General features: G+C 38.9%; 2 protein-coding genes across 13 annotated transcripts in view; both read left to right on the top strand.

Annotated features, from left to right (window-relative positions):
- Positions 1–4,411: 4,411 nt before the first annotated feature.
- GLRB (glycine receptor beta) lies at positions 4,412–53,586 on the top strand. 5 transcript variants are annotated; one of them, XM_040064677.1, is made up of 10 exons: positions 4,412–4,493; positions 5,861–6,002; positions 17,786–17,892; positions 20,437–20,504; positions 26,692–26,921; positions 30,219–30,301; positions 32,929–33,069; positions 36,118–36,270; positions 40,140–40,432; positions 50,886–53,586. In XM_040064677.1, the coding sequence occupies exons 2-10, from the start codon at positions 5,881–5,883 to the stop codon at positions 51,180–51,182; spliced, it is 1,494 nt and encodes a 497-aa protein (XP_039920611.1). In that variant the 5' UTR covers positions 4,412–4,493; positions 5,861–5,880; the 3' UTR covers positions 51,183–53,586. The 5 variants fall into 5 exon arrangements, with proteins under 5 accessions (XP_039920611.1, XP_039920614.1, XP_039920613.1 ...); XM_040064679.2 differs by lacking the exon at positions 4,412–4,493 and adding an exon at positions 4,542–4,612; XM_040064678.2 differs by lacking the exon at positions 4,412–4,493 and adding an exon at positions 4,807–4,955.
- Positions 53,587–70,695: 17,109 nt separating this feature from the next.
- Positions 70,696–72,089, top strand: part of GRIA2 (glutamate ionotropic receptor AMPA type subunit 2) — an 86,790-nt gene continuing 85,396 nt past the window's right edge. For 5 of the 8 annotated variants that reach the window (XR_005701002.2, XR_009207898.1, XM_040065177.2 and 2 more), the window contains exons 1-2: positions 70,822–71,125; positions 71,448–71,588. Coding sequence is in view for 6 of the 8 variants with exons in the window: in XM_040065177.2 (XP_039921111.1) it covers positions 71,038–71,125; positions 71,448–71,588 (229 nt within the window). In the remaining 2 variants the exon portion in view is untranslated. Of the gene's footprint in view, positions 71,126–71,447; positions 71,589–72,089 lie in introns of all 8 variants that reach the window. The other 3 variants (XM_040065173.1, XM_040065174.1, XM_040065180.2) reach the window with 2 other exon arrangements.

The following is a 72,089-nucleotide window of genomic DNA, read 5'->3' on the forward strand; positions in this document are numbered from 1 at the left end:
GAGTAAAAGAAATTATAAGGAAATGCAGGCAGTAATTAAGAAAAAATCCATGTGCCTGGGGGGGCAGTTGAAGCCTGGCAGGGCAAGTCAGAGGGATTAGTGTCCTATAGATCAGGCTTTCCAAACTTCTGAAAAGCATCCTGTGGGCTGGGAAGGGAAGAGATTGCCCTTAGCAATGGGATGGAGGCTCTAGGACCTGTTCCATGGTGCCACCCTGTCTGGTTGGCAATGGATGGGGACCATGCTGGGGCAAGGGCAGCCAGGCCAGGGCAGTTGGCAGAGGCAGATCAGGCTCACAGCAAGTCATGACAAAGAGCTGGTGCCACTGCTGAAGCAAGTGGAGGGTATCCAGCCAAAATATCTAACTTTGATTGTTGCCAAAGGTGGAAAGCACTTGCACAGAGCGCTTTTGCTCAAGGAGAACAGAAAAACTAACTCTCTCCTTTTTCTTTTTAAAATTTATTTTTTCCATGCAGTCCCCTGCCAGGAAACATGCCTAAGGAAGGTTGGGGCTGATCTGCTTTTTATGCCCCATTCTTCAAGGGACAGCCTATCTCAGAATGAACAGCGGGACTCAGTCAGATTGTGTTGAAATAGAAACTGTTCTGGTTTGGGTTGCAATATATAGTTTTCTTAATGTGGTTTCTTGGTGTTAAAAACCAACAAACTGCACACAGCCCAGCATGAGCTGTGGTTGATTGCTGGAGGAGTGATTCCTTTGCTGAAGCTCACATGGGTTGTGAACTGAGGGGGTTTAATGACTTTGGGGTACTAACTGCCACAGAACAGGTCCTGGGATCTTCCCTGGGGCCCTGCACCTTCTGGGACGTGCCAGCTACTCCTGTGTGTCCCAGTGCATCAGGGCAAGCTCCAGCCTTTCTTCCCAGGAAGAAGGTGGAGTTTCTTAACAGAAAATAGTTCTGAACTTAATCATTAGCCTTCTCCACTGCCATAGATGCCTTCTCCATCTTCTTCTTGCTGCCATGTTTCCCTCTTCAGGTGTGTGGGTGAGGGATTAACATGGCTTAACTGCAGCCTGCCTGGCTGAGGAGGGAGAGGTTGTGAAGGGTGAAAGCTTGGAAATTGTTATCCCAGCTGAAAGCAGAACCAGGAAGGAGCTGCCATTCTCCTTCATGTGCCTAATGTTGTGGCAGGCGCATGGAAGCTGCCAATTCAATTTTTCCTGTCCTCCAGGCATGCCCCAGCTTGGAGGTGAATTATGATCTGGAAGTGGTGCTGAAGCCAGCACATGTGGAACAGGACAGCAAAACTGAGATGGAGGGGAGGACGTTTCCTTGGGGTGTGAGTTTGTGGGTGCTGTGGGCTGTCAGAGGCTGGGGAGCTGGCAGGGACCCCAGGGGCTGCTGCCCACAGCCAGTCCGTGCCTTGCCCAGCATCATGCACTGCTTCAAGGAAGGAAGAAAAACGCTTTTGCTAAGCGCTTCCCAGGTTAAAAAAACAAAACAAAAAAACCAACCAACCAACAAACAAAAAAACAACAACAACAAAAAAAACACAAAACAAAAAAAACCCCAAAACAACAACAACAACAAAACCTGTCTTTGAACAAAGTCATGGAAGAGAAGTTACTGGGAAGGGTGGAATAGAGCCATAGAGCCTTATCTGTCCCTTGCAGAAGTTTTTGTTTTGGAGAGGCAACACTTCCAGAGGTGAGGATGAACGGCGGCAATTGCTGAGACTTTCAGGTTCCTGCTATTTTATTTGGTGGGTTTGTACCTAGAAAACAAAGACATTGCCTGTGAGTTCAGCTGTGTTGGGACTTACAGGCACTCTAATGTGGACACAGCAGCACATACAGCAACATCTTGGGCGTCCAGGACAGAGTCTAACCTTGCCATACTCAGCAGCCAAAAAAAATTAGGTGGAGTGCCCGTTCTGGTCCTCCTGGCACTGCTGCCTTTGTCCCCAGACAGCTGGAGCCAAACCTCTCTGCTTAGCTTAACATTTGTGGGCAGGGAGCTCATTGGACACAAAACCAGCTGCTTCTTCACATCTCACTGTGACAGCTGAGGAATGTAAGGAGAGGGAATGAGCAAAGAAGCAAGGAGGGGACTGAGGAGAGAAGCCATAACTGCTCCCCAAACTGCAGATGGGGAATGAAGCCATGGTCTTGGAGGGAGGCCCAGGCTGGGGTTTGTTAGGTGCTGCATTACCTGTCTAGCTTCCTGAGATTCAGCTGCAATTCCCACCATCCCTCAGGTTTCACCTTCCCTTTTTTTGTCATGAGCTCCTGGCTTCAGCTGCGCTATGGTTGTTCCCCACACTGAGGAAATCTCACTGTCTCTTTTTACTGCCACAGGGACCACAAACACAGCAAGCATTAGTGCTGGAGCTCTATCATACAGGATGCTCTTTTCTGCCCAAATCATGCCTTTCTTCCCCCTGTCCACTTTAAAGCTCCATTTGCTTTCACATAAACCATCCCCAAGCAGAGTTGTGCCATGGTCCTGCTGTGCAACATCATCCTGGAGAGGGGCGAGGGGAGGTGGGAAGAATCAGCATTCAAATAGGGGCTGCAACCTTCCCACTTTCCTTCAAGGGTCTCTGAAGATAGGAATCCCCATCCCTGTAAGATGGGAGCTCCACATGCCTTGCCCTTGGCTTTTGGGAGAGAGTGATGCTGAAGGTGTGCTGTGGGGTTCACGAGCAGTTAAACATGGCTTGGTGACAATGCTTTCCGCAACTTGGCAAGGTGCTGCTCACTGTCATCTTGGGACAACAAGCAGGAGATGGCAGCAGGGAAGTACACCAAGACAGGGACAAGGGACAGACAGTCTGCCAGACCAGGGGAAGCATGGCTGTCCGCAAGCACCCAGCCTTAGGTTGAAGGTGCTGAGAGATACCCAGCATGGTGCTGAGGACAAGACAGAGCTGTCTCCTCCACAGCCTGCTAGCTCTGCAGCAAGGCCAGCTTGGTTTTCTTTCTCCCCAAGAGCAGCAGGAAGTTGCTGTGACTGGGAGAACCCTTTGCCTTTCCTGGGAATCCTGGCTGTGAGATCAGGACACTGGCTTCTAAGGTTGCTTCCCTGGGGATGCAGCTGCCATCGCTACCCTCATCTGCCTCTGTGGCATGTGCACTTCTCGGCCTTTCTTCCTACCACCTCGAAAACCATCAGTCACTGAGTCACCATGGCCACATCCCAGGGTAAAAAGTGTCTGGGGAAGCCCAGGCAAGTAGGGAGGGAAGGCGAGTTTCTAGTAGGAAAATGTTGGCAGTGATGGAGAAGCGCTGCTACATGCACAAAGTGTGCATACAAATGTCTGAGTTCAACTATCCTGAAATTTTAAAAATCTCTCTTAAACTAGGTAGTTCTCAGTACATGCTGATGGCAGCACATTCTGTCCTTTCCTTGCTAGTTTTCTGTGTGTTGTGTGAAGGTTCTCACATGGGCTCATATTGTGACATGGCAACTCAGCCATATCCTACTGTCACCTGTAACCAGAGGCCAGAGAGGAATGACTTCCACCCTTCTGGCTATATCTGAATTGGAGAGCATCATAAGGTTGTGGGGAGTGGAAGGTGGGCTGGCAAGCTCTCCCTGACCACCCTGGTTCCTGGGCTGCCTCCTGCCCCTTCTCCAGGCCTGGCAAGAGATTGCTGGAAGAACAGATCCTCACCTTTATAGAACCTCTTTTCTGTTGTAGAGAGTAGTAGTTTTGTCAGAGCCTTCTTTTCTCCAGGCTAAACATGCCCACCTCTCAGCTGCTCCTCATAGGACTTACTATCCAGACCCTCCACCAGCTTTTTGTTGCCCTTCTCTGGACTCTCTACAGAACTTTAGTGGCCTTCCTATAGTGAGGGGCTCAAAAGTGAACACAGGATTTGAGGTGCAGCCTCACCAGTGCTGAATGCAGGGAGATGATCACTGTCCTGGTCCTGCTGGCCACACTATTTCTGATATAGACCAGGATGCCACTGGCCTTCTTGGCCACCTGGGCACATGCAGGCTCATGTTCAGCTGGCTGTTGATCAGTAGCCCCAGAGCCCTTTGGGCAGCTTTACAGTCACTCTCCCCCAGCCTGTAGCCCTGCATGGGGTTGTTGTGACCAAAGGGTGGGATGCCACACTTGGCGTTGTTGAACCTCGTAAAATTGGCCTCGGCCCATTGATCCATCATTCCACAAATCTGTGCAGGATTGCACTCCCTCTTCCTCTCATCCTACTCAGCCCCTCTCCGCTAATATTCTCTTGCTCCTGCCAACTCCATAAGGTATCTCTCAACGCCACCATCGAACTCATTCTCCCCCCGCCAGAGACCGGGGGACGCTTCTCTCCGCCACCCCCTTCTCCCGCTCCCAGCGCCTCGCCGGTGCGCCGTGTCCAGCGGCGGGAGGGCCGGGGAGTCTCGGGGGTCGGCCCCGCTGCCCCCTCCCGGCGCGCAGCGCCCGCGTGTGGGCGGGCTCCGGGACGTGCTGGCCGGGGAGCGCCGCGGCGCCGCACATGCTCACTGGCCGCGGAGGCACCGCCGGAGGTAGGGGCTCGCTCCGCCGCCGGAGGAGCCGCGCTGTCGCTGCGGCCGGGCCGCGGCATGGCCCGCCCGCTCCCGGGCCGCCGCCGCCGCTGAGCGCGGGGGGATCGCAGCGTCCGGCGGTGAGCGCGGGGCCGCGGCCGCGTGTGCGGGAGGGGGATCCAGGCTCCGGCCCGAGGGCCCCGCTCCTCCGGGCGGCACGGCCGAGTCCCGTCAGCACCTCGGCCAGCGCCGGTGGGGCGGCGGGGCGCGGCTCGGGGCCGCCAAGGGAGCCCCGCTCGTCTCGTCCTCCCGCTCCCCGCGGAGCGCCGGCAGCGCCGGGCAGCGCGGAGGCCGCTCCCTCCCCGGTGCCGGGGCCGGTAGGAGGCCTCGGCCGGGAGAGGAGCCGGTGGCGGCAGGGGCAGATCCGAGACCTTTCCCGGCCGGGCCGGGGGAGGGTGGTGATGCTGCGGTTCCCGGGGAAAGGTGAGACGAAGCATCCCGGTTCCTCGCGGAGGTGGGGGAAAAGAGAGGGAGGCGCAGCTCTTTGAAAACAGTGGGGGGAAAAAAAATCCAAATAAGTAAAAGTGGAAAATTCAGCAGGTTCAGAGGCACCTGCGAGATTTCTGTTGGTCCAAGGAAATGCTTGGGAATTATCTGTGGGACGACGAACGAATGGGAAATGCCTGGGGTGCCGCAGTGCTGTGGCCAGGGGCAGGTGGGGCGGCCTCTGGCCAAGCACAAGTTCACCTCCCGGTCTTTGGGGTATGTGCTGTTGCCCTGGAGAAGTTTAAATATTAAACTGAGCACGATGCAGTAAAGCATAGTATTACAGGTTGTGTTTAGTCATCTTTGCAAGGCCCTGTCAGTGCTGGCTCTGCAGTGGAAATGCTTCATGCAAAATAGTTGTGTTTAAATTCTGTACATAAAATTATATTTATAACCTTTTCTCATAACCAGCGTTGAAATGATTGCTGTTTTATCAGTGCAAGGTCAGAGAGAGCTTGCAGTTCTTCACCTTGCTACGTGACTGGTTGACACTGTATTTAATGCAGTTGATACATTTCTGGTGAGGAAACCTATTTTCAAGCTTCTGAGTATTTTCAGTTAGGCAATCTTTAAAGGACATCACATTTCTTAAACTCACTGAAGCAAACCTGCATTTAAATCTGTTCCTCACTGTCAGTCTCAACTTTGGGAAGCTACTTAACTCTCTGGAAATTGCCAGAGTCAATTTCATGTCAGGGATACATGTGAACAGATTCTTTCTCCCAGGCCAGTGAAGAGCAAGTAACCCAACCCCCATGAAACATTTGTTGACTTTTTGCAGGTGTATGTTTCCTTTTGTCATATCCAGCCCTACTAACATAACCTGCTTTCTTTTACCGCAGACTGAAGCATAATCTTCAAGATGAAGTTCTTACTAGCAATTTTATGTTTCATCTCATTCTCCTTATGGATTGAAGAAGTCTATTCCAAAGAGAAGTCTTCAAAGAAAGGCAAAGGGAAAAAGAAGCAGTATCTATGTCCATCGTATGTTCCTGCTTTCTTTTATGCTTTTGTGGGATGGTGATCCTGCCCTGTTTTTAACAGTGGAAATTATGTGGCAATTGAAGTAGAAGGTGATGCTTTCTGCTGAGAGGATGGGGTCTGTGGTGGGAATGGTTTGACCAGCATTGTAGCTACGTTCTGTCACTGTGCTCCTTCTGCAGCAAGTCTTCTGTTTTAGTGCGAGGGAAAAATCTAAGACCCAGTAATTGTTCCTTTCCTTGTGGTGGATTTCAATCCAGTGTCTTGCTATCTATGGGGACACAGTAGCGTAGTCCCATAGTGCTGTGCTGTCTAGCACCGTTTTGCAGGTGTATTGGGGAAAGCAAGGAGGGTGCAAAACTCTCATGCTGAAATTCATCTTCTGGTTAGCTAGTTCTGTAAGAGAAGGCTTGTCCCACACTTATTCTAATTGCTTGTTGAATAGAACTAAGGTCTTCAGCATCTTTCAGCAATCTTGTACTGTTCTATAACTTTTGTGGATATATTGATTGTTGCTGTAAAGTATGCCCTTATGGAATAGTCTCCCTGTAAAAATTCAGAAATTATAATCTATGATTGCCCGGTTGAATAGAGGATGTGTTCTGGACACCTATGATTACTTGATGTTAAAAATACTCCCTCTTTCCAATGCCTACCACACTTTAGGTTGTGATCCATAGGACAATGCAAAAGTTTTATTTGTGGGTGCTGTTTTTATCATTTTCTTGGCTAGCCATACTCGGTTTTTTAGTGTTACAGTGTAAATATCTGAGGAAAAGATTGGTGGACTATGATAAGTTGCCAGTAAGTGTAGAAAGTCACTATGACTGAAGTAATAAAATTGTTTGGACAAATTTAAAACATATTTCTTCTTTGACCATAAAAGAAGAGGTACAGAATGTTAGACTGGCTATTTAACATTAATCAACTTTTTCCAAACAAAAAACAAAGTAAAAGTGGAATAATCAGACAAAAGCGTTGTTCAAGTAATACCTTTTAAAATTTCCACTCTTTTCAAACATTGGCAGTGATGTTTATTTCTAACCCCAAATTTTAGAATGTGTTTTTGTTCTCTTTTTTTATATCAAACCTAAAAAATTATAATTGTCATTAGATTAGAATACATTAAGATGTATCTCAAATGTGATCATGACTCATCTGAAATGACCCCTATGCAATCTTTCCCTTTTAAATGTTAAATTGAGTTCTGGATGAGGCTTTTGGTGTGAGCTACTGTGAGACCTTGTAGCAAGGAGAGAAATGTCAATGTTCTCAGGACAGGTATCATAACAGAAGCCCTTGGAAAGTTAGTTAGGCAGTTGGGAACTGAATCTAGGTCTTCCAAGGTCTTGTTTAAATAGCCAGCATTTCCCTCTGTTCTTGACGTAGTAGAATTCAAAATAGCAATGTCACTTCATCTTTGTAAGTGAGTGGATTTTTCTTGTTTGTTTTTATTTTAAACCCTGTATTTCTCGGTACCGTTAAATATGATGTCATTTGTCACCAATACACTTGGAAAAGTATTGAATGCATGCTATTATTTTCAAAGTGATACTTTACCAGTTGCAGCTTTCTGCAATAGTACTGGTGGAATCCAATACTTGTTGATCCCTTGTGCAATGTTGCCGGCTAGACTTGCCGTAGCAATGAGTCCTGTTCGATCTCCTGAATAATGACCAAGTTGTCTATATCTTACTTGGCTGAAGTTCACAGCTTGAGGGACAACCACTTGTAATAGTGGGGTTGCTGTTTCTGTAGCTGGCATCTAGAAGACCTGTCATGTGAATGAGCAATGAAAATCAACTCTGTCTGGCAGACAAATTGCCCAATGCTCTCTTAACTCAGGCTGCTGTGGGCAAACTTCGAATCATTGGCATTTTTTAAAATGATCTTTCACAAAACTTCTTGACTTGGTGACACTCTGTGTTATAAAATAGGTTGCCTACTAGTAATACTTTTTTCTTTGTGAAAAAAAAAAAAATCTTTCCTCAGAATCAAACAAAAACACAATGCAGTGGAGAGGGAATCAAGTGACACTAATAAGAGTCAACCAAAACTACTCAAGGAAGTGTCTAAATGAAAAAAAATTCCTAGTAATGCATGGAAGAAATATTTTAGACAAATTTTTTTAACAAAAATATAGGATTTTGCGTAATATATAAAATTGAATAGTACAAATTCCTAATGTAAATGTACAAGTTAAACTCTTAATTCAACTTTAATTTGCATTGGTTTTAACCTTGCATTGGTTTTAATGGTAATTGTAACAAATTATTGCCTTTTATTTCCTTGCAACATGTGAAAAGCTTTTTTTTTTTTTTTCTTTAAGAGAACAAAAAACTGCATTATTATTTGTATACAGAGCAGTCTTCTCTTGAAAATTTTATAATGAAATTAAAATCTATGTAAATCATTCTTCAGGAAAAACTTACATTGAATCTCACATGACTGCCTGAGTTCCTTAATTTGATGCTAAGAAATGAATGGCTACAAGACTGGTTTGGGACTTTAATATGAATTTGTTTGGATAAGAATTAAGCGTACTTGAACTTTTCCTTTATGGCTCTCCAGAATGCAAGCCTTTCACCAAATGTGCCCCTCTGGCATGAAATTAATTACTATTAGGATAAGATGAAAACAAGCTGATTAGAAACCCCATAAAAAGTTCATTATTGTCTCATAAACAGACTTTTGCTTCCTTAAATCAGGAAAATTCTATTTTGTATCTTAGAGCAAACCCTTGTGATTATTCAGGATGCTGTACTTCTCAGTGCATTGTGTGATAGTGGTTTGATTTGACATCTTATCTTCATTTATTCCTGAAACTATTTTTCCCAGGTCTTTATTGAAGGGTTTCTTGAAGCTGATGCTTAATCATTTGGTTCTTATTTGATGTAATCCTTTCTCAGAACAGATGCAAGATTTCACATCTTACATTTAGATAATTTTCCTTTTTACCTCAGGCCTTCCAAATGAAACATAGAGTAATTATACTTCTGTCTGATTCCTGAATCTTTTTTGATTAACAAAGAAACTGACATATTGGGCATAAAATGTTGTAATAGAGAGTTTTCCACCGTAAATCTGAGAAACTGGCTTCCACACTTACATAGTGCAATGAAATACAAAGCTTCATTAACAAAACTTTTGCCTTTTCTTTACATGGAAAATCTTTAAAACAAACAAACAGGCCCATCCCTTCAAGGAAAAAAAAAAAAAAAGGTATATTAATATTTACAAAGCTTATTTTGAAGTTTCATATACTTGATACAGATGATTTTTATAGCTATAGATGGATTAAGTCACTTGATCTCTTTCCTGCTGACAGACTGCCCATACTTGCATGAGCTTTGTTACTTAGCTCTTACTAACTTCTTCATAATTTGTTTCTCTTAAATGTGTGTGACTTAAAGCACTGCTGAAAAATGTTTTTCTTTTTGTTACACCATAATAAATACTTCAGTTATTTTATGTTGTTTGAGCTGCTGCTGTTATCCCCAAAATCCTTAGTAACCTAGAAGGTATCTACTCAAAACTACTCACAAGATCTCTAGAAAAATGCAAATATAAGGAAAAGGAAGTTTGGTTACTACAGCGTTAGAGAAGGGATAGAAAAGTGTCACATAGCAGCTAACAAAACCAGTAATGACTGTGGTCATGGTCACAGCAATCCCTGTTAATTGTCGTTTTAGGATGACTCAGCTGTTCACTGGCACAGCACTTACTTCTGATCTCTCAGCATGCCTTAATGCCCCAGCAATGCTGAGAGCAAAACCTCAGTCACTAAATCTCATTCTTTTGTCTGGATAGCAAGGCTGTGCTTTGAGAACAGCATCCCTCTTCACCTTTGTGCATTTGTCCACATGGAGATTTATATCCTTGTAGATGATTTACTAAATACTGTATAATATCTATAGAGACCTTTTTTACCCACAAAGCAGGAGTACAAATCATATTTGGCTTGTATTCAATAAAGCATATCAGCTACTTCAGAAACTGAGAAATGGCCCTCTAAGCCCTCCAGAAAACATGACTTGTGCCAACTGCTAGGGCAGAAGCTTAGAAAGGTCACAGATGCGAAGGTTCAATAAACAGCTTCTTTTAAAAAACAACAACAAAAGACATTGAAACTAGGGGAAAACGGCTTTGATGTGTTTAAAGCATAGAGTTGTATGAAACTCTGGCCTAAAAATTCTCGTGATTAACCTTGAGCTTCTGACATGCTCTTCCTATTAAGACTAAGGTAAAAGTTCAAAATATATTTTATACCTTGGATCCTCTCCATTTCTCCATGATCTAGAACTCTTTTTTATCAAGTTTTTGGGTATACATCACCTCTTTATCTGTGGAAGACGATATCAACCCCAAAATGTAAATGGTGGGAAAGTGGCATCATGTCTGTCTTCATTCCCATCATCTAAAAGACACTGTTGATAGTCTGGGAACATTTTCATTTCTAGGTGTGGTGGAAGGGTTGATAATGTTTGTGGGAGGAGGTGGAATGACGTTGAAAGGAAAGCCTGAATTTGGTTGTGGAAGAAGGTACATCTGACAGTCATTCCAATGATAAGTACTTTGCAGAGCCCAGGTCTTGTTCCTATAAAAGATCTTCTGCCTTGTAGAAACAGCAGTTGGTCAATGTGTTTATAATTCTGGATCATGTATCTCATGGAAAACTGTGATCCCAGACAGATAGGGCCACATTCCAGAAAGTTTCTGAATTTGTTTTCAAAGTATTTAACATGGTGGGCAGTAAAAGATAAAGCTACATAAGCAAAACCTAAACTGTCTTGTAGAACAGTCATTAAGCATGATAGACTGGTTCTTGTTAAGTAACTTTCCCTCACAGGGACCAGCTTTTGCTCCGTTCTCAACACCAGAGTGATGAGAGACTATAATTGTGTGGAAAAGTTACAGACTTTTTATTTCATATACAACCTCCAGACTGAGAAAAAACTTGGGTCTGTGGGTTAAATTACACTGCTTTTACCTAAGCCCAAGGGAAACCATAGGTCTAAATTCTGTTGTCAAGACAAATTGAAAAATGTATCTCAGCTTACCCTTTCCTCGTATACTGCCACTTATACCTCCATGTAGGTGGTTAGATTTTACCAAGGTCCTTCTATTGTCTCCATACTTACAGCATTTGGAAAAAAATACTGGGATACGGAACCGATATAGATAAATTACTTCAAAAATATTGCTTAAACATTTGGATGCTTATCATGTTTTACACCTGTGTGCTGTATCAAGACACAACAGGACACCTCTTACGCATAAGGGTAACAGGTGGTGCCTTCGGTGGGATGCAGAGATGCCTAAGAGAGGAGCAAACAAGCTAACTTTAGCAAAAAACCCTCATGGCTGAGAGCAGTACTAGTTCAGGCTGAGTGAAATACTGTGCTAACCCAATTCTGCTGGTTTGGGGATTGTCAGCTCTGTGGCAGGCAGATGAACCAGCTTGCTTTTCTCAAGTTTAGTGAATAATAAGGCACTTCAGCTTCCCTTATAAACACTCCTTAAGGTGTCTAACCCTGGGGACGTTGAATGTGAAACGAAGGCTGAATTTAAGAGGTTTCTGCTAGACAAGGATTGAACTAGTGACACTAACAGCTATTAACACTACTCAAGTGCAGGAAGGTTATGTACGTGTCCACATTAGGAGACTATTCTCTTTGGTCTATCTACAACATGAGATGAAAGACTAACTGTTTCACCCCCTCCACTCACAGTTCACAATTCAGGGTGCCTAATCTGGGTTTCTGTTTCAAAATTAGTTATTAGAAGGAACCTTTCTCTTTTTTCATCCCAATGCATTACCTCCAAATTTAGGTACTGAAGCTACATATCTCATTTTAGGTGTTTGGCTGTCAACTACATTCATGAAGACATGTGAATGGTGACTCAGAGTTCCATAGTTTTAATGGAATTAGTGATACCACTTTTCATTGGAGTAAATTGTAATTGATGTTCTTAGGAATAGACATGTCACCTAGCACAGTTTGGAAATGTAGCTATTAAACATATTAGAGAGATCACTTAGAAGAGTTACATAGTATGTCACTGATATGTATTAACTTGTTTTTATGCTTAGGGTTATTGCACTCAAAAAATCAAATGCCTGCAAATCAGAACACTTATAGTTTATATCAAGAAAATTGTACTTTAAATGTATGTGGGATAATATATATTTCCTAAAACTTATTCTTACCTTACTCACACGTACTCAGCCATGTTGTATGATTAAAATGTCCATTTCTATCATGTAGATTAAATAAACTGCACTGAAATTTGTGGTTTCAGCATCATATAGGAAGTTTTACTGGAGATAACAGTGGGAGTTGGAATACATATTTTTATCTGTCAGTAATCTAGAACTATGAAAAAGTTTTCCTTCCTATTTGTGTAAAATATTGTTTATATTCTTTCCTCCTGTAGCAAAGGACTCCTTGTAACTTCAGTGAGCTCTAAAAGAATAAATGTCATGATGACCTGTAGAGATATAATGTCTTCTGACACATTTGCCTAACAGAAACGTAAAGCTATATAAATTTCAAACCAAGTGTAATACGTGCTTCCTTTTGTCATGCATATCTGCTTGTCTAAAATTCTGGATTTTGATTAGTGTAATATGAAAATAATTATCTGTTGCCATCAACTTAAAATGTTGATCATGATTTTCAAAGGCAGTGATAAAAAGTGTAGAGCTGCAGTGGAAGAGGAAATGAGCACCTTACTGCATATCCTGTGAGATACAGTATGTAAAGCAATTCTTTAATTTGTTAGTGATACCAGATATAACCTCCGAAAGACCAGGCATTTCACACAGGCACCTTATAGCAGAAGAACTGTACCTTTTTTTCTCTCTGGATTGTGAGGACACTGCTTGTTGAAGTGCAGATACTTCTATGTATACAAAAATACTGGTTGTTTTCCCTTCCATTTATTCAGAGACAGAAAAATCACTTTGCGTTTGGGTATTTTGTTTGTGTGGGGTTTTTTAATTATTACTTAGGTAAAAGTTTTGGTAGGGAAAGTTCTAGCTTTACAGTTACTTGCTTTTAAATTTTCTTCATGGCAACTGTGAGGCTTCTGTAGCCTTATCCTTTGGTATTCACAGTATCTTGCTTGGAACTCATCAATTACTGTGAAGAGTGTTGCATTCATGTTTCTTAATGTTTCCATCAGCTCCACTTGCATTCAACACAGGTTGAAATAAATGCATTAAAATGAAAATTAAAATGCAAATTAAAATTAAAATACATACTGCAGCTGGTGGAAATATAAGTTACAGGTTTTTGCAAGTGGGAAAATTGTAGGCTGAATAAGAAAAAATGGTAAGTAACTTCTCAGCTGGCGTGAGTGTTGTTGTGTGGGACTCTGTTACCCTGGTTTTTCTGAGTTTTTTATAGCCTTTTGATTTTCATAAATGGAGTCAGATCTTTTTAGTTATTGTACAATATTATAAGCGGTTCTACCTTTTTCCCACAGATGTAACATAAACAAATCCTTTGTTTTTCATTCTCTGTCCTTTGTTTGCATATTTCTAACCTGAAAACAATTGTAACTGACAGTTGGTTTAGCCACTTGGCTGAGGGGTGAAAAACCCCAGAAGCCAATCTTCTGCTAGACCCACAAATGTATAAAAAGTAAGAAATAAAACAAAGAGGCTCTCTCTCCGCCTGGATTCAGCTTTTGAGCTGGACGGAGAAACCTCTGCTCTGCAAAACCTCTTGTTTGCGTGTGGCTGCTTTGTGTGTCTCGGTGACAGGACTCAGCCTTCAGCACACTGAAGTAAGATTCTTCTAGAAAGGTAGATTTCAGCTCAAATCCTTTTTTTCTTATGTAATATACAAATATGCCTATCATTAATTCATTCCATAATGACCAATTAAGCAGGAATGGTTGTGGCTCTAGGTAAATGTCTCATGTTAATAGTCCCAGCCTCTTTATCCAAGCACTTAACACATTCCATTAACTGTCTCAGTAAGTCTTTTTGCTCATCTGTTGCTCCAAAAGTGTCGTTAACTTCTTAACTCACCCCAAGGAGTGCATCTGATATATTGATTTGCAGGTGAAATTTAGGCATTTTGGTCAACAAAGCTCTCAGAAGGTAATCCAGTCATTTTGATGAAGTTTCCCTATGTGCTATTCGATGATGGTAGTTTAATAACAGCATGCTGTCAAAGAACCACAATGAAAATATAACTGATACTCAGGAGAGCTTCTTTTTTTTTTTTTTTTTTTTTTTTTCCCAGTAGCTATTTCAACCACATCATTCAAAGTGACCTTTAAAAGTAGCAATTACTGAATCTCCATGCTTCTTCTCCTAACTCAAACCAGCCAATGTCACTGTATTTTATTTGGTTCTTAGATAAGACAGGACAAAGGTGATTATACACTCGTATAAGTTCAAAACATAACCCAATGACTTGTGGAAGATGTTGATTTTGGCGTTCTTTACCAGCAAGCTATGCTGCCATTGTTCTTCCCATCACTGTCTTCCCAATGCAATAAATCTCCTTTGCCCAATTTTTGGATGGCTTTTGAACAAGCAGCCTGAATACGTGTTTGTATTAATACACTTCTTCAGTGCAGCTCAGATCTCACCAAACTCCCACTTTGTTTCTCTTACTTGAAGAGACAAGAAAACCTGTCAGCTGTATTTGGCTTTCTTTTGCTGTTTGTTGCTCACTCATTTAGTTTCTCGAACTTTTTCCTCTTTTTCTCATTACTTTTTATGAGCATCTGTATTTTGTTTATGTGTCCATGTTGTCCTGTGTGGTTCAGATTACTGTTTTCACTATTTAATTAACTTCTTTGTATAATCCTTGACAAAAATAATAAAAAAAAATTAAGTTTGTTCAGTAGTTGTTGCTTGGATATGTTTTCATATTTCATTATACTGGACATACATAATTTAGAAAGAAATCCTATTGTCAGTATTAAGGAGATTCTTTTATAAATGTAGTTTTTGTAGACATCTGAAGTTTTAGATGTTAATACATGTGACTTGCAAGGAAGCAGCTGCCATGAGCTTTTCTGTATCAGATAAAACGCAGCATACAGCATGTTTGCCTGCCTTTTTAATAGCTAAATGAACATTATTTTCTGAATTGCTCTTTTTAGAAAATGGAAAATAACCTTAACCTTTTATTTTCCTTTTGTTCAACTGGTGGTAACAGCAAAAAAAGCCTACAGAGCTGGTTTATAATATTTCAGTAGCAACCTCTTCAGTGGCAGATGTCATCACTGAAAACCGAGGGCATCTCAAAATTACAGGAATGGAACAGAATAGACTAGACTAGACTTGACTAGACTAGACTAGACTAGACTAGACTAGAATAGAATAGAATAGAATAGAATAGAATAGAATATTTCAGCTGGAAGGGACATACAATGATCATCTTGTCCAGCTGCCTGACCAAATGAGGAAATAAATTAATTCTTTTGCATAATGATCTAAGTAAAATATATATAATATATATAAACTTAAAATATATAAACTTATAAACTCAGCCCTGGGGGGGATTGTTTGAAAGTGAATTTGTCAATTAGTAAGAAAGAACTTAGAACACATATTCCTTTTTTTTATTGCTCCAATATTAAATTAGCAGTCTTACATACCGCTCTGTATACAAAACAGGAAGTTAACATATGTTGCTAAAAGTAAACCCTTCCTTGTTTTATTACAAGACCAATTAATTCTGGAGAAGTTCTGCTGGAACAATTAGTTCACCTATGTGGTTGTTATGGATCACAGAGCTTTAGTGTGTTTACTACAAGAGGAGGGTGGGGAATTATATACTGTGGCCACTTAATGCTGCTCCACAATTCTTTTCTCTTCATGTATGTTATAGTTTAAGCTATCCTCCTGGATATATATTTCTTGGTAGGTACATCTCTTTGTAGTCTTTGGAATGCATACTTATCCTTCCAGTTACTGTTGAGTAGTCAAAAATTTCAAGGAGGATTTAGTGTCGTTTTGCTGCTATAATTTTTTCCTCGTTTATAACTTCAAGCAAATACAAGGAAATAGCTAAGCAGATTTGCAGTTTTAGGTTTCAGAAATATCCTGAATACAACAGAAAAAACAGAAATCTGATTATTTTTTTCCTGAATGATAAAATGCTCAAAGGGTATCAAGGTATGATATAATAAAATGCAGTTATGTTGTCATAAACGGTTGACATGTTTTTAATAATAGGGAACTCTTTCATAGTTTTATTTATAAATTTTTTAGCTGTTAAATGTTAACTGAGGAGATTAAGTCTCTTTGGGAAGGTGTACTGTGTGCTACCAAGTCAGAAGATCTGATTCCCTTTTCCCTTATGGTTTGAGTTAAACCAGTTGTTTTTAAAGGTGAATTTGTTAATGAAAGCTCTTCAGGGGCTAGGATCTGGTCTCATCTCCACTTTTCAATCAAATACTGATGTCATGCTATGCTGACATTTATTATTTAATTAATTTCCCAGCAATCAATAAGGAAAATGAACAGCTACCATAATTGGACATTTTAAAATCAGGAGGTCTAATACATTCATATTGTTTTGATTTTTTTTTATTATTATTATTATCAAAAGCCTTCTGTAAAGTTAATGTTTTCTTCAAGAAATGTTTGAATAAGGCAGAAATCCCAGAGGACATGAAGGAAACTGAAGGATGAGAAGAAAAAAAAGCAATTAACTGAGATGCTATACAAAATAACCTGAAGGTCTGTCAAACTGACATTAGTATGGGAGAGAATAATGAGAAAAAGAAATTACAGGGTGAAGAAGGCAATGGCAGCTGATGTTGCTTATGGAAAACATTTAGGAAATAAGCTTGATCATTTTTTAAAATACATTCATACATTAGTTTGCAAGAGGTGATGATGCATATGACTTATACCTTGGTAGGGTACTTGTCTTATCTTTGCATGGCATCCTGGTTACTGAATAATAATAAGAGAAAGACAGTAAAGTAGTCATAAAAGGGATGGGAAAATGGTTATGAGACGGAATTCAAAACTGGAAACAGTCATTGAACAGGTTCTGGAAACATCCAAATACATTTATGTACCGTTATGAGCCTGCTTGCTGTTCAAAATACCTGGGGAGGGCACTGACACATCCGTAGTGCTTTTTATTATGCTCAATTTCATGTATTTTGTAGCTACATTTACAGATTCACAGGTTCTTTTTGATTGTAGCAATGGTTTTCATTTAACACCCAACACAATCATGGCAAGGTAATGAAGATGTTTAAATTCTCCCTGCAAAACCAGAGGTCTTGTTTTCTGTAGCAAAGCTTTTATTAGCACTTGACAATGAGATTATGCAATCCTCCAGCTCTGGGAGGAATAGCTGGCGCTGGCATGTGAGAGCAGGAGACTGCCAAAAGCCTCTGCATGGTTTGGCACCTCCAAAGTGGCTGTCAATTTACTAAGGTTCCTAATCTGACAGTCACTAAAAATAGGTCAGGTGGCTGCTTTCTACTGATGAAGAAATCATGTCCCTCCGGATATTTTTGTTAGGAGGGAAGCTAACAATTAGTGAATTGCAGTTTATTTGCTTCCAAGTTTACAGTTAAGGGTATGTCAGAGAGCATTTGTGTTTATTACACAAATAGTTTTTTGAAAAATACTGAAACTTCTCAAGGAAAGGAAGACTATACAGTATGGCACCTGAAAATAATGAACATTTTTTCTTGTGGAATCACATTTATGGCATTACTTTAAAAATCACTTCAGTTTAAGCAAGCAGTTATTTCTGTCTTGGTAGTAACTAATGAACTTTTTTTTACAGGCAGCAATCAGCTGAAGACCTTGCAAGAGTACCTGCTAATTCTACCAGCAATATCTTGAATAGACTGTTGCTCAGCTATGATCCTAGGATAAGGCCTAATTTCAAAGGTTTGTCAGATATTTCAGCCCTTTTTTTAATCTTTGGATTTTATCATTTACCCTTTTCACACAGAGAAAAATTATGTAAAAATAATACTCACAAGCTTAATTTCTGTTGGCATTTTTTTTTTTAATGGAATCTTCTCTAGATAGTCTGAAACTGCAGAAGATATCCTTTTGAGCTGAAAGATGTTAGGATTTAATTATCATAATAGCATGTGATGCTTTATTACAATTGGTCTTATTTTATGAAAGACTTTTTAAATGTAGAAATAGAATTTATGGAATAAGTTTTTAAAATATCTTTTTACCCCTACATTTTAGTTAGATTCAGCTGTACAGCATTTTGAAACACCAGATTTCTCTATAGATGTCCTTTAAGATGACTATAAAAAGTTGGGATCATCAGTATCACTATTAGCAAACTATACAGTGATTAAATCCTTTAATGATATTTTAGTTATAAACCTTACACACTTTGGGAGTTCATGTAGGCAATGCACTGAAACACATTTTCTGCCATTAGATCATCTTGCTGGTAGTCAGGTGTTGCAGGATTCTTCTGTGTAGGCAAGTATGAATCCTTATGTGTGCAGAAAAAGTTGAAATACATATACTCTGCAAAACCTCTAAGAATTCGCATAAGTTAGGCTGTAAATTAGACTTTCCAGGAATGAGATTATTTACCTTCTGAAAAAAGACATAGACAATTTTATTACATACAGGCAATGCAGTTTGCATAAAACAGCTCTTTCATTTTAAAACTCCCCATATAATTATATGAGCATTAAGATATATTTTAACATCAATATCACTAGTATGAAAAATTTGGAAATCTTAAATGTTTATTGTGCTTTTGAAGTGCTATTTTTAGTTCTATTTAACAGTTTTATAAACATATTAAACTCGGTTCTCAGCAAGTGCACTGCTTCTTTCTGAATCTCTGTAGAACTATATTTATATGTTTCCAGCACTGAGTCTTGTCACAAAGAATAAATGTCCAGCCTCGTCTCTACCTGTTCTTCTGCATAATCAGCTTGTAATCACAAAGCATGTTGCAGATTTCTTTATACTTTTGATAACCCTTCTGGCAGTCTGGTAAGAATCAAGACAGAAAGGAAAGGGAGGACATGTAATATTAACTCAGAGGGAGGTGGAAGAAAAAGAACATTTTCTGACAAGTGGTTTGCTCATGTTAAAATGTTCCTCACACATGAGTGATTTTCTTGGCTGGCACTTCCTATTCAAATCTGGAAGACAGAGGACACTCTTGGCTACTAGTGATGTGATGGGTGCTCTGTCACATGCATTGGGCATTAAAAGCATCATACTTATTACATAACCAAAAGCATCACACTTAAATAGTCTTATTAAAAAAACAAACCAGACAAATCAGTTTAACTAAAAAAGTGAAATTTTATTTTCATAAATTTCTGGTGACCAAGGGAATGAGTTTGAAGTTATATATTAAATGTACATAAAAATATTTTATGCAGACAAACATGCTATTGGAAGAGGCATGTATTACTTTGTACCGTGTTTGCTTAGTCTTTCAAAACAACATTCATATATTCTTATATCTCTACTGTATCTGATAGTATGAAAAAACCCACTGAGTATTTGTAACAGTGTAAATGAGATCAGATACCTGCATCAAGTGGACATCCTGGCACTCACACCATAGAGACACTAAATAAAAGTAGTGGTCCATAATTAGTTCTCCCAACTATCAGGCCACTTCTTGCTCTGTGATAACTCCCTGTTAACACCAGATTAAATGACTGCCAATCAATTCCTGCAGGGTGACAGAGGGCAGATGTAGCAGCTGTCATACCATCCCTCTTGAACTATGGGAATCCTGGCTGTGGAAAAGGGAAAAAAATCCAGGTTGTCTTAATATCTACACAGCTCCTGACTTTCAGAAATTTTTCTTGGGTAACTGGTAACCATTGTAAAATTGAGAAGCTTTCCAACTCTTTCATGCCAAGGCTAGATAGCTGTGAAAGATGCATGCGGTAATTTTTACCTGCCTGTATCCATACTTTATAGGCAGGTAAAGGCTTATGTATTTTACTTTATTTTACAAAGAGGTAACCTCTTAAAACATAAGGAAATATCTCGTCATAAATCATAAACAGGTAATTTGGGGTAATAGATTGTCATTATGACCTTGACAGTTAAAAGTGTCTGCTGCTAGAAATGTGAATAGCCTCTATCCATTACAATGTGTGTGAAAATAATACTGGCTTATTCATTCTGAGATAACAGAAAATCATGGAATTCAAAATCTATTAATTTAGGTATATGGTCAGTGAAATCCTGTAAGATTAGCTCTTTGCACTAAGGATTTTTTTATTTTTACCTTTTTCTTATCACTTTGTTAAAAAAAGGTTTAGTGATTTCTATTGACTTTGAAAACTGTATACATACTAACTTAAAAAGATAAAATTACATTGTGACATTGTGATACTAATATAAAAGAGCTTTAAATGAAGGATAATGTACCTTTACTGGATTGCGTAGCTCATTAGAATTTTTTTTTTTTTTTTAAAGGAATTCCTGTTGATGTTGCAGTTAACATCTTTATTAACAGCTTTGGGTCAATTCAAGAGACAACTATGGTAAGAATTACATTAAATTCATGTAGTACATATGGAGATTTTCTTACTAAATTAAACTCCAGACTAAGGATTATGAACTATAAAATAGAAATAATTGTTGTGTTTGCAGACACTGACGATTAAGTTAATGGGGTTAGTGATTGACTGACTGTGCTTTATGCCATTGACCCATGCCTATTAATGTATTTCACTCTATATGTGTCCACAGATTATTGTAGCTTTAGAACCTGATTGACATACAAGGGAATCCATGGTTTCTAAGATGCAAGAGGTAGACTAATATCCACAAGTTATTAGGTTCATTGGAAGAACCCTTTTGAGTTAAAGGTCTTCCTGAGAGTTATTACATAGGTTGCTTGGTGTGTTATTCAAAAACCCCAAACCAATAAGACTATATAGGAGAGAAAAAGAACAGACATGCATAAGGATGGAAGGTATAGGTTCTTTGTTTTATGTGGATCTGAAAATGGAAATAAATTCTGGAGGAATAGAAGGAGCAGTAGTGAAGGAATAGACTACCAATGACCATAGCCTTACTGTTTTTCCTTTTGTGTAAAAAAGGGGGGAGTGCACCATGCCATGCGAGTACACAGAAAGCCACAGCCAAGACATGCACCAAGTGGGAGTTCTGAGGCATTCCCTGATTGCTTTGGTGACCTGCTGCATCTAAAACATTGAGGCAGTTCACAAAATCGTGTTGCTTTTTTTAATGCTGTGACTAAGGCAGCATTCTGACTCATAATGGCAGAGAAGCAATAAACCACAATGCCACTAATAAGCAATAAAACACTTTTTTTGTTGTTGGAAGTAAGTGCCCACTAAAATTCAGAACCAGCTAACGTGTTACCCTAATGAAATTGCAATAGGACTGCAGAGCCACTCCAAGTTGCATATAAATGGTGGCTGGAACAGTTTTGAGCAGCTTGGCCAGAAATTTGTTTTTCTTTAGCTAGCAGAGATTTATGTTTGATTGCAAATGATAGTAAATCAACTAATGACATTAGTGGGAAGTGATATTAAAACAAAAAATATCAGTTTGTCCAAAAGGCCATGAGATTTATTTCTGAAAACAATGTATTTCTGAAAAAAAAAAAGGGCTCAAATTTAAAGAGGAGCAGGGAGAAAGAGCAGGAAAGTAGTAGTGAGATAAGTGTCTTAAGATGTCAAGTATATTAGGCCAGACAGCCTTTTCAAGTTTCTGAATTTAATTACATGCTTTAAAAAGTGACTTTTAATGAGGCTTTTTAACAATTCACCCAGATTCAGATAGTAACAAAATATGAATGTGAGAGATATTCTTCCCCCCAGCCCCTCCAAAAAAATGCTATCTACACCCATCTGTGTATGCCTGTCTGTGCCTTCCTGATATGGTCATACACAAATTTACTAGGATGTGCTGCATGATAAGTCATGCCCTCCTCCACAATTCAGAACTTCAGACACCACCCTTACATTATTTTATGCTTTTATTTAGATTTCTATGTCTAGTTGGTCACCATGATAGCTAAACATGTTTGTGTGAAATTGAGATTACTTCTCGATTGTCTTAATGTAATATAGGAATCACTGACAAAATTAACAGTCAATCTGTTCTTCCATGAATTACTTAAAAAACTTCCTGCTGCAGTGGACATTGGATATTCAGGAATCACTGCTCTCCTGGGGATTGGTTCATACTTGTCTTCAAATGGTCTGGGTAATACACCAGGCAGTAGAAATGGATCCCTTAGAATAGGAAAAGACTTGTACTTTAAGAATCACAGGAAAAATATTTCCTGGAGATGAGGCACCAAATCTGTGGGGATCAGAGGAGTCTCTTTTGTTCAAAAAAGGAGACATTTGCAGAAGTACCAGAACTGCTGAAAAAGTTCCTTGGTGTTGGAGAAGAGAGTGGCTGGCTACATCTCTACTGTCTCTGGTGTTGGTGAGAATCATGAGTATTGATTTATAGACTGTCTCTAAAATTACCAGAAGCTACTAAACTGCTTGGAGTGATATCAAAATTTGTGAAATAATATATTTCTAAGTATTTCATTCAATGAATTATTTTGATGATGCCTTGCTCTCCAGCCATGGCTGGTAATTGAACTCCAAAAATTTTTACAAAATCTATGTGGGGGGTAAAGCCATGCTAAAGCAATGATTCCTTCTTTTGTGCGATGGAAGTGTGGAGAAAAGTAACAACGGGTACCAGATGTCTGGAAGAGAGGCCATGGTAGAAGGCTCAACAAACAAATGTGTAGAGTGACTGTGAGAAAAGTCTCTGCTTTGCTGTCTTTGTGGTCCTGTGATAAATATGTTGTTAGCTATGCAGTTGGCTCATCCACGACAAAGATTTGAGATTGGCTCCTTGTGAAGTAGAGTCCACTTACATTTAAGAAAGGAGGGGATCTCTTAGTAGAAAAGCATCAACATGTTTGAAGTTACTATGCTTTAAAGCAAGAGAGCACACATTTTGTGGATCCCATGCCCAGAATCCTATTTCACTTTAATCAAGCCCTTGTGAAGAATCTGAAGGACAAATGTTTGCTCTGTGAAAGGGTAGTGTTCATGTTGTGTTATTTAATATTTTAGATAATTACAGTGCTTCCACACATTTATCAAGCCAGTCTTGTAAAAAACTAAGCAAAAGAATGAGTGAACTACAGAGAATCAGGATTTGCACGGATTGAAAGGAGAAGAGCTTAGGCTAGAGCTGCTACCTTCCAGTAAGCTCCCTTTATCTTGAATCCTGTAACTTGTTTCCTTCTATATTGTTAGACCACTTGTTAAGGATATCATGTTAACTCTGCTTCTGAGTTTGAACATTTTCAGACTGCAGATTTGTGGTATAATATAGTGATTATGTCACATTTAGAAACTGTTTCAAACTGGATGACCAGTCAAGGATTCCTAGGGATGGAGTTTCTGGTATAAATATCCAAAGGGCTATAATAATTTTTTCTGATGATGATCTGACTTTCTGACTACAGAATCTATATTCAAGGTTTTTGCTTGCAGTGTGACCTTTCTTCATGGACTCAAGCGACAAAACACCACTTCTTCCTTCTCCTTTACTTTAAAATCATTCAGAAAGGTCTTTTTAATATCCATGACTATAAAAACCATTTTGTTTCCTTTTTTTAATCTTAAAAATTACATTTTCTACTTCCTTAAAAGGAAGCACTGTTATGTTGCCTTTTGTTGTGTGAGTGCATGGATTATGTAGTAAGTCTTTCATGATCTTCTATGTGCTGTATTTTGCAGAGAGATATATAGGCTACGCTTGCTTTCTGGCCTGAGGTGGTTTTCTGGCCACATGTCCACTATTTAGTAGACTTCTGAAATATTTCCTAGAATGCTTCCCAACCTCCCTGATAACAATTTGCCTTCTGTTGGATTTGCATGGGGAAACAAAGCCCTGTAGAATACTTCTGTATTTCTTTCTACCTGATAGGTTCTTCTAGATCTGATGCTGATGAATATCTCTTCCATCCTCTTCCCCTAGTTTCAAGCTTTTAAATTGCTATTTGACTCTCCTTTACTATAAAATTCCAATGATTGCAAATTCAAAAAAAAATTTGTAAAATGTAAACCAGGAAGACCATGTGCTCCATGCAGACTGCTTCTTCAGCCCTCAATCAACCTAATTGTAACACACTTACTGAATCTTAAAATTCATTGTGCAAATTTGAGAGGACTGGTTACAGACTTCTTTCAAGATAGATTTATACCAGATCTTAGTCTTTACTGCTGCCAGATGCTGTAAGGGTGCATGCTCTTCAAAGAAGCAACCCTTTTGAAAGTTGTTGTTTGGCTAGCCACAGATTTGTATTGTGACATCTCTTTGCTTCCTTCACCATTTTCTGTATTGCCTCAAGTGTGTGGTGGCCTTCCTCTTCAAGTATCCCTGTCAAGGTCTCTGCTTTTGGCCTGAACCTCCCCATTTTAGATTATTGGGATTTTTCTTTCTCTGTGTTAAATGGGAACAGACTCAAGTTCTTAAAATGTTGAAACATCTGATTGTTTGGTGTTTAAGCTCATTTGTAATAGAACAAGGAAGGAAATAAAATAGTATCCACCTGATCTTACTTCCAATTCTTATTTTGCCAGTGCATTCTGCTTTTCAGTGATGTAAGCATCTCCTTCTACTGAATGGGTAAGCTGAAGGCAAGTGTCGGACAATGCTTATCATTTGCCTATGGCTTTGAGAAAGCATATTATTTTGTTTAAAATTAGGGTCATACACTTGTTTATGGGGAAATTGAATTCAGTGTAACCAATAGTGTAACGCTTGTGAGCATGAATGGTATGCAGTATTTATGTGATATGATTTAGAGTATTTTTTTTCACTGAGAGAAGAAGTGCATATGGAATGGGAACTTCAGCAACAAGCAAGTAAAGGAAATTTTCAATTATATACATATAATTGAAAAAATGCTTTCTGAGATAATGACCTGAATTCCCTCCAATTATGAAGCTTCTCCATGAGAGCCTTCCAGTACAAATTCACTTCATATTAACCATTATATTTTGCTTCTTCTTTACTTTGGCAAGACAACATAGGTGTTTGTACAAATAAGAGTCAGACTGTGTATATTTTTTCCAAAACCAACTACCAACAAGTAACAAGTACTTCATTTTGGTGCTTTGCTTTTCCTTACAACACAGTAAGGAAAAATATTACACAGTATAGTTCAATAAAGAAATACTTGGGCTAATTTGACCAGTGGATAGGACATGGGAAAGTGGACACTGTATTTAAATATACAGAGAAAATCAACAGAATTAATTAGGCTGCATGAAGTCTTAGCCAAGTGGGTTCCTTCTGGTTGAAGTTAGCATGATTGTCTCAACATGGCACCTGCTTTGGACTGTAAACATAGTAAGTACAACAAAATATAATTCAGTTGTATCAACAAAAATTGTGTAAGAGTCATGGTCATGTAGAATAAAAAAATATAAAATTAGTTTGTATGCAGAATCCAGTGACAAACTAAAAACATGTCGAGAAATTTCACTCACACATTTCTAGCATTTTGCTATAATTGTAGAGCAGTAGCAGTGATTTCATTGCTCTGAAAGGTGCAGCCCTTATCTCAGGAGGCTTTGTACCTAATGGACAATTATGAAAAAACAAAGCACACTATAGAAGGCAGTTAGGAAGACCGGAGATAGAAATAATCTTACATACAGAATTTTCATTTGTTTGGGTTTGTTAAACATTTTTCAACAGTAACTTTATTCTTTGTATGTGGTCTGACTAGTTTACATATACACCAAAGAGAAGTGCTGGCTTCAATGTAAATGTAAAAACAAAAAAGACTTAAGAGATAAGACTGAAAAATCATAGCTGACATTCTAGGTCAGATTCTTCCTTTGGATGCACTCAACTTTCACTAAGGACAGAGCACGTGCAGGGTATCATTTTGCCACACGCTACTCCAATTCCCAAAAGCAAAATTAGGTTGTCATTGAGCGTGGCTCTACTACTGTCCATCCTTCAGCCGGAATCCTACTGATTTCAGAAGGAGATTTCCTCTATAAAGCCTTGATTCTATCTCTTTGGGGCTGATTCTGTTTCTCCTTTCATACCTGCTACCACAGTACTTATGTTGCAAGCTGGCATCAGTTTTCCTGTTACCAAGATTGTCCTGCATCACTGATAGAAGGTCTGAGACTGTATGCTGAGTGTGGAACATAAAATCTATTAGCTACCTGATCAGTTTCCTGCTATTAGAGTGTGATATTTTGCCATCAGTGTGCCACGTAACCAAATGAAGAGTAAACTGGAATTGGCACTCACAGGATATCCTGACAGAAGTGATATCATGCCTGCTGCCTGCAGCCATTTAGTGTAGTCAAGCTATGGCCTCTTGCTGCCCTGCTGCATGCTTTTCTCTATGCCTGGGTAACAGGAGCCTTTGACTGAGGGTATGCAAAAATGATTCTGAAGTGGCAATCTGATTGTTTGTTTAAGGAAAGTTGCTACATTCAAAACCACGAGTGAGATATAATCTGTTTGTAGTAAAGTCCGTTAAACATAATACTTCATAATGTAATTTGAATAGTGTTTACTGTCCTTGTGACAGAAAAATCAGGACACAACATTTTTTTCTCTTCCCAGTCTGGTAGAATGGTTTTATTTCTCTATGAGGTTTTTGCTAGACTTTTGGCTAGTCTAATATTTGATTATTCTTCCCATCAGGATTATAGAGTCAACATCTTTCTAAGACAGAAGTGGAATGACCCCAGACTCAAACTGCCCAATGACTGGAGAGGTTCAGATACACTGACAGTGGACCCAACTATGTTTAAGTGTCTTTGGAAGCCAGACTTATTCTTTGCAAATGAAAAAAATGCTAACTTCCATGATGTCACTCAAGAAAATATCCTCCTTTTTATATTTCGGGATGGAGATGTCCTAGTCAGCATGAGGTATTTTATTTATATGTTTCCAATTTTTTTTTTAAGTGATTTTATAGGAAATATATATTCTGTATTAGCCTTAGTAAAAAAATACAATTTATTACTAATATTTAAATTTATAAGACTTCTAAACAATTCTGCAGTAATTTAAGTATGTGTAAAGGAATCAGATGGAGGTGTTTTAAAGCATGTCAGTTGACAGCACTGCAAGTACAAGAAATTTGAAGTATATATACATGTTAAGCTAACACACTGAACTAACTAAATTTAAACCCTTTTGATAATTTCTTAGGTTCTTAGAAGCATAATGGAGTGGATAATATACCAGAAATACAGCCTTCAGTAGAACAGTATATGTTGCACACTATTTGAATTTTTACATCAACCAAAGTAAACCATGATTACTTGCTAAAGATACAGGGAAAGGTAGAAATTACAAAATCTGTGAATATGTATGTTTTGTAAAAGTACTGGAAAAAAATCCTTATTAAGTTCCATGCCTTACTGGATAGAACCTTTTTTTCACAAGCCTCCAAATTGCTGTTAAATTTAATTGCAATTAAAATATCCTTTTTTGGTGGTTTGACTTGGTTCATCAAATGTATACACAATGCCACAAAAATAGTCGTCCACTGACACCAGCAAATTATTTGATTGAAAAGGAGGTCGTAGTGAATTACAGATCTGGAGAGTTTATAGTTTGTAGAGATAAGGCTAAATTTTCTAACAGGAAGTGAATTTTCTTCTGTTGTGAGTTGGAACATATTGCCCTGATAGATGGAAAAATTATTATCTGAATACACTGCAACATTACCTCTAAGAGGGAAGGTTGGTTCACATGAGCTATTTCTTTCTGGAGTAGAAATGGATAGAAAAAAGAAGAAACAACATGAAAGAGTTGGGATTCTTTTTTTCCCATTTGAAAACAGGATGAGAAAAATCAGCCTAAAGACTATTGCTGGCAGTGATCAGAAAAGAAAATACATTGGCCAATCAAAGCATTTCACTTGGCTTGCTCTGAAGCTCTCGGTTTTGATTTGAGCTGCTTCTGTAGTTTTGAAGTTTGTAGAAATTAATATTTCAAAGTAGAAAATAACTTTCCCATTTGAAAGAGTGAATATTAAATGAAATATTGAAATATTTTTCAAATATTTTTTTCTGGTTGCAGGTATTTATAAATGAGGTCAATAGGTATGGTTAATGATTAGTGACTACTGAGTGAATACTGATGGAAGTGTTTCCAATGGAAAAATTATTCTTTGAAAACTTGCAAATAGAAAACCATGTTCAATAAAATTAGAAATTATTGTCATCCTCTAAAAATACTCTGTTTATTTTAGTAGCACACTGTGTTCTTACATGATATGTATGCAAGTAAGATGAGGTGTTTTTAGGGACTGTGGTTTGGTGACGTTTTAAAACCATATAATTTCTATATCTTGTGTTTCCAGTTTACAGAGATATTATCATGTATAAATGAAAGACTCTCTAGTTATCAAAATAATTGCATGGGAAAATGTGTATGAGACAAAGCTCTTGCATAAATAGTTAAGAATTAGGAAACTGAATTCAGGAATATACAGCTACTGCACACATCAGGGGAGGCAAACAATAGACTCCCACAAAAAAAATCTATTCTGTGTTCTTTGCTTTTCAACATAAATCATCTGAAGAACTCTGAATTTGCAAGTGCGTTTGATGATACCAAAATTTGCAGAATGGTAAAGATAAGAGACAACAGTGAGAATCACAAATCAATCTAATGACTAGGCAACAAGGTATGGGATGAAATTCAATGTAAACAACTGGAAATGATGCATGAGGGAAAAAAAATATTTTAACTTCACATAAAACCTGATTGATCTAGAGTTGGTTATTACCAGCGAAAAAAAAATAGCTTTGAGTAGTAATGGATAGTTCTCTGAAAATGTCAATGAATAGCTCAGTACTATTTGAGAAAGTGAATTGAATTCTTGGAAGTATTAGGGATTAAAGTCATGCCACTGCATAAAAGTATGCTATACTTACATCTTGAATGCAATTCTGGTCTTCCAGCTGTAGGAAGGGAGGCAGGGATAGTCAAAGGTATGGAACAGCTGAACAAGGCTGAACTTTTCACACTGGAAAAACAAAAAATAATGGAGGTGGTGCCATAGAGGTCTCTAAATCACAAATGGCCCAGAGAGAATGGAGGGACATTGGGTTCTTGCCTTCTTTTACAGTGAAAGAACTATGTGACAGGCTGAGGATAGATATCAAAAAAAAGGTGTGATTAGAGTGTGTGCAGCTTAGCTATGGCATTCTTTGCTGCAAGATGCTGTGAATGTTAAAGTTTATGTGGTGTCGGGGTTCAACCCCAGCTGGCAACTAAGAACCATTCACTCACTTCCTCCTGGCCTCAGTGGACTGGGGAGGAGAAGCAGGAAAATAATGCCCATAGAAATTCTGGGTTGAGAACCACTTAAAAATTGCAGCAAAGTAAAACAAAATGAAAATGTCAATGCCAATACTAATGGTAATAAAAGGGGTGGGAGAAGAGAGACATAAACCCAAGAGAAGCAAGTGATACAAAATAGAATTGCTGACTACCTGCTGCCTGTCCCTTCCCTGCTGCCTCCCATCTCCTTGTGTACCTGCTTACTGGCAGAGTATGGGAAACTGAAAAGTCCTTGATTTAGGGTAAGCACTACTCAGAAGCCACCAGAAACATCAATGTGTTATCCACGTTATCCTCATACGGAATCCAGAACATAGCACTGTGCCAGCTACTAGGAAAAAATTAACTGTCCCAGCTGAAACCAGAACACCTAGATTCTGGAAAGCAGCTGAAGCCAAAAAAACTTCTTGGAGACAAAAAAATCTGTTCATGTCCCTTAAAGACTAAAGAATCCCTTCTGGTTTGGGAAGCCCTTGAGGTGCAACTTTTGGATGCCGCAGGACATCTGGCAAAATAACACTTCCAGATTGCTGAAGTGTCATATTCTTCTTTAGAAGTCTGTCAGCAGCCAATGCGGGAAACAGAACTCTGTCCTGAATGGACATTTGGGTTGGTTATTCTGTGACCGATATGTATTTATTTTGGCTTGTGTTAGTAGTTCTCTAATTTTGAGCTTCTGTGCTTAAAACCCTCTATAAAAATTTAAATAGAAATATCTCCATTGCAAACTGCTAATTATAACTTCTAAACTTTGTTTCTGCTCTTTTAGAAGATGAAAATCAAATAGCTGTGATTTTTTCTTTCTCATGGGTATCTACTGCTTTCCTGACAGCTGACACTGTTTTAAAATACCATTTCTGTATTTTCAGATTGTCTATTACTCTGTCATGCCCTCTGGACTTGACCTTGTTTCCCATGGATACGCAGCGCTGCAAGATGCAATTGGAAAGCTGTATGTAGATCACTCTGTCCATAAAAACAGTTCTAGGCATGCATGAAAATCAAACAAAAATTATTCTCTTTCTTTCACCTCAACATTTTTAATGAATCATGAAATTGATGCTCACTGGTTCCTACTATGTATATTTCCCTATCAAAGACATTTCTTACTGTTATGGCACTGTGCATTCTTGGTTTTAGCCTTTCCTATCAACCAGAATGATAACTGAGGCCTTTTATAAAAACATTTACAATAAACTGAGATAAATGGAAAACATACCATTTGGAAAAAAATGGTTTTGCCAGGTAGTTTTAAGTTCCACAACCTGTGCTGCTTTGTAGGTTGTTGGGGCCCAATTTATCCCCTTGCACTGATGATGTCTTGGTATTGTTTGGAACTCCTCTGATACAATACCAAAGGAAAAGCATTTGATGCCAAAGCAGCGAGATCATTTAGTAACAAACCTTTTGAAAGTGGTTTCAGGATGTGTTGTGGATGTATTCGGGCATCTATTCCTGGTCTCCAGGTGATTTAATCTTACAACAGGGCAAACAGGTCACATCTCTGAAGGGCTTCATGCCATACTGGAAGTTTCAGACAAAATGTTTCTGAAATCCGTCTTCTTTCCTGTGCCCCAAGTACACAGGTGTCTACTCATCTACAGCTTTTTGCAACACTGATCCTTGGTGATCCCACTTTCATGGTAATTCTGTTTTCCTGAATAAGGATGAACATGAAGATGCCTGACTGGATGTTCCAGTCTGCTCCTGCTGTAACATAAAAACTCAGTTCTTATTCCAGCAGGTCTGCTAGGAAATGTGAGGTTAGGGAAAGGAAGTCACAAGTGAAGAAAAAGTAAGATTAACCAGAGCTGAGCAGGGTATCACAATGGGGACAAGGCTAATTATTATTATTATTATTATTATTATTATTAATAATAATAATAATAATAATAATAATAATAATTTACTATTTAGGTTCTTATTTTCAGCATTTATCTCTAGAATTTTAATATGTCCATAGTAATTTTGTCATCACTGCTATGTATGTACATTAGTAGAAATAAACTCTTATGGAAAACTCAAATACTCAAAACTTTTGAGATTAAACTGGAATTAGTTAGTAATACTAATGGAAGCTTACTCAAGATTTCTCAGTCCAGAAAGCCCACTTGCTTTACAAGCATTGAAAGGATAAAAAAGTGTCATACAAGGATAAACTATTCATTAAAAAACTCATGCTAAAATTATATACTCAAATTCAGTGAAACTGCTTTTTTGAAAAGACTGAGCACTGAACTTACTTCTACCTTCTAATTCAGTTATCAAAAGTAAGAAAGGTACCCATGACTTCCTATCTGTCCTTCTACTTCTTTCCTCGTTAGGCATTGGCAATTTTATTCTTAAATTATTTTCAAATCAATATTTTGTTTTTACTTGCTAAACTTTGAAATCAAAAAAGGCCATCAGTTGTTACTAAGATGTTTTCATATCTGCAGTTATGATCCACAATTTTCACTCTCCAGTAATTGTTATCATAAAGGATCTTGGCATATCTTTTTGATATGCTGTATGTTGGAAAGGGGTGAAAATGATTTTATGAATGAAACATTAAAACATTTTTTTTAATAATATAGTATATTATATTATGGAACTTTGAAACATTGTGATTTTTATTAAATTATTGTGAATTGTAGAGACATCGTTTATGAACAGTTTCACTTTCTTTATCGCAGCTGTTCTTCAAAAATTAAAAAGAATAATCTAATACCTCCAGAAAAAGAATGGCTCTTAAACATTTTTCTCAGGCTTTGAACTGCAAAATGATGCATTCCAATTCCATCTTTTTTATGTTTCTTCTCGTTCCATCTAACACACATTATCTCTGTTTGAATTAAGTTAATCTTTAATGAACAGAAGGTAGAAAAAAATCATGATTCTGATTATGCGTATTTAATCAATATTGCATTATTCTTGAATATTGTGAGTCTAACTTGCACTGCCTCTCACTTAATTGGGGTGTATATACTATGATTTGGGCACTCAGAGGTTTGCTGAGGTCTGTCTGTACTCAGTAGGTCATGACGGCACTGAGCTAATTTTTGTAGAATTGCACATCTGCTCTAATTCCTGGTCAAGTGTTTCCTGAATGGCAATGCTTTCATGAATCAGGGCTTTTAGTCTGAGCAAATAAGCAGTGCGGTTGTTTTACACAAACACCAAGATTCATCATGGTAATTGAGTTGTTAAATTCTTTTGAAGTTACTCAGACTCATAAGTGCTGTTTAAAATTCAGCTTTTTCATATTTTGCTAAAGTAGAGTATGAATGAATATGGAGGCTTGAAAGCTGCGAAAATACAGCTTTGCTTTCTTTGTTTGAAAAGTACACACTGTAACAAATACCTCTTAGTCATCCTAATATTGCTCATAATGTAATGTTTCACCCACTAAGTCCTAACTTCGGCCTACAGAAAAATGCAGCTGCGGATTATTTGATTTTTGTATTTATGTATTTGAACAGGAAATGAAAAAGACTGAAAGATACACAATACATATGTCTAGGTATTCTTGCAGAGTTTACTGTGATTGAGGTGGTTCTTTAAATAATTATTATTATTATTATTATTTTGTTCTTGTAGTTGGTTACACAACTGATGACTTACGGTTTATCTGGCAGTCTGGAGATCCTGTACAGCTAGAGAAAATTGCTCTGCCTCAGTTTGACATTAAAAAGGAGGATATTGAATATGGTAACTGTACCAAGTATTACAAAGGCACAGGTAAGTAATATAAGTTATTTCCTTGGTAAAAAACTCTTAAGCTTCCTTCAATTACCGTTTACAGATAATGCTTAATATTCCAGCCCACGCCTTACATTTCTTGGGATAAAATAGATTACTTCTAACTAATGAGTGGTTCATATAATGGTAAGTTTAATACGTAATAGTTACAAACTAGCTCAAATATAGAAATATTCAAGTTGAAGTAGAGATTAAATATTTGTCTTGGTGTTGATTATATGTATCGTGATCTTACTACCATCTTATTTCTATGGTCCTAATACCTGTTCCTTTGTCTAAATGTTCTGCAAATCCGGTCATTTTTGAAAGCTGCTTGCAATCCTCAGTCCTCTATTTATTTATTCCTATGTTTATTTTTTTAATGAGGGCACGTATTTTTCCAATAGTTTCTGTACTCTGGTTTTTAATGGTTTACGTTTTCCACCTTGATTGATTCCTGCCTACGATGATATCCAAACTGCACACACTGTGACAACCACAAGACTTTCTACAAGAACAGCTGTATTTTATTCAGTGCTTTTATATCATGGGAATCAATCTTCTGTTAAAATTCAGTTGGGAAGTCTGTGGTGCTGGAGCTTCTGAGGACCCTCTGCAAGTTTCTTGTTGCCTATTCAGCTGAAGTGGAGGGTTTGTTACTTGCAGTTGCTCCTGTGGTAGATTCCAAGCCTGGAGAGATCTCAAGGAACCTTAGCTGATCTCAGAGTTAAGAATTGAATTTGAAAACATAATGAAAATAAAAGTAGGCTTTGGTTTTTAACTGAAAAATGGGTGAGATCTCAGCCTAAGACCATAATTCAGACTCTCAAATGATTTATAATTTGTAAATAATAAGAAATCAGCTCTCTTCAGGAAAATTCTGTTTTTTTGAAAGCATATCCAGCAGCTAGTAGTGATTGCATTCAGGATATGGTAAAATCTTGCTTAGCAGTGAGAAAAATATTTTGTTCCTAATTAAAAAATTAAACTTCTTTAAAAAATAATCCATAAAGTACTGAAAAGCTAAAGGAATGGATCTTACATTTCCCAAAATGAAATTCATACAAATGGGAAAATTGTAAAACTTATATTCTATTATTTTGAGGTTTGCCCTAAATCGGAAATTAAATGTCTAAAAAAACTTTAGATATTTCAGGTATTTTTAGGAACCTTAAAGAAAAAATTTTAAGAATTATACACAAAGAAAATCAGTGGTGTTCTCTCAAGTTTCACAAATTGTGACCACAAATGACATGGTGCAGAATGTTCAGTAAAATATTCACATTTCCTCTGTGTGTGCTTTGAATATTAAAGAAAGAACATGAGAGAACCATTTTCAAAAGTTTTTACAATTCTTTTATTGCAAATCCATTCTGTTAAGAATCTCCATTTAGAATCTTCATTAAGAATCTCATAGATAAAACCATAGATAAAAGCAACATAGATAAATTTTTCAGTAATGTGAGTCAAATATTTAGTGCTCTGAAGGATTTTTAAAGGCTGTTTTCAATGCTCCATTTTTTTATTCACTTGAAAACTTTTATGCTGGAGGTATTAAAAAAAAAAAAACAAACACCAGATTTCACACATAGAGCAAAATAACTTTGTCAGATAATCAAGAGAAGTTATGCATCAAGTAGTAGATTTTCAAAACTATGGCTTATGTTGAAGTTCCCTGACAATTGCAAAACCCCTTAATCTCTACTGCCTATTTCTATCAACTGATCATAGCTACGTTGAAAGAGGGTCAACAAATCTGGGCTGCTTTTGTAGCTGTACACTGAATATTTATATTTGCAAATTTCCTGTTGTTCGTCAATTTTATGACAGATCAAATACATCCTTTTAAGCTGAATGGTGAGGGCAATAGATACTATATTCTGTCTGATTAAATATTATTCAAATGAAGCCATGCAGTATGCATTTCCTACATTACACAAACAAATAATGATTTTGAAGGTAATCCCTCATTTGAAAACAAAACCTAAAAGTGCCTGGAATCCATTCATAAATTATACAGGGAAATTTTTTCAGCCAAATAAAGATGATAGAATGAACTATAAAATACAGTACAGCGTCTTCTACACAAGGGTGTTTGTCCTGCATTATCATTGTATAGCACTTAACTGATACAATATGACAGGCAAATAGAGAACTTTTTGACATATTCTATCTTCTAAATAAGTTTCTCACCAGCTGGATTGATAAATACAGTCTGATTTGGATTTTGAAGTTGTTGTAATATAACATAGGAATGCCTTTTCCTTGTGATAGAATAGTTTTTGAAGTAATCAGGTTTTTTTCCAACACTGTTGTGTTACTATTGACATAAAAATTCCAGTTCTTCTAACTGAGTGAAAATATGGACAGAAATTATTTTCTGGTTATCAGACTACTTGATACATTTATCTCTAGCAAAACATCTAGTAACTGCAACTTTGCTTTGTGCTGAATTCATCTTAAAAATCTTCTGAAGTTTGTATGTTTTAGATCTTTGTTTTAAAATATTTGGTGCATTATTCCTTGCTTTAAAAAATTACAGCTTTTCTAGAGTATTTTTAAAAATATCTGTAGCAATTTTAGAAGTCATTTATACCAGCTTTCAATAACGGGGAAATCTTTGATTAGAGTCACATTCAGAGCACCTCTAAACCTGCTAGACTAACATTTCTTATTTCATCTTTTGCACAAATTAATGCAAAGTAGGATTTTCAGATGAGCTTAAGCTAGTAGGATTGCTAGACTCTATTGGTTTTAGCTGGACTGCATCTTGAAGCCACATCAAGCTGGGAGTCACTTCAGCCTCCTGCTGCTTTGAAAAGTGGAAGCGTTCCTTACAGAGCGCAGAGTACCACAGCCTGTCCACTATCCACTTGATGCTTAAGTAGGTCTGTGTTTTGATTTTTTTTTTCAAATTAAACTCTTTACCTTTATAAGGAAAATCAAAGTATTGAAGTTTTGCTCTTAAGCAGAAAAAGACCTGGAAGATATGGATTGGAGGTTCACCTGCAAAGCACATTAAACATTAATGCATTTATTTCTTTAAAGGTTATTACACTTGTGTAGAAGTAATCTTCACTTTAAGAAGACAAGTCGGATTTTACATGATGGGTGTTTATGCTCCTACACTGCTAATTGTTGTTCTATCCTGGCTGTCATTTTGGATCAATCCTGATGCAAGTGCTGCAAGAGTCCCACTGGGTAACCTGTGTTTTCACATACTGTCACAATCCAGTGTAATACCATTGAGCCATTTTCAGTTGCTTTGGCTACATGATCCTGGACCCTGAAAGCAACTTCACTCCCATTATCTGCTCATCATTTTCACTGAAATCTGCTCATTCCAAGTCCCGTAAACTCCACTTTGGCATTAAGGCTTCACTTGATAGCAGTTCCAGCATTTGGGTGACAAGCACACTGTCTCTGCTCCTCTCAACCTGGACAAATCTGATCCATCTATGCACGGGTGATGCTGCAAACACTAGAAAGATCAGTTTACAGGAAATTCAACATTGAATAATCAGTAAGAAAGCAGGATGATAAGTAAGGCTCTAGATAGCTACCTATTGGAGAAGTCTTTGTGAAGATAATAGAAATTATATTTGGAAAAGAGCTAGCATTTCTGTTACCTGAGTGGCTTTATTTCACTGGAGACTCACTTCATGACAGTACTTTAAGCTCATACAGTCATGCTGCTCAATGCAACACAGTTGGCAGGCTCTTCATTTATTATGAAATAGCAGGACAGAGACTTAATATTAACAATATTATCCTGACTAATTGGGTTGTACTAGGACTACAGCTCTGGCATGGACAAACTTGCTAACCCCAAGAGCTCAGTGATGCAGAGTCAGGGTCTTGCATCCTGACACTTCTATTTGAATTCCATTTCCCGTGTTCTGGCCTGCCAAGGGTCCCATTTTCCCTAGCACTCCATCTTATCCAAGTCCATACTTTCCAAATCTTTGAAACATCCCAGGAGGTTTCGCTCACTTGTCTCCAATACCCCAGTGGTGCAATTGCAGAATCCCTCCAGCTGCCTGCCTTGCTCAGAAATCTCTTACCCACACTGGAACCACCATGCCCCCACAGGATATAACTCCTGTGAAGTCTTTTATTCTTTTCTTTTTTTCTTTTTCTTTTGACCTTTAAAAATAGTTACTTGGGAAGGAGTCTCAGTCTGTATTAGTTTCATGGCAAGTAACGAATATAATCTTTTACCTTGGAAAGTTGAAAGGTTGTATTACATAATGCGAAACTTTAAGATAACATTTGAAGAAAAAAAGGGTGGGGAAAATGTAACATGCATGAAATTAAAAAGAAAAAGGAACGGGAAAACTAGAATCAAAACCAAACTGTACTTCCAATTTTATAATCCTGTGCTTCAAGGAGTGAACCAGATGGGCTTATCAAAGATATATTTATAAGATTCTTAGCATGGATTTAAGAAACATGGATGTCTTTGTAACTAAATATGCATGCTTTTTTATTATTTATTTGGGTAATTGTTAATGTTTATTGACTTCTTTCATGTATTAGCATTTCTGAAATAATGAATTTTCAGATGCTAGCCATTGGCCAGGCCATGTAACTTTTCCTTATTCCCCAGAAAAGCAAAAAGGCTCTAAATCTGAGACCTCCTTAGCTGAGTCAGTATTTAAGATGACAGTTATTTACACTGTCACTGGGGTAAAATTTATCTTTCTCCAATTTCAGGAGAGCAACAAACTAATTCTTCTAGTGACATCCTTGAGATCCTTGACCTTGAAATATATGAAGATTAACATTTGTGTGTCAAGTGAATGACATCTAGCCCCAAGAAAGTGTACCAGTGGCTAGTTACATATCTTATTAGATGAGAAGCTACTTCAGATCTTTCAATTTACTTATTTGTGCTCCTCACTCACATTTGAGCCTAAAGCTTTGTGATAAGTAGGTGCCTAGTGCAGCTGCTGCCAGAAGTGCAGCTTACAACTCTGGTACTAGGGTCTCCGAGTCCATGCCAAAGTTCATCAGGCTGCAAATTGTTGCTGAATAAAATATTTCTGTGTTTCTGTCTCACTTTATTGTTACCTTGAAAACCTAGAAATTTCTTAGACTCTGAGAGGGAGCCTTTCATTGTAGGAATCCATACAAAAGAAAATTAATTAGTTGCTGGTCACCACGAAGTCAGTTGCTCTACTAAACATATTAATAAAAGCTTCACAAAATCTTTTCAGCTAGAATTTATAAGTTAGTTCTGTAGAATTCAATCCAAGATTGTATAGTATTTTAAGGTCTAAAAAGTGGGCTTACAAATGTTTTTGGTACCAAGCATGACAATAATTGTCACATATTAAGATAATAAACACTTTAAAGTCAGTAGGAAAAAATACTGTATCCAAGACATTGAGCCAGTCCATGTTATTGGCTAATTTGATTATTCAGAAGAAGGATAGAGTGATGGTAAGTGAAAATACTTTTTTTTTTTTTTTTAAGAGAAGCATTCTATGCTCACTTTTTTTCCGTATGTGAATGTCTGTATATGAATGTTTCAGATACAGTAGATGGAAAGGAAGCCAGAGTGTACACTGGGGATTCAGTTTAGTATTTGCTGTATCATTCTGTTCTGATATAACACATCTTGTCATTCTTTATTATCCCTGTTGACAAAAAATCCAGCTTTGCAGTGGTACATTGATACTGCTCATTTCTAAATAAAACATAAAATTTTGTGGTTTAAAATCACATAACTGTAAACGTTTCTTTATGCTTCAGTATTCTAAGAGCTAGTGAATTGTCCGTTTGAGATTATTGCTAAATAAAGGATCATATCAATCTTAATGAAGTCCAAATGGGAACAATATCTAAAGAATGTGTTGTTTGTGATCAAGTAGAAATGAATATTTTCATAGGCTAATACAAATAGTTTCATTTTAATTTAAATTTTCATGTCCTCAGTTACTTAAAATAGATCTGAAGGAAATCATCTCTCTATGAATGAAAAAAGAAAAATTATGCAGTATAAGAAACATAGTTGAAACTAACTGAATATCTCCTTCCAATCAACATTTTTTATAGACATCAATTCTATTTCATTAAGCGTTCTACTCATAAATGAACATTTTTAACATTAGCATTTACAAAACCAAAATGAGACGTTCTGAACTTGGACATTGAACTAACTTTTCCCCACATGACAGCCATTTCTAAAGTTAACTTTTTCCAAATGTAGCTGTTCATGCTACTATTTTCACAGGAGCCTGTGAGAAATTTTTCTTTGGGGTCAAGCTTGTATTTTGTCTCTTGTGATATGAATCCTGTGTTGATGGTGGCATTTGGAAGCCTTATTAGGGGAAATGCTTGGTGAAATCCATTACAAGTGTGACCTTTTAACAGCCTTTTCTCATGTGGGCTTTTTCATGATAAGGGCTTCCATGGCCCTTTATCTAGAAAGCTTCCTCTAGATCCTGGAAGCTCAAATAGGGAATGATTGCTGACCCTCAGTCATGTCCACATTTTCATCTTCTCAGTGAATTGGGAACAAAGGCTTTTTGATTTGCTCATACAGCTTTGCTCTTCAGCAAAAACTTCCCTTTCACCTAAGGTCTGAATATCACACTAGTGAGCAGGTCATTCAGAGAATTGCTCCTGCTGTAGCACAGTTTAGACTTCTGGGACAATGCAAGTCTAATTTAAAGGACTTGGAGTCTATATTCCTCTTCCACCTTCCCAGAATTAGATGCATATTGTAAGATAAGTCTTTGGAAAGCCCATTTCCGAACTGATGGGAATGTATCCAGGGAAACCATAACAGCTAGTTTAGTGTCACTGAATTGTTTCTCTGTTTATAAAATGAATGTAATCATTATTAATAATTCATCATTAACTGCGCTGTCCTACCTAAGTGTTTAACTTGTTCATTAGCTGAAGGCATGTGCACTTTGTACCCCTGCTACACGGACCACATTGTGAAGTTCCATTCACTGTTGCTAAACATCATTCACTATTGTCTGTTTCAGAGGAAGAACACAGCCCGTGTCATTAAAGGGAAGTTTTCTTATTCAATGTATTATTTTCTCTTTTTGTAGGTATTTTCTCAGTGCTCAGCTTGGCATCTGAATGTACCACTCTTGCTGCTGAACTTCCCAAAGTGTCTTATGTGAAGGCCTTAGACGTCTGGCTGATTGTTTGCCTTCTCTTTGGGTTTGCGTCCCTGGTGGAATATGCTGTGGTTCAGGTAATGCTAAACAATCCAAAGAGAATTGAAGCCGAAAAAGCAAAGATTGCCAAGGCAGAGCAAGCAGAAGGGAAGGGTGGAAATGCTGCCAAGAAGAATACTGTGAATGGCACAGGGACTCCGGTACACATCAGCACTTTACAGGTAGGAGCTGCAAAGCTTTGTACGCAAAATCAGCATTCTTCTCTATTAGCTTAATTCCAGGAATATACTGTTTGTGATAATTTTGAACTGTGCTTAATCTTGGAAGGGACCAAGACAGTAAAAACATGTGACAGCTAATGGCTAGCAATCTGACCAATTAGAACTTCTGACCCCAAATCACTAGAGACCAAGTGAAAAATTTGTCTTTTAATATCATAGCACCGTGGTTGCTGCTTATCTTCAGGTAAATAAAGTAGCAAGCAGCTTTACAGTTGCTGTTTTTCTCATAATAAATAGCAGCTGTCAAATTGTAACTATTCAGAGGACAAAACTCTCAGAGTATTTGCAAGGAGCATACTCAAATAACACCCAGCTCGTTGCTTTCCCTGGGATGGCCACAGCTGCACTACATTGCATGCCTATAAAGCCAGGATTCCAGAAGTTGTGGCATTTGTAGACAAAAGACCAGTCTGTTTGTATCAAACACTTCCTGCACTTCTTGTGTTGCCAGATGGAGTTTATGTGTAAATCATTCAGATTTCACTATATGGTTAAAGATGATGTGCATCTTCACTCTGGCCAAAGTTTTCCATCATGTTACTGAATTCCTGATATTTTAGAAGTCCCTGTTTGTGCTCCGAGAGTTATCAGACATCTCAGTCCAACTGCCTTCAGTCCTAAGTGATATTTACTTGACATTTATTCTGCAGAAGAAAATACATTATTCTACAACATGTTTAATATGAATTTGGCTTGTCCTTTACAATGACTCAGCAATTCTGTTGTATAAAAGAAAACTATTAGGCTAGATCCAAGTGGTAATATTGGTACACTGTGACTTCAATGTTTCTTTAAGGAAGGAACAGTTTATGCAAGAATGGCTGAAATCCTGTCTTAGTATCAAGCTGGGATTGCCCCATAACTAATTGCCCCCAATCCAGAAGAGCTGCAGGTAATGTAGAGCAGTGGATTTAACAATCATAATTCTCACCTGGTAGAAGAATCTTCAGGAAAATTCTTGGTAGACAACTAGTCTCATCTTAGAGTAACCCCATGACTGCTTTGACTTGTGTCACAAATAGCTCCCCAAGCCCAGGCAACAGGAGAGCTGAGTAGAAAGAAAATGGCTCTGCTGAGGTTTTGCTTTCCCTGAACTGAATGTATAAATTTCGTGTTCAGCAACCTGCAGGTCCCAAATTCAGTTGTTTCTTCTAACAAAATAGTTGCAAGTATCCAGCAGAGCAGCATATAATATATTTTTTCCTAATTCCAGTGCTTAAAAAGTGTTAAGTGTTCAGCTTGATCAATTACAAGTTTAGCAAAAAAATACAGTTTTCTGTAGTGTGAACAAAACCAATTTCTAAATTGTAATTAATTGCAATTAAATTAAAAATTCCAAAATAAATTCCCTCTAATTCTCCTTGGTATGCATACCCTCTAAGGTACATGCCGTTGTCATATCTATGTGGAAAACAGAATTATCTATTATCATCTGTGTTGTGCTTTTGTACATAAATTATTTTTTCTTTTAAAGAAGGACCTGGTAAACAGTGTGTTTTAGGACTTGGAAGGGGAATAATTATCCACAGAAGTTCAGCAGTGTTCCCCGTGAATGGTGTCTAGCAGTAGACTAAAGATTTTTAGAATTCAGAATTCGATCCATCCTCTTCTAGGAGCATCTCCACGATTTTAAAATGTCAGCTTCAGCTTCTCATGTTTGACCTGCACTTTTCAAGGTCTTCCCAGCTTATGAATGAGACCTTTAACATTCTGGTAGCTTCTGGTGATCTTTATACAGTGATTTACAAAAAATTTTTTGCCAAGACACAGTGGAAATAGGCATTCCTTGCTGTAAAAGTTGGTCATGTGGCTGAGTGGCTCATGGCTAATGATCCAGCTTGAATTAATCCACACAACCTTTGCTTTTGAAACACAACCTACCAGAGGAGACTTATCCTGGACTGGTAATTCCTGGGAAGATGACCAGGCTGAGATAGAAAAAGGTCCAGACCAATGAATCATTTTACATCAGGATGTGGTAGGATAATGATGCTAGATTTTATGTATTTGAAAGTTATAAATCTGCCTGGTGGAAAATTCCCTCTCTGAACCTGCTACTGTGTAGGAGTACTTTGAAAGTTCTTGGCCCTGGAAAAGCCTGTACTAAAGTCCTAAATCAGAGCAGGTGTAAATCTCTTGGTAGTTCTGACTTCTAATCCAAAACCAGGCCTGCCCCACAAAATTTGGATTGCTCCTGTACAGACCTAGTAATGATCAAGTAGGGAATGCATTTGTCATATGGAAAATATGTGAGGGAGAGAAACATTAAAGAAGCAGGTAATGGAAAAAAACTGTATGTTGAAAAGCATAAAAAATAGGAAACAAAAAGAGGCCAGAGTGCTGTCCCAGAACTTTAGGAGCTGTTTCTCATCAGGGTCATGTAGGATTATGTGGGAGGCAAGAGCAAATACTATGCTAAATGTCTGGAAAGTCTTAGGTGGCCTAGTGAAACTTTAGGAAAAAAGGATGACTTCTCACTTTAGGAGAAAAGGATGACTTATAACTGCACCCCTGAAAAAAGTATATGTCCTATAGAAGTGTTTAAGGATGTTTTTTTTCTACATAGGAGGTGATATTCTGGCAAAAGTGTCTGAGGGTGTAGCTGGAAATGTCAGCATAGCTAGGTTTGAAACAGTGGATAGACTAGATGGGACTTGAAGGTAAAGCCAACAGAAAAGACATGGAAGCAGAAAACTCCAAGTGGGGAAAAACAGAGAGCATGAATAACTTCATTTTTAAGTGTTTCTCCTGTCTAAATTAAACTCTTACATATTATGAAACATTATTGAATGATGCTGATACATATCTGTAAGGTATTAGAGGGGAATCAAATTTAAAAAGAGAAGTTACTTTATTTCACTTTGAAATGCCCCTGATCATGATGCTGTGGCAATTTGTGTTCCCTGAGTAGCAAATTCTTGTACTTGGTGCTTTTGCAGTGTTGAAGCAGTGATGTCTCTGCAGGAGATTTGGGGGGAAAGACCTGCATGTAGGTAAAGGGGAGTTGAGATCCTTGGTGTGAGGAGGATCAGAGAGAAGTAAGGGGGGCGATCAGGCATCCCTGGTTCCAGTCTTAGTGGAACAACTTGTTTTCATGTGCTTGCTCCATTTGTGAAAGTTAAAATGTCATCCGGTTTGGAGACTTGGCATATCTGATTTTAGCAAAAAACAACCGTAACAAAACCTCATGATAATCCCTAAAAATACAAGCAGCTATTGTTCCATTTTTATGGAGTAAAGGTATAAGCTTTTCAGTGTATCCTAAATATTAAAAGTTTAATGTAATTGATAATTGCAGGCTAGGAGAAGAGCTCCCCTGTAACAGAACCTGCAAGGGTCCACTGAAAGTTTTCAGCAGAAATCACTTTTGTCACTGTGTCAATAGTCAGTGATCATGACCAATAATCACCAATAGTGACAGTGAAGATGGCAGGCTGAAAAGAGTGCTCAAAATTTGCCAGTCACCCAAAGATGGAGGAAGGCTTCCATGGATGTATAGCTACTTCACCAGATCGTGATGTAAAAGCTGCGTATTGCTAGCACACACCAACCCCTCAAGTCCAAACTTTATGAGTCATGCTCCCTCCAACAAAATCCCTTGAAATGTCAGTGCCATTTTAAACTTACAGGTTTATCAATATGACTGTCTGATTAAAGTCAAGTGGTCTGTCTGTCACAATCACCCTGAATCTGTAGGGAAAAGAAGAGAAAACAAGCACTTTGGATGTGTTTTTCTAGGAGAAGCAGTGGCTATGCACTTACAGGCAAAAAGCCATGAGAAAATACAGCTTGGCTCTCTTAGCTCATAGCGGCTGCAAGTAGATGCTGTTCTAAGCAAAGGAGAAAATTATGCAATCTGGTGATAACTGCTTGCACTGTCTTTTTATTGGGAATCCTCAGCAGGAGTTTGCATGTGTTTCCTAGCAAGGAAACATCATAGAGCGAGAAAAACAAGCAAAAAGGGAAAAGTTTTTAAGATGATTTTTTTTTTTTCTTTTTGCTTTCATTGCTGATGTGATTACAGTGAGAGATTGCACTGTTAACTGCAACAACACCCCTCAATTTGAAAAGTCACATTTTCATCAAGTCCATTTATAGAAGCTGTCCCCCACAGATAATGTGCTAACGGCTGGAGAGAACATTTGCTGAAAGAATGGTTCTGGCAGATGATGAATAGCACTATGCAAGTGGTGGTAATAGCTCTAATGCCAGTTATTTTTAAAAAGAAGTGGTGCTATTGCTTGCTTTATCTTGTCAGAGCCACATCTAGGCACTGAAACCTGAGATGGGTTATGTTCATCTCTACTGAGTTTTAATGTACTTGACCACTGGTGATGACCTGCGGTGACCTAGTCTTCCCAAGTTTTTCCCCTCAAGTGGCACTCCAGATTCAATTTTTTTATTGTAGAATCACCAAAAACCCAGCTTACATTTTACCTTGTACAAAAAACCACAGGCTGTAGCCTATTTTAATGGTTCCTGACAGAATTTCAGGTACAGAGTAGGTACTTTCTGCTCCAGTGGCTCCTGTATTCATCCTTGGAGATAATTCAAAACACGACTGTAGAAAGGCCCCAAGGAGTCTCCTTTGAGCAGGGGGTTGGACTAGATCTCCAGAGGTCCCTGCCAACCTTGGTTGTGCCATAATACTGTGGTATTTTATGTACTAATATTTTTTGTCCTGTACTTTGCAAGGAATATTTGGAATATGGTAGCATATTCCTGCTGAACTGCACCAGCAGTGAATACAGACTAGTATTAAACAATCATTACTTTATTGATGATCTACATCTATCATTGTGGCAAGAGAAGAGCACAAAACATATGCAAAAGAGATGAATAACAGAGCTTGTTTAAAAATTCCTCCTTGGTCTTGTATGGAAGTCCCTTACAGAACTGGCAGCACTGGGGACAGATCTACATGCCAACAGGAGGTTGGGGGCACAGCAGCAGAGGTGGTTTTGTGGCCAGGAGGATGTGCTGTGTGGGGCAGGGAGCACAGCACTACAGTGGGGAAGCTCTTCAGCCTGAGGGACACAAGCTGAGCTTGAGAAGCTGCCAGTGCTGTAGCATTTTTGAAGCCTTACTAGGAGATATGGACAATAGGTTTCTGCTCTCAAAAATGATGGCTTTTATATTACACTTCATCCTGATGGATAAAGAGGACTTGATCACTGATGAACAGTCAATTGAGAAAGATCTTTATTCTATTTGCACAAAACAAATTGAATCAAGTCCCTGGTATTTTTGGCGCTGTGAAAGGTCAGATTTCACAAATTTGAGAACTGCCTAATCCGGATGGAAAAATTTAAACAAAAAGTGTGAATGCTGCTGGTGAGCTAATAATGTTCAAATCAGAAGTAAAGCTATACTAATTTAAGAGAAACCCTAAAAGCTAACAAATAGCACAACTGAAAACAAACTCCCCAAAGATGTAAAACTAACTCAGCTTCAAGTATTTCTCTTCTCACTGGCAAATGTGAGGCAATAGCAATTAATATAAGCTGAACTTAATAAATTAATTGTGTAAGTAAGAAAAGAGATATATGCTTAGCATAACTGAGGGAAATAGGAAGTTACTTTGCATACATTGCAAGAATACAAAACCTTGTAAGAAGAATAATGGTTACTACACTAGATAGAGATGTTGCAAGTATCAAGAATTAACTGAAAAGAGAAAAGCGTTGCACAAATATTTTGCTCTATGTCTGGGGAAAAGCCAGATATATTCAATCTGTGGATGAAATAGCTCTCATTCACAGTAGCTGATGAGAATATTAAACAGTAACTATTACTGTTGGACATTTTGCAATCAAGATTTCAGCTTAAGTTGCATCTAGAATTTTTTTAAAAAGCTGTTCTGTGAGTGCTGTTGAACATTTATGTTGATTTTTTAAGAAATCCTTTAAATCTGGGCAAGTTTCAAAATACAGCAAGAAGCTAACTTTGTGCCAGTACTTTTAAATGCTAAGTGGCATAACATGAATAATTATAAACCTAACATCAATCATTGGAGAGTATTGCATAGCTTACAGGGCGCTGACTAATAATTATTGTTTGTAAGTATTAATTATCTTTAATATTAGCCATAATTCAGCTCCGTGTTAGCTGATAAATGGGTCAATGAAATTAAAGTTGGTCTGTGTGTTTTTTGATTTAATCAAATGGAATAAAACTTTTTTAAGTATTGTCAACCAGGTTGACAGAGGCAATGACGCAAAAGTCAGAAACTCTCTGAGAACATTTTTCTTGGCTTTGAATATCAGCCTGGTTACATCATCTGAATTATGCAAAATCAAGGTTAGATTTGTTACCAACTCTATGTACCAGCAGTTAATCAGACTAACTATAGTCATGCCTCGCGTCTGAATAATGAAGCCAAATAAATTCAGATTAGAAATGAGGTACATATGTTTCTGAGGAACAAGGTCATGGAAAAATTGCTCCATCCTGGATTTTTTAAAGGAAAATCTAGTGTAACTAGTTTGGGCAGTAAATGCAGAAACTGAGGAGGAGCACCAGAAGCAGCAGAGGCAGAGTTGCGGAGTTAGTTGTTCCTCCCTGCCAACCTGCATGCATAGGCAGCACTTACTCTTTCACCTCTGTCCCCATTTTCTTCTCACATTATTCCCCTGATTCTGCAACCAAAGGTGTTCTGCAGAGGCACACATGCTGCAACTCTGGAGCAGCAGCAGGTGCTGAGCTTGGCAGCAAGCACCAGTCAGCCTGAATTTTTTAAAAGGTGAGAAAGGATCATCACAAGGAACCTTACAGATTCCAAGAGGCATTTTTAGGTACTTCTGAGCTGTTCATCAAAAGACATGTGTTCTGTCCATCCTACCAAACCTAGACAAGGTGGTCCAGTCCTGAAAGAAACAGGGAGTTAGGTCTGTGTTTTGGGCCAAGCCCCAAGAGCTGTCACCTTCCTGCGCTCTCCTTGACCGCCCCAAATCCATGCCAGAGGCGCAAGGAGTGGCTGCAGCTCCCTTGGGAATGCAGGGTGTCCCTACCCTATCCCAGAAGCCTTGCCTTCCCAAACAGCTGCTCCCTATCCCCTGCTGGAGAAAAGCCATAAATCTGGTGGAAGCATCCTGTGGGTTGGGTCTGGGCCACAGGTCATGATGCTGGGGCAGGATAAGGCAGATAATATCAAATATTTTCTATGTCAGGATGGAGTCAAAGGATATAACATTTAACATTTTACTTTTCTTTACACATCTTCAGAGTAGTACTCTAAAATCAAGTCCTAAGATATTTTTTGTACAGAAAAGGTTCCTGTAGCTTTTGGTAAGTTTTTTGTTCAGTAAATGTGGAAAGTGAGGAGGAGCAGAGGCATTGTTAGGATTATTTTTAGGCTTCTAGCACAAACCAAGACAAAATGAATAAAAAGCAGATAATCATATATATTTTATATTACCTCACATTGTTTAGGGAAAGCTACTGGAGTGAATTTAGATTAAAACAACAGAAATATTGGAGAGTTGAAGAGATACATGAGAAAAAAAAATATGTTTAGGCAGCAGCTGAGTGTAGTATATAGAAGAATGTCAGATTTGTAAAGCCAAGGAAATAGATGAAATTATTTTCAAAAGTAACATATGCTTATTAAAGAAAAATTTGGGCCAGGTTGCTCATACAAGGAAAATTGTGTCACCCTGATAAATCAGTACTCCAGCTGACACTGAACTAAGCAGAGCTTTGTGTGAGCATGCTGTGAACAGTTCTCTGCTTATAAGGCAGAGGTGACCTAGAATCCACTCTCAGTCCTGAATGGGAATGAGAACCGACTTGTAACGGCCTTTAGGGGAGCACTCTAGATACTGCAGTTGGATCAGGGATATTCGGTACTATAAATGAGAGAACTTAGGCTACAATTAGTGTCACTGAATTTTACAAGGTATTGCTGGCAGTATGAGTAATGGACTACAAGTTTTCAAATCCAAAAGGAGGCCGATAATTTCATACAGGATTCTGTTTCTTGTAGTGGCCTTACTAAATCTTGCTAGGTTTGATCATGGGAAAAAATTAGTATTCCTGTGACTCTTCAGTTAACATACACCCCAGTCCTGCAAGTTCTCTTTTCATTGCACAAGGGTCTGCTTTATATCTTTATCACCTATGTCATTCGGTATGATCTGATTAGAAGGAATGTCTCAGATCAGCGAATAATAGCATCCTGTCACCCAGGGTCATATAATCATTTTTATCTGTGTCTTAGTCACCACCTTACTAGACAGTTTGCCCCTGCTACTCCAGTAATGAACACTGTCCTAGGCTGTCAGGTCTTTGAGGACTGGGAGACAGTTGCAAGAAATTTGTACATACAGTTTTGTCCAACCATCAGGAAACACCTATCTTGTTTTTCTTTTTTATTACCTGGAATCTTGATTTTGTGGTGGTTTAGGAATGGTATTCTCCAATTTAGTTCTCCCACTAAAACCATGCACTGCTGCACCTACTTGCTCCAAGTGGAGGTAAAAAAAGTAAAGAGAGATCATGGTTTGAGATAAGAAAAATTTACTGAAAATGGCAATGAGATAAGAAAATGAGCAATTAACAGCAATAATATTAATAACAAACGGTGTAAGAAAATAAATGATTCACACAGAAAAATTCTCTGACAACAGACAATACCAGACAGCTCCCTCTGCATGTTTTTTCAAGGAGAAGGAACAATTTTGGGCCAGAAGAGAATCCCTTTCCCCAGCCCTAGCAATGACGGGAGGTAATATAGAATAACCTCTGTGCCCTGACCATGCTTCCTCCTGGCTACTGCAAAAATTAACCTTCTCCTGGCTGGAACCAGGACAAACCTGCACCTCCATTTAATGCATTGGTTTCAAAATGTACTGCTTTCATAAGAAACAGAACCCTGGCAAAGGTGTATCCACTTTTTTTCAGAAAGAAGACCTCTAGGCTTCTCTTCCACCTTGCACTAGAATCAGCTCTGTAAATAATGGGAGTAAAAGTCCCACTAAAAGTTTAAGTCTCTTCCTGGCTTCATCAATTCCTTCCATGCAGGATAAATTGTCACTGTCATAGAGAAGCTAACAATATTCTTCAGAATATATTTCATTCATCTATAAACCTGGTACTGTGTTTTATGACATTATTATTATTATTATTATTATTATTATTATTTTATTATTATTATTACTATTATTTTAGTAGTTACAAAATATGACCATGCAAATATCCCAGACTGTCAGCCAAAAACTGCAGAAAACTGGAGGTGAAGAGAGCTGAGGGTAAAATACCTGAGAGCATTGTGGAGGAGAAACAGGCTAATGGGGAGAAGGGATGGGCAGCTTTTGGAATAAGTGAGTTTTAGTGGATCGGCGGCTCCAGGAAGCCTTAGTGAGACTTACATTTATGTCAGTTGCCCATGTGTATAACCTGATTTCTGAACTAGCCTTTTTTCAACTAATGCTCATGTTATATATGTGAACGAATTCATAGACTGTATTCTTTTTTCTTCTTTTTTTCCCTCTGCTTTCCTGAATAGTCCAATTGAAGTGAAAGTTTGGGAGAGGTTTACCCAAGTCACAAAGCACAGTGCCATGCAAGTAGTCTCTAAATCACTTCAAGCTCCCTGAGCAGTGTGGGGTTGGTTCTCCTAGAGATGTTTTGAATCTGAAATAAAAACTATAAAACCCAAGGAAGGGAATATAGGAACCTTTTGTCCCCACAGAAAAAAAGTATTGCTTGACCTCCCCACCATGAGCATTAAAGGAGCTATAGGAAACACAGAAATTCTGTTTATGGATTTAGATTTCCCAGTTAAACATTTCTGCAGTGCTGAGAACAGTGTTACAACTGTGTTACCTGTCTTTAGAGAGGCACTAAGCTCCAAAGGTACAAACAAAATGCTTCTCACCATGCGAGTTGGTCACTCTAGGATGAGGTATAGGATCCTGACCTGATAACTCTTTAGAACCAGAACAAACTGAAATTAATTGCATCAAATACTGAATTTTAGGTCCAATTCTGACTATGGGTTTCAGAGGTCAGAAAAATGCAAGTATTGAATAATATCAGGCCTGCAGCTTCATAAGCACAGAATCAATATCCAAAAATACTCCCCACAAAAATGTTCTCTCCCCTTTTATCACTTTAAAATGAAGGAGTCTAACTATAACAGATTGCAGAGAATGAGGCACCTTTTGCATGAAAAATTACCAAATTATGAATATTTGGATTAATTGATATGATTGGTCGATCATCCTTAAGTACTTTATAACATAACCATTCCATAAATTAGTCTGATGTAATGTATCCCTATCAACAAGTAATTTCCTATGTGTTTATTTGCAGTGTTCTTTAGCAGCTGCATGAACTTTGCTAATGAGCTGTGGTGAGTCGATCATGATTCCCCTCACTCTTTATTTCATAGGTTGGTGAGACCAGATGCAAAAAAGTTTGCACTTCGAAATCAGATCTGAGATCCAATGATTTCAGCATCGTTGGAAGCTTGCCAAGGGATTTTGAATTATCAAATTATGACTGTTATGGGAAGCCCATTGAAGTCAACAATGGGCTCGGGAAATCTCAAGCCAAGAACAACAAGAAGCCTCCTCCTCCCAAGCCTGTCATTCCATCAGCAGCAAAGAGAATCGATCTTTATGCAAGAGCACTGTTTCCTTTTTGCTTCTTGTTCTTCAACGTCATATACTGGTCCATATATTTATGATAAATCTTTTAGGTTTTTTCATATGTGTAAAATATAGCCCATTTCATTATCCCTTCCCAGTCATGAAGGCCACTGTGTGAAATTATTTGCATTTGCAAAGCAATATGTTGCATCTTGATGCCGTGCGATTGTACTGAACATATGGCATCTGAAATTTGAATGAAAGCATGACACTGCAATATCTGTGCTCTGACCAACTTTGTATATACATGTACAGCATACATCCTGCTTTAGGAATATATATGAAGGACAATGCCTACTACATTATAAAGCTGAATAATGCTCTTCAGTTATTAGTAACATACAGAAATTTAAAGTGTTTCTGACAATGAAACTGATGTGCACGTTGAATATTATTAAAATCCGTATTCTAGTATATGTAGTATTTAACAGCTTTTCTGCTGACTTCCAGAGGAAAAAGAAACACCCACCAAACATGTTTTTGTATAATTTCAGCTGGCACTGTTGAAAGAAAAACTAAGGTGTAATTATTATTATTTAGACTTTGTAAGTGAAGGCAGCATCAAGTAAGTAGATCTTGTCTAGGTGGAAAAATAAAGATCAGAGAACTACTAATTTTGTAAAATCAGCTCATTTAGGAAAAAACCCCCAACAAGTGTGTCCATGAAGCAGGCACAGTTAAGTGTGTTAGAATATGCTGGAAATAAAACATTGGGGCAAATTTTAACTGCTGTTTCTTTAGGCACAAACTAGATACAGTACATAAAAAACAAACAGGCCACTTTCTACACTAAAGGTAGCAGGAGTTTTAGAGAGGCATCGCAAGATGCAGCGCAGTATCAGATTTTTTATACATTTTTACATTAGTCTCTCCTCTGGCTTAGCTTCTGTAGCATTTGGCAAGCCTGAAGTATGTAAGTCACAATTTTTTTGTTATTGCATTGAACCCTTACTCAGTTTGGGTTTTTTGTCCCCTTGAAAGCTTTCATTTTAAACAAACCAGTGGTCAAGATGAAATCCCATTTTCGCCAATAATTATACCTTTTCTGTTTGCGTGCTAGCTAGCACATGGCCACCAGTAGGAGTGAAAATGTGTCCTAAGGTCTAAGGGGCTGAGACTCTCATGAGCCCTGGTGTGCCTATGTGTTAATTGATGGCTGCCCTCACCAGCTCATTGATCCGGCTGCTACGTTTTGGAGAATAGGGTCCTGTGCGTGAAATAATTCTGATAGGAGACTGCTTTCCTTTTTCCAGAGGAAACTCTGTGGCATGGAGACTACCTTAACATGAGTTCCTCGGTGTGCACAGGGCAGGAGCTGTGGTCTCCCATGGATGCCAGGGTACATCCCTTCATGAGGGTGAGTCATGAGAAGAAATTCAGCCAAAAGAAAGCTGCATGTAGGTAGGCATGTGAGTAGAGTGTGCTTCCTGAGAACAGGGACTTGGCCTCAGCCCATGAGAGCAAGCCGTACACTTCTCTGCTGGTAGGGATGGGGCACCACAGCTAGTTACAATATGAAAATAAGGCACCTCTCACTAAATTTGCACGTCATAGAATGAAATCTGAACTGCTGGCCCCTCATAGGCTAGGAAGGGACAGGTTTAAATACATGGAACCTTCCATAGTGCGGAGAGAAACAGTCGCACTTGTGCTACATTTCTGGCATGTCCAGGATGTGTTGAGCTAATGCAGGCCACAAGTGGGCTGCTGGATCACTTGGGAGTTGCCCACAATGAGAATGTTGTCCACATACTGCAATCCTGCACAACCAAAAGGTCAAAAGTGGGAAAGTAAGAAGAGCAATGGCATGCCACACTGGCTTCACTGGACATCTGGTGAACCTGCACACCCAGAGCTTTTACAAGCCACTGCCACTTTGTGATCAACAGGCTGGCTGCAGCAACTCATGTTTGGGTAGAAGAGATCTGCTCTTTGCAGTATGGTCACATGCACTCCACCAGCTTCCTGCCCACTGTCTTGTGGAAGTTTCAGGCAGCCGCTCTACCAAGCGGCTACAGTTTGTCCTTTCTGTTCCAAAGAAATGGAAGGCAAATTCCAGATGTTTTTGAGCTGTGTTGAATGGGGGCTGAGGAAAATTATGCCTTTAAGGTCTAGTTCAAAGTTTTAATATTTCTCTTAGTTGAAGGTAATTGCAGAATTGTGAGAGACTCTACGAAGCAATAAGGATAAGTGGAAGAGAGGAAGGATGGGAGGGGGAACTTTTATACATACAGAATGGTATATTTATAGACATTATTTATTCTCATACTTGTATTTTTTCTTACAGCACTGGAAGGCAAAAAAATAATTACCTTGAGTTGGAAATTATATGAATTTTGGAAGATAATTTTCTTGTTAGAACTCTTATTAAATGATTTATTTGTAATTAATGTCCACATTCTATCTGTAAAATCTCAATTATAGATTTTATTGTTAAATTAATCTTTGTTCCTTCTTGCTTTCCTGCTTACTTGATGGCTTTTGTGTTTTATCATAAAACACTTAATCAATAATACACTGTAATTGCTTTCCAACTCACACAACGGGAAGCAAAAGGAATGCATATTATTGAGATAAAGGGGTTTTGTTCATTACAGCACAAAAACTAAGGCCAAAAGAGAAGTTTAACAGCAAATTTGAAACTAAATTTAAAATTAAGCCAAGCATCAGCTATAAAGTATTAATTTTCTTTTTAGTTACACTAGATAATATTGCAGTATTTGTATTACCTTGGAATGCATTAGCTTGTCTTACTGAACAGTAATAATTGATTTCTTTTATTTTTTCTTCTTTCTACTAAAGGTCAAGAGTTTTCCTACCATCTCACATTATGGTCCACCAGCACCCTCTAGTTGTAAAATTCAGCCTGTGGACTGATTTCCAGAATGAGGTGCAAATATAAAGCTGTATAGGCAAAATAGGATCCTAATTGCTAATTATAATATGAAAGAAAAAGAAAATACTAAATTAAAAATAAATGGGCCCAAAATCAATGTACAGCTGTAGAAATTTTCCATGCAGTTAAAATTTAAAAGTATAGAAATGAGGACATTCAAGTAGTAGCAAAGGTGAGGTTCATGAAATGCAGCTTAGTAACTCGATTAGCTAGTCATGATGCCTAAACAAACCACATGACAGCAAAATCTGGTTTTGTGGGAGAGTCCATCTGTGTTTCAGCTGACATTTACTTCAAGTTCTGCTGTTGACTGGTAGGAGAGTTACGAATTTTTGTTCTAGCCTTAAGATAAACCTTGGTATTTTCTTGGTTCTTAATCATTGAAGGGTAGTATTCAAGTAGCTAATCCTGTTCTTTTATAGTATCATCACCCTTTAGATATCTTTCTACATTTTTTTCAGGATTTTAGAACACATTCAAACACTGCATCAGGAACTTTCGTGGAGATTATTTTATTCATTTCTCAACTGCATCTATGAATTTAAGGTAGGCAATAAGTAAGGATGTAATTTAAAAAGTGTATTAGCTGCTATGCATTAATTCCCTGTAGTACACAGCTCATGTTTTACACCCAGTTTTAGGAGCAGCTTTTCAGTGTAATTGCACCTCCTCTTTTCTTCACTGAATTCCAGCTGAGATGGTATAGGTGAGCAGTTGGTCTTTTGAGGAAAGGAGTTTATTTTTGTAAGTGCAGCGTACAGAAGACTGACCACTTGGAAGCAGTGGTCAAGCAGCTTTCACTCTTCAAAAATCTTCAGATTAATTTGGACGTGTAAACACGGTAGAGGAAGATGGGTTTTGGTGCCCGATTACCCATTAAAGAGAAAGCAGAAACACTGCTTTCTGGGTTAGTATCAACGGGCATGGCCACAGTGATTGATCTGGCTGTATAATCTTTGAAAGGAAATGCACTTACAAGTAACCTTTATTTAAAAATATTTTACTCTGAAGAGAGACAACACCTTACTTAAGCACTCTGTTACAGCTGTTCAGAGAATCTCTTAAGAGGCATTATAATACAGTTATAATACAGACCATGGTCTCTGCTTCAATTAAAGCAGCTTATCCTTATGGTTACTGGGGGATTGCAAAGGGGGTGTTCATAAAATAGGTAGCATTGAATTATTTATTTCCAAGGGAGTGCAACCTGAATGTATGCAGTGCCAAGTGATTTTTCAGGCTATTGAGATATCATAGTGCTGCAATGAGTACAAATGAGGTGTGTAGCAGATAAGGGAATGAGAGGACACTGTTACTTGATGCTTTCATGTACTAATTCCAGGATTAGAGAAGGTAATGTGGAAAGAAATCCAGATACAGATAAATTGAATAATAGGGTTTTTTGTGTCAACTGTTTAATTTGTGTCTTGAAATTTGCTTTGTATATAAATTAGTTACCTTCTTTTTATATTACTATAAGGAATTCGTAAAAAAAAAAAAACAGGGAAATTAAGCTCATCTGTGCTGCCCAAAAGATAAGAAAACTAATTCTTTTCATATGAAGCTCTACACCTAAGTAAACAGTGGAATATAAAAAAAAAAAAAAAAAATTGAGGACATAAATTCTTCATCGTTGTGGTTTTGTCTGTGCCATTGTATCAAATCAATCACAAGAAATCTGGGCTGCTTGCAGCATTCCCTTGCATTTTGCCTTACTCAAGAAAGTTGCCCACCCCTGTACTCCCCTTACACCTGTCCTCCTTCCATCGGTGGAAACGGTGTCAACATATATTTAAAATAAAGATTACCTGGCTATTTTGAAATCCTTCTGAAAGCCCTTCATTGCTACGATTATATCTCTGCTGCAGTCACTAAAATGTCTGCAGCTAGTGCAGGCTTATCCAAATTAGCCTTAAACTGGCTGTTTTGGGGAGAGCTGGAAACATCACCATGGTGACAGTGAGCTGTGCCTGGGAAGCCTACCTGCTGGCTAGGGCAGGAAAAAATATCCTTGGAGTTCACCCCCACAAAGCTTTGTGCTGCCTTGGCTGTTGTGCTCAAGCAGTTGGTTTAAAGTTAGCTTGTGTGGGTGTTCATCAGCCCGTGCCTGTGAACTGTAGGTGTGTGCTGGGTGACTCACTATGTGCTAGCATGGAGAGATCCTTCCTACAGCTGATGGGAAAGATGGCACCATAAAATATTCTCTCCACAGCTCTTGATCACCTACAGGATTTCTGACATTTTTAGTTTTGTGTACTGACAGGAGCATTCAGTGACAGTGACAAAGAAATGCCAGTGTGCTTTTTTCCTGAACCAATGCACATGTAAATGAATGAGTTGGATTCGCCCACCTGAGCATGAACGAGGTTTCCTCCTGAGTCTAGGTCATAAGACTATCCCTCTTATGAGGCATTCTGTCTAAAGTCCCTACCTCTAACAGTGCATATTAAATCACAATCTTTGAATGCATAATGAGACTAAAAACTAGTGAGACTGATAAGAATGAGACTGTAAAAGTCTTTTTGGCTTCCTGGTTGTCCATGCAGGTCAACCCTAATTTTGAGGAGCATTGATTGCTTTTCAGCTTGGGATTTCTCAGCATGTCTGTGCCTGTCAGGTTCTGGAGACCATCATCCACTGACTCCCTCCTAGCAGGAGAGGTATTTGAAGAGCCTTCAAGTGTATTTGTCAACTCATCTTTTGAGTATTGAGATAAATCCAAAGCTGCCTGGCACCATTACCTGTCACAGAGAGGCAGCAGATACATTAAGTACATGTCTTTTAGTACAAGAAAATTAATGGCCTTTCATCTTATTGCATGAAAATATGGTTTACTGTGACGGATACCAACCAATAAGAGAACATGGAGTAACATCTTGTTGCTAAGGATTTGTGTCCCATCAGGCAGTTACTTAGGCCACATAATGTGTTTTGACAGGAAGAAAAACGAGAATTTTGGAGTATAAAAGATAAGGTATTGTATAACTGTTTTCCACCTTATGAATTCTTCGGGCTGTGGCAGTACGATGTGTGGGGTTTTTCATATATATCTGTGTCAATTGGTTTCTTTCTATGAATATTCACAGTAGGAGTCATTTTTTTTTTTCCATTGAAGAAGCTAACTCAAGCGGTATTTGGGCCAAGGAACCCTCCTGAGTATAGCAGGTCAAGCCATTGTACCATTGCCCCCTGCAAAAACCTTTCAGCTCAGGGGAAACCTTCATAAACTGCAAGAAAAAATTCTGTGGCTGCTTCTGAGAGGAAAGTCTGTGTGTAGGCAGCCCTGTGCTTCCACCTTCTTTTTCTGTAGCATACATCATGATAATCAATAGTACTGTTTAGCTTCTCTGTTCTGCAAAGCAGTCCTTTTATCCAGCCTGAGTTATTTCCTTGGTAATACACTTTAGATATCCTACCTTTCATCTCTGTGCAGTCAGAGCAAAGATCATGTGTGTGATTCTATCAGAGTTTGTGAAGGCAAGCCGGTGCTGATGTTCAAGAACACTTGAATGGCAATATAATGGCAATATATAAGAAGACCTGGGACCTGCTTGTTTCTTTAATTTTAACAGTGTGTGTGTTATGGCATTTCAGTTATGTCCCTATAACTCAAAATATTCTGATATTTGGATAAAATTTCACTACATGCATTATATTTTTGTATTATTTCCTGTGAAAAGCAGAATACAAAAAAAAAAAAAAAAAAAAAAAAAAAAAAAAAAAGTAGTCCATGTGATGTTTTTAAAATGTTGATTTCCTCTATTAACCTTAAAACATGCATTTGACCCAGAGGCTAGGGAAATAATGCCTCTTAGTGTTTAATAAGCCTTACATTGTCATAGCAGATTTATCAGTATCTCAGGCAGGCTCATTCTTCCAGATTGTTTGTTTCTTTGTCTCTCAAAGGCCAGCTCTCTGGAAAATATTAATTTGGAGATTGGCTATTTCAAAGGCACTATACTGACAGGAACTAACTGTAAAGAGTAATGGTTCTGACCAGTACAACTCCAGCATCAACTTCTGCTTTTGACCAAAGCCTGTCTTGATACCTGATCCTGCTTCTGACAAATCCAGTTTAGCATCAGCCTACTGGAGGGTGTAAAATCTTTGTAAGCTTTTAAAAATATTTGTCTGATTGTGTCAGCTTCTGAGGCAGCCCTGCTTCAATTCCCCTTTTGGATGTGCTTCAGGACCAGACAATAACAGAAGCTATCTTTTTTTCAAGCAAATACAAATAATATACAGCATCCACAATGAGATATCACCTACTCTGTGGAATTAAATTTTAGGCTTTACTTAGTAATTCTTAATATTTTCTAGTTGTTTCCCTAAGGTGAAAGCTTCTTAAATGCATAATTCTTACATGAATAAAACCAAATGTGCATGATGGCAGGAGAGGATCACTGTGGCCTTGTTTGTTTTCTCTGGATTTAACGGCTCTTATCTTGCTGTGGTCTTTAAGCCAAGGATATTTTGGAGGATGTGCTGCAGCTGAAGTTGTTTTGGCTGCCCCACAGATGGCTGGACGAGGACAAAACCTCTCCCTGCATAAGACCTGCCCTGTATTCAAATCTTCATTCAAAGCAAGCCGGACAGAGGAAAACACAGCTATGTTTCCCAAGCCCCATGCCATTGCAATAACATGTTCATCACATTCAACACTTGATTAGTTTTCTTGCAACAGAGAAGCACTTTCTTGAGAAAAATAACAACACTACTGCCATAATAATATTCCCAGGCACTGCAAATTCATGGGAAGATTTTATGCTGCTACTGTATAATACCGAATGTTACAAATTTTACCACGGGAGATTTTAAACAGCAAGTGCATATCCAAGCTGGCAGCGCTTTACTATCTGTTACCCATAAGCACGGCTTTATTACTTTATTTGTCATATGCCTTCATATTCTTCCTATTTCGGGAGCAGCATTTTAAAATGGATATTTTTCTAAGCATACTAATTATTAAAATATATTGTGGTTTACCCTATTTTTTCCCAGAGGAACACAAGGAAGAGATAGTGTATTTTACATTACAGTGCTCTTGCAGCAAGTTTACTACTGTCTGTGAAGAAAGTTTTGATGAAATTAAATAGGTGTAAAAAAATTTCATGGAGTGTGCAGATGAAACATCCAGGAATAAACCCATTTATGCAAGACTCACACTGAGAGTCTGATGAGCTTTGACAATTGGAATAAATTATTTTGTCTGAAAGGAGATTCCAGCTTAAAAGATAGGACAGCATTTAATCTTTCAACAGTTTTAATTTCTCAGATGAAAATAAAAACGAAACCTTTACGAAAGAGACGACGTAGTCTTGTCTATTTTGACGACCTCATATCTGCACATAGCCATCCTTTATTATGGTCTTTCTGCCAGTTCCTGCTGCAAGAATTCAGTGACTGGAACTGCTTCTTCTCTGACCGAGCAGCAGGAGGACTGCTGTTGGCTGGGGGCACGGCTCTGTGCACGGCCCAAGTCTGAACATCACGCGTAAGTGACCCTCTGTAGCTGAACACAATACCCAGTAAGCAGAGGCAAGTGTCCCTTCCCCAGGTCACCATTGCAAATTTGGCAGATTATTTCCTCCATTTTCTTACATTCCTCTGCATCAAGTGACAGAGAAAGAAGGTGGCTTTCTGTTGTGCCAGGGGCCTTTTGTTTAGATAGGATGTGGCTGGGGCAAGAAATGTTATCTTGCTATATGTTGTACAATGCCTTAAGGCACTACTGTAATGCACACAAATAGTAATAAAAAATATTTTAGTCACTCTTAATCACAGATTCAGTAGCATAAAATAGTGATATGTCTATTTGTCTTCTCCCAGTCTTAACATTTCTGGAAGTCGTCTGACTGATTTCAAGTGCCTGATCTTCCCCCTCATCTACATTGGCTTTCCACTGTAGATCTTTCTGATTTATTGTCACAGGAGAATTCACTGCATTCATGCATGCACTTTTCCTATAATATTGCTTCTTTCTCATATCTAAAAATGATTCTTAAAATAACCTCATACTTCCTTACTTGGATCCAAATTCCCCAGAAGGCTTTGCATAGAAACAAAGAAAGAGGTTGTAGATTTTAAAATTATATACTTATCCATTTATAATTTAATATGCATAATCATCAATATCTACATTTAATATAATGGCATTCCTAGGACTCAGCCTTCTTGAAAATGGTGTGTCAGGATTTAATAAATTACCAGGTTTTTCCCCTTCCATTATTAATATTATATATTAATATATATAATGTTTTTGGCAAGTATTTGCAAAGTGCATCCATATCAAACCATATATTTTTCCAGTTCCCCATAAAATAAATCTTCCCCTGCCATGGCACAGAGTGAGCTATGTGGACCATGGGATATTAAATCTTGACAGAATCATAGAATATTCTGCATTGGAAGGGACCTACAAAGATCATTGAGTCCAGCTCTGGGCCCTACACAGGATAACCCAAGAGTCACACCACGTGCTCTGAGAGCGTTGAACAAACCCTTTTTGAACTTTGTCAGGCTGCTGCTGTTACCACTTCCCTGGGGAGCCTGTTTCAGTGCCCAACCACCATTTGTGTGAATCTTTTCCTAATATCCAACCTAAACCTCCCCTGACACAACTCAGGCCGTTCCCTGGGGTCCTGCCACTGATCACCAGATAGAAAAGATTGGTGCCTGCCCTTCCTCCTTCCCTCCTAAGAAAGTTGTAGACTGCAATGAGGTCTCCCCTCAGTCTCCTCTTCTCCAGGCTGAACAGACCAACTGAACTCACCTACTCCTCATATGGCTTCTTCCTCAAGGCCCTTCACCATCCTCATGGCCCTCCTCTGGACACTCTCTAATAATGTTGGGGGTTTTTTTATATTATGTCACCCCAAGCTTCCCTCAGCACTCGAGGTGAGGCTGCCCCAGTGCAGAGCAGAGCAGGACAATCCCTTCCTTGCCTGCCTGGCTGTGCTGTCCCTGATGCCCCCCAGGACACACCTGGCCCTCCTGGCTACCAGGACACAATGACTCATATTCAACCTGCCATCGACCAGGACCCCCAAGTCCCTTTCTACAGCACTGCTTTCCAGCGTTTCGTTCTATCTTTCATTGCCTACACACACAACCAGGGTTGCCTCATCCCAGGCCCAGAATCCAGTGCTTGCCCTTGTTAAACTTTGTATGGTTGGTGATTGCCCATTTCTCTAATTTTTCAGTGTCTCTTTGCAGGGCCTCTCTGTGCTCACGGGACTTAACAGCTCTGCCCAGTTTAGTGTCCTCAACAAACTTACTTAGTATTTCTTCAAGTCCTGTGTCCAAGTTGTTAACTACCATGTTCAAGACAAATGAGCTTAGGGTGGTGCCCTGCAGAACCCCGCTAGCGACAAGTTGCCAGCCTGATGTCACCCCATTCACTGTAACTTTTGTGCCTGATGCATGAGCCAGTTGCTCACTCATCACACAATGTCTTTATCCAGCTAAATGCTGGATGTTTTGTCCAGAAGGATCCTGTGAGAGACAGTATCAAAACCTTTGTTGAAGTCCAAAAACTTACATCAGCTGGCTTCTCTTCATCACCTAGGTGACCATTACCTCCATTACAAGCAAGACTTCCCTATCTTGAAGCCATTCTGGCTGTGACCTATGACTGCCTTGTCCTACAATATAATCTTTTCCAGGATTTTACCAGACACCGAAGTCATATACTGGAGTAGCTCCTTCAATTACATATTCAAAGCAAGTGTTGTTACATAAAATGTGCAATAAATACTTTCCTTTAAATAAAAAGTGTGATTAGTTGGTATCCAGTATTTTATTAGCTCACCAGTGCTACTAATGATCAATAGTAATTGATAGGTATATTAAGTGAATTACTAGTAAATGAATTAATAAAAGGGATACAGTAAAATATGGATATGTTTCTGGGGGTTTGTTAGCTAGATCCTTGAGGTGAGAAGTTCCTGTCAGGCAATGCCATTTGTCATTTAAAGGATGGAATCCAAAAACAGTGTAGATAGAATAACCTGGGGACTGGTTCATACACAGGAAGTTTAAAGTGTGTGCCATATGTCTGTCTGACCCATGGTTTGCTTACTGTTGGGTCAATTTTCATGACTGACATGCAAAAGGAAATGATTGCAGGAGCCCATGAAGGGTGGTATTTTCAATCCATTTAACTTCACTGTCATTTCATGGAGTATTACTGTAATTGATTACTCATATGTATCACACAATCATTTGTCAATAACACCAAATTGTCTGTTCATCTAATGAGGCACTGAATTGAGATGAGCTATAATTAATAAAATTATAAAATAATCAGATGATGAATGGAGAAAATTCCATTCTGAAGCATAACAGTTTTTCTACAGATTTTATGTGCAATGCTGCAAGAAGCAAGCAGAGAAGCAATATTGTAATCTGATATCTTGTTTAGCAGTAGTGCTTGGAGTGCTGGTGCGATCTGCGATTTTTCTTAACTGCCTCAAATAACTGAATGCTTCTTGCTGTGAAGAAAATCTCAACTATTGCTACCATTCTAGTATGAAAACATCAGTAAGAACTGGATGATTCTGGATACATGTTTGAGGAGAGAAGTTTCTGATCTCTTTATGTTTCCCTAGCTTTTTCTAAAGGCCTTGTGTGCTTTGTGTAAGCTCATTTCATTGCCTTTGACGTGTATTTGCTACAGCTGACCAACCTCTAAAATTAAGGTCCTATTTTGTTAGTGCCAATAAAACCACAGGGAGCCCAGCAGAATAAAGGCAAATGTTGGTGAGGGTTCTGCAGAAAATGACTTTCTGTGCTCTTATTTACATCAGGTACTATCAGCAAAGGCATTTTTATAATTTTAGTTATAGAAAGTGAATTCATTAGATCACATCAGAAGATCTGCTTAATTTAACAGCAAGGCATTAAAGCTATTTTCACAGTAGTTACAGCTGGTACTGGCAGGTCAGGTACAGCCAGGATTCAGGAGAGAGGATGTATCCCTGTCATTGCCCCACATATTCCTAGTTGTGGCATAAATCATCTCTCTGCCCACGTTTTCCTTTGTAGCTTGTTGAGACTTATGACAGTGACATTTCCAAGTTCAAGGTTAGGTTCTTTTTGTTATCAACCATTTTTGAACTGCCCTTGAGACCCCACCTGCTCATCTCTTTCTTTTGGAGCCCTTCATTCATGCCTTCATTCATTGCGCTGTATGTGTCCCTGTAGTGCAAGGAAGACAGAAATTTAGAATTGTTCAGAATCCAGACACGTGTGCACATCACCTCCATGCGTACTCTCATTAAGGGCAATGCAATTAGCAAGGAGCTAGGTTAGTCTCAGGTTAAATGGCAACTCCACAGATCACAATAATGACTATCAGTGAATATGTGTAAGATAACAGTGCAACACCAATGAAGTGTCAGTAAAGACAAGCAAGCGTTGTCTTTAATGATGCAAATTTTATAAGCAGAAGTTTTTCTACTATAAGCTTGTCTATCAAACCCTATATTAAAAGCAATTGTGGAGTTAGCAGAATATTATTTTCTGCATATTTACTATGAAGTAAATGTATTTCCAAAGTATGTATATAGTCCAAAATATGAAATTAAGTGTCTCACAAAATTAGTTTGGTTTTCTCTTACATTTCTGGGTCGGTGGGGGTTTTTTGTGGTATTTTTGTGGGGGGTTTTTTTGTTTGTTTTTTTTGGTGTGGTGGGTTTGTTTGTTTGGTTGGTTGGTTGGTTTTTGGTTTTTTGTTTTGTTTTTTTTTTTCCCCAATTGTAAAATCTTGCCATCAACACCGCACTATCACAACTAATCTCTGGGAAGATATGCCAATGCAGAGATGAAAGTAAAAATATCTGCACTGTGAACTAGTTCTGGGAATGAACAACTGAAGCGGTTTTTCAGAACTAAAAATACACGTCTGTTGAGCAGAACTCTGTATATCGCCATGCTAACTCCAGCAAGCTGCTTCTTGATGAAAAAAAAAAAAAAAAAAAAAGGATGTCAAACAGGTAAATGGTAGACCCAAGAGAAATTTCTGTTGTGGAAAGATCATAATGATAAGGATAGGAGAGTTCATGTTTCAAATCACAGAAATCCTTTTAATCTTACATCCTATTTCTGATGTGGTTTTTAAAGTATAGTGTAAAACCATCTGCAATGGGTTAATTGGACAAAAAAAAAGTTTCTACCTTTTGGATATTTCCTTAAGATAGGAATTACCTTGTCTCATGCACTTCTATCTATTCCTCCAATTTAATTTATTTTTAATGTTGCTAAGTGCTTGTACTCCACAGTATAATTTCTGAAACAATTTGTCTTTTACCTATTTGTGTCCTAAAATAAATTGTTTTAAACATTTGCTTGATGCTTTTTCTGTGATTGATTTTTTTAAATGGAAAACATAATAAGGACAGTTTGACTGATAGGTGCTTAAATTCTTTCCACTATAACTTGAATTTTACTCTATTTTCCCAGTGACAGCAGCCCTGACAAAATTATAAAACTATTAAAGTGATCTAAATAAAATGCACTGCAACAACATAACTATTTTTAAACTAAATCCCTATCATGATTATCTTTCTCTTTGAAAGAAGGTTTGTGAAGCTTTTTCACTTTAAAAGGCAAAATTATTTAAAAAAAAAAAAAAAAAAGAATGAAAATTCAGCTTAGCACAATGTGCTTATAAGTGCATTGATGCCCTAATTCTCAGTTACGTGTGGACACATTAAAACCCATTACCCTGCCAGTTTGGCGTAGAGCTGTTGTGACTGTGACCAGTGGCGTCGGGGCAAGTGGAACCTGATGCCGGCGTGCCTTCTGATGCTGCTGCAAGGCTCAAAAGGGAAACACCCCTACAGAAGAAGAAAAACAGAGCTTTCATTTTCTCCCTTGGTGACTGCAGTGAATTCCCCTTTACCGTGGAAGGAGCAGCAAAGTAGCCTCTTTCCATCATACATCTCCCCATGCTGACAGCTGGCCAAACTGTGTGTGCTCCACTGAGCAGCCTGGAACGGGATGGAAGGAGCTCACACACGGCCCTTTCCCCTGCTTTGGCCCTGACTGCCTTGGCCCCAAGCCCAAAAGCAGGATTAGCAATGGCGTTGTCATTGCTGTTTTCCTGCTTGTTCAAAAAGCTCTTGGCCTCAAAGCCTTGTGCAAAGGATGTGAACAAGATCATACAGAAACTATTCCAGACAAGAAGGAGATATTCACTCCTGCAATGTCGAATGTTATGAGAACGTTATGATGAATGTTATGCCTTCCCTGGATTAAGGAGTTTAGCAGTTAGTTCTGCTGTGGTAGGAGGCATCTTTGCAAAGCTTTTGTGAACGCTGTCCTGAATCATGTGCAAGGTCATAAAAGAGAATTACAGTGTTGATTAGCATGGAAAACCACTGTGAGAACTTCCATTCTCTATGAGAGTTCAGTGTTCATGAACTAATTTTGCCTCTTGAGATACAAAAAGAAGTCAAGTCTCTGAGGCTCATCAGCTTTGCAACAAGTTCAAATTTAAAAAGTTTATCTGATTTCTCCAGGTTTCTAAGATAAATGGAGTAAGTATATATGTTATAAGCAGTTTTCATGTATGAATGAAACATTGACCTGACAAGATGTCATCTCCATGCTGAGAATGATCATTACACATTCCATTTCCCATGGGCTGGTATTTGTCCCATGACCTTGTTTGAAATATTACTTCTTCATACTCACTACAATGACACAATCAACTTCTTATAATACTCATAAATTTAAGTGCAGAGCATTATGTGACCAAGCATGTACAGTGGTTTTACTTTCACTGGCCAATATTAGCCTTGGCTTTAAATCTGTTTGTAATTTGTAGCTCCAGAGCAGCTTCTCAGTATTATTGCTCGGGATTCTGAAGATGTGGGATTTTGTTAAAACTAGGTGCTTTTTCCCTCAGCAAACACAGAACCACTTGGTTCTGTGATTGCTGAGAGAAAAAACACCTAGTTTTAACAGAAAAAAGATCCAAGTCATAAGTTAGTAGAAATTAGAGACTAACACTGAGTGTACCCCAGATACATCAGTAAAGAGCAGACTATAACATTCTTGTCAGCTCATATTTGCCTTTTAACATTTTAGCGTGTTGTTTATGAACGCAGGTAAGTGAGATGAAGAGCTGATTTGACAAGTACTGGGGGTTTGACAAGTACCATACCTCAGCAGGGAACAGTCCACTGGTATATGAGATCTGATGTCTTCATCATCTCCAAAGGGCTTTTCATTCTGAATAAGGAGTAATACATTTCTCACAGGTGACAGAAAAAGTGCAAGGCTAAAGAGGAATTTCAGTGATTAAGAACTGACCTGAAAAGTGGGTGTAGAGTTGATACTTCAAAAATAGATGCTGGCATGAAGAAAAGGAATAAGGACATAATAAGAATAAAAAACAACTCTAAAGTCAAGGCTGGCATTGCTTGTGGAACAGATGGAAGAGGTAGTAGATGAAAAGAGAGAGGATCAAGGCTGGCTATTATAGTCCAAAGGAACAGTCCAAGACATTTGAATTAGCTGTGCTCCACAGAGGGAATGGGGAGTAAAATATGAGGGTAAAATCAAAATTACTGTAGAGAAAAGGAGATTCTGGTGGCAATGCATTGGAAAACCAGATGGAAAATAGCCAGTAGCAGGTAGGCAGGGGAAAAATTCGAACAGGAATAAGAAATATATCCCTTGGGTCTGAGACAAAGCCATGGAAGTTTTTTTATATCACTGGAAGACAAAGAAGGATATTGTAAGACATGAATCAAGGATTTAACATGCATAGTCTAATCTGAAAGTATTCCTTTTATGTTTTTCCAGAGGCTTAATAATGTAATTTGCTATAATCTCAGTAGAAAAAAAAATGAAGTTATCTATAGCAGATTTTCCACACACACGGTTTATTTAGCATATACTTAAGTGATTTTATGGGCAAAATTAATATAAAATTCCCTACAAATAGAAAGAACACAAGTAGCTCAAATAAAAAAAAGTAAATCCCAAATTGCTATAAATTTGTCATAACATGGTAACAAATTGTCTCAGCTAGCTCACAGCAAAGGGAATTGAAAGCTATATGATTATTACCAATTATTTTACCAAACATCAGTTATGCCAGAGGGGTCATGATGCTGCTTTTTCCATCATCAAACAAATGTAATAGAAGGTAACCTAAGCTACTCCTCAGAACTCGTCCTCCTGGGGTGTGTGTGCTGTTAATGGGAACAGCATGTGTTTGCTAATCAGAACAGGGAGAAGAATGAGCATGGAAGATCAGGACTTTTTTTTTTCCTTTCTTTTTTTTCTTTTTTTTTTTTTTTTTTTTTTAAATGACTCTTGAGATCCAGAGTGAACATATGGGACTGCACACTTCAAAACAGATTTGGAACCTTCATTTGTATTTCTTCTTTATTTACACTTACTGGTATTTGAAAAAGTTCTGCAGATTTCAAAATTCCAAAGACAACAATCTTTATTGAAGGGAAGTATTTATGGATCAGCCATGGAATCAAAGGATTCATCTGTTGGTACAGCATTTTTGTAACCTAATAAATCTGTGCATTTTAAGATTTTTTTAATAATGAAGAAGATATATAAAATAATCATCAATATAAACCCCAAAGATTGATAAAAGTCCAAAAAGCTTACTATAGCCATTTAGTCTGAGCTCTTGCCAAGAGCCTTCTCAGAATTTAATTTTTTTCAACTAGGATTCTTAGAAGAGTCTTGTTTTAACTGAGCATTTTGCAAGGCTGAGGAATTCATTACACTGCTCAGCATATGCCTGCATAGTCAATGACATTATTAAAACAATAAAACAAAAGATAAACATTCTTTCTAATCTGAATGTGATGAATATCAGCATTGAACAATGAGTTTTTTACTCCATCCATCTCCTCATGTGTTTTATATTGTTTAAGTTACTTTCCTGAAGCATGTACTCCATGTCATCAAGTTATTCCTAAACTGTTTTTTGGTAAGTATATGGAGTGATTGCTAAATGTTTCTGGGAACAAGGCAAAAAATTTCAGTTCTTCAGTTCTTTCCAAGTTTTTTTCTGCATCTTATGTTCAATTGATGAAACATATGAACATTTAGTTGAACTGCAGCCACTGTCTCAACCAGGACTGTGCCAGGATGAATTGCAGAGGAAATGCATTCCTGATAAATTTTACTTCTGATTAGCTCATATATCAGCTCTTCTTAACTTCCTCACCAGCTTCTACCTTACATTCAGAATATCCATTAGACTATATTGAATTGTTAAATCAAGTATAGCCAGGACTCTTTGCAGTAAGTAGCAAACCTCTCTTGGAGTTCTATGGAATCAAGATTAAGCACTTCGGCTTTTCAAGGGCCTGACATCTTATTATTTGATATCTGGACTTCTGTCATCTGCCATTGTTTTCATTATTATTGCACTGCTATGCTCCTTTCAACAAGTGATGAATGCTTATTATTAACAGTCTCCCCATTGAAGCTTTGTTCACATTCTGAACTAATGCATTTTTATATGAGCTCCTTTCATAGATTCAGAAGAATGCATATAAGAATACAATCTTCTGTTTTTAAGAACACAATCCTTACTTACCTCTTGCAAAATCCTTTTCCCTTTAGAAAAAAGTATTGAATGTGATTCCCAGTAATGTAGTCTGATTTTCTCATGCACAGTGTTAATGAGTATGCCTATTCTTAGTACAAGGTCATAAATTACTATCACCTATAAATTTCTTTTTTTTTTCCCTTTGCCCACTTGTATCTTTTCAATTAGTATAGGGTTGTTATAAAAAATAGAGAGTTGAAGAAAACTTTTTTTTATTATTATTATCGACATTTTTCACTAGTACTAAATTCTGATTAAACTGCTTCCTTGGTGATAGACTTGCCTGTGCTGTCCTTTCATATTTAATCATATCAGTTGAAATATTTTATTTTTCCCTGGTGCACCAACAGTGGAATATAGCCACACAGATTGACTTTTTTTTTTCTATGTGTTCTGATGTATTGCAGTAGTACATGCACACATACTTTACATGATGTATACCTATACATGCTCACAACTCTGAAATGGAAAAATAAGAACTAGAGAATCAACAACCATTATTTCATTTTTATACTTTACCATCCAAATCCTTTTTAGTTCATTATGCAGCTAAAATATATATTGGCAAATATGGGGTTTTTTTGTTTTATTATAACATATTTAAATACAATCTTAAAACCAAGACCGTTGCTTCATTTTAACATCATTTGTTATACATAAGGGGATGCTTTAGATCCCTGTGGAAAAAGTGTATATATATATATATATATGTGTGTGTGTGTGTGTGTGTGTATACATATATACATATATATATATAAAAAATTTATCTACGCTTCTGTTAAAGATTGGCAGTTTCACACTGAAACATTTATTAAAAGTAAATGTCTCATTTTCTGGCATGCAGTGAGGACTACCTGAATACCCTGACAGCTTAATCTGTGGATTCTCACAGTGATGCTGCCTGCCCCTTTCAGAATTCAACAGTAGGTTTTACCATGCAGTGCAAAACGTGGCTTCTGAGAGAGACCAGGCTGGGAGGAGAGAGCGAGGAAGAGCTGTAGCAACTCTGCCATTCCACCCAGATAAGCCCATAGGGGCTTTATGCTCGGGTTGTTAAAGCTTGCTCTCTTTTCCAGGCTCATCTCATTTTGTGGGGGAGAGAGAGAAGATGAGACAAGTACAGAAAAAAGCTTGTACAGGATTTCCTGGTGAAATGACTCAAATGAAACAAAACTTGTCATGAATTAGTGATGAGTAAAGGGCCTCAAATTACCAGCTTCCTATGTGTTCAGGATGTGTACTCATATTGACACGTGAATACCTGAAGCTTTGACACCCTCCTCCTGGAAAGGAGAATTAAAGCAATTTAATAATAATAATTAAAAAAAAAAAAAAAAAAAAAAGGAAATAAGGGAAAGGTAATTCATTGCAAGATCGGTATCCCTTCTTATGTGAATTTTTCCCACCATTGTTAAATAAATACAAATTAAGAAAAAATATGCCAGAAAATGATTACTTAACAGCAAATTCATTGTCATAGTCATAGGAATGCTACACTGCCTTTTCTTCTAAAAAAAATTATGTGTATGTGTGTGTGTGTGTGGTGCCCAGCAACAGAGTTCGTGCCGAACTGAGAAATGTTAAATTTAGCTTGCAGCAAATAGCATGTCTAGCTAATACAGCTGGAACCCATCTTGGCGAAAAAAAAAAAAAAAAAAGCCCATTATGCATGAGAATGAAATATCAGAATAGCTGTAACTCTTCCTGCATATTAAATTCGACGGTTTGGGAACAGCAGATAAAAATTTAAAAAAAAAATTAAGTAAATTTTCTTTTCAGGTGTATTTGTGAGGTGGCTCCATCTCGGGGACGGCCGGTGAAATAAATAAACACATAAATAAATACATAAATAAATAAAGGGACACGCAGCCGGCCGCATAAATGGGACGAATCGCCCCCCAGAAGTGCGGCCGCTGTCCGCGGTGCTGGAGGCCGGCGGGCGCGCGGAGGGGCGGGGCGCGGCGCGCGGGGGGCGCGGCGGGCGCGCTCCCGCCGGGGCCGGTTCCGCGCAGGCGCCGCCGCCGCCGCCTCGCCGGGAGCGCCGCCCGCCCGTTGAGTGCGAGGAGCGCGGGCGAGCGCGTGCGAGGGCAGGGCAGGGCCGGGCCGGGCGGCGGGAGCGCAGCGGGCACCGCCGGCACCCCCATCCCGCTCGGCGCCGGAGCCGCCAGCGGCACCGGAGCGGCCGCGGCAGCGGCTCGGACAGAGGCTTCTCCCGCGCCCGCCGCGGGGCTCTTCTCGTTCCTTCCCTCCCGCGGCTCGCTTGCTCCCGCCGGCCGCTCGCCCGGAGCGCACGGGATCTAATTTGCTGACGAGCGCGCTCCGCGGAGGAGAAGGAGGAGGAGAAGGCAGAAGAAGAAAGGGCTGTTTCCGTGGCTTTGTGGATGCTCTACTTTTCCTGGAAATGCAAAAGATTATGCATATTTCTGTCTTCCTGGCTCCCGTGTTGTGGGGACTGATCTGGGGGGTCAATTCTAACAGCATACAGATCGGTAGGTGCCCGGATTTGGGGGGACCCCGCTCTCCTCCCGGCGGATCTCCCGATCCCTCATCCCCGCCGGTGTCACTCGGGCATTCCTGTCGTGTCGCCGCGCGCCCAGTCCCACCGCGGTGCCCGCCGGGCGCCGGCGACGTCCCCTCGCCTTTTCCCCGGCCGCGGCGCCCGGCCCCCGCGCCCCCCGACGCGGGACGGAGCCGCGGCCGGGAGCGCTCGGGCACCCGCGCCCAGCCCGGCCCCGCGGCGGGCAGAGAACTGGCCCCGGCGCCGCTCCGCCGGTGCCCTCGCCCGCCTGACGCGTGTGTGTTTCCCTGCAGGGGGGCTGTTCCCGAGGGGCGCCGATCAGGAGTACAGCGCGTTTCGGGTAGGGATGGTTCAGTTTTCCACCTCGGAGTTCAGGCTGACTCCCCACATCGACAACCTGGAGGTGGCCAACAGCTTCGCCGTCACCAACGCCTGTGAGTAGCGGGCGCTGCCAGCCTGCCGTGGCGGCGGGGGCGGGGCGGCTGCGAGCGGTGCGGCGGCGGGGGTGTGCGTGTGGGGGTGTGCGGGGTACGTGTGTGTGTGTGTGTGTGTGTGCGGGGCTCAGTGCGGGGCGCGGTGCCGGGGGGAGCCGCTCCGCCGCCGAGCAGTGTGCGGGAGCGCCCGGCCCCGTGCCAACGGGGCGCGGGGTCTCCGTGCGCCCCCAGCCCTCCGGGAGGTGTAAAATGGTTCCCGGCGGCTCCCCCCGCGCGTTACGTAAGGCTGCGCGGTCCCGGGGCTGCCCGCAGCGCTTCCCCGCCGCCCCTGGGCTGCCCGCGGGCTGCGGAGCGCCTCGCTACCGGCGCGGGCAGAGCCGGGACCCCGCTGGTCCCTCTGGCCGGCAGCCGAGGGGCGCGGAGCGGGCTGCGGGGGGCGATCAGCCATTTTACGCCGCGCGGTGCTGCGGGCTCCATCTCGCCGCCCGCTCGCCCCCCGCC

The sequence above is a fragment of the Hirundo rustica genome, chromosome 5, assembly GCF_015227805.2.
Source record: "Hirundo rustica isolate bHirRus1 chromosome 5, bHirRus1.pri.v3, whole genome shotgun sequence".
NCBI classification, from domain to species: Eukaryota; Metazoa; Chordata; class Aves; order Passeriformes; family Hirundinidae; genus Hirundo; species Hirundo rustica.

Bases quoted from the DNA above. Each gene is read 5' to 3' on its own strand.
- GLRB (XM_040064677.1), top strand. From the start codon at position 5,881: ATGAAGTTCTTACTAGCAATTTTATGTTTCATCTCATTCTCCTTATGG. The intron at 17,893-20,436 runs GTTTGTCAGATA...TTTTTTTTAAAG, and splicing joins GATAAGGCCTAATTTCAAAG to GAATTCCTGTTGATGTTGCA. The intron at 26,922-30,218 runs GTATTTTATTTA...CTGTATTTTCAG, and splicing joins GATGTCCTAGTCAGCATGAG to ATTGTCTATTACTCTGTCAT.